Raw genomic sequence first — 72,089 nt, forward strand, 5'->3', positions numbered from 1 at the left:
TTGTCAAGCAAGTTGGCTGACAGAGTGGAAACTCTCTTTTTTGTGGATGGGCAGTTAATTCAAGGGTTTTTAAAAAAAATGTTTCTGACAGGAAGTTATGGTAGAGTCTCTCACAAAGCATTTTGGGCAGGGGTCCTTTGTAATAGTTTGCCTTCACTGTACCCAGCTGGTTCTGGAAGTTTAAATGAATGTAACATAGTTTTAACCTCCTATCGTCAGTGAGGAGATGTTTTTGAATTGTGTCCAGGTGTGTTTTTAATCTACCAACTCGAAATTCATTGGCATCAAACAGTACATGGCTGAGATGCTTGACGCCAAAACAAAGGTTCATTTAAAACTAAGCTGAATTACTCAGCAGTGTCACACACATGATGGGCTACATTTCGCTTTTGAGGCGGGCTTGTAGTTGAGCTGTTGGGAAGGCATTGTTCTAAACCACAGCTCTTAATAGCAGTTCCTAAGGATAACGATAACAGAGATCTTACAATTAGCCGGGCTTTTTGTCCACGCTTTACTTAAAGTATCTTGGCACCACCCGCTGGGGAAATATTCTTAACTTTATTATCACATTTTGAGTTTTGACAGATTTTTAAATGAGTTAGCTCTGAAGCGGAAGGGTGCGCAGAGCCACCAACCTCAAATTGAATTGTGATAATCGTATAATAATAATGTTGATAATACGAGTGCTTGACACACATCCGCTTTCCCTGCAATAAACACACCCTTGGCTGAAGGTTTTCTGGTTGCCAATTCGACCCACATGCAGGCCCCTGTAAAGCAAACGGAGAGAGGGATTTGAAATGTCAACTTTCTGGGGACTCGTTCACCGTCACCGCAGATGAGTCTGGCTTTGGGGATTTATGCAGGCTGCTCTTTGCCTTGAATGTTTACTTGGCTATGCAAGCAGCATTGAAGATATGGCTGGCAATAGTTGTGCCTTGCTACACATGCAGACATTGGCATTTTACCATTGAGAATGTCAGCATGGGGAGAGAGAGAGAGAGAATGAAAGAAGAGAAAGATGTAAAAATGCCATCCAAAGCAGCTGCTGGGAATGGCAAAGACCACCATAGTGAGCAAAAGGGGAAGGTACACAACCACAGGTTAATAAGAGACAATATGCACCATGGGAATGGCAAAGACAGCAATATAAAACTCAAGTGAGTGTGTGTATGTGGAGGGAGACTGCCTTCAGAGGCGCAACTGAGTGGAAAAGAGAAATAGGGCTCTTTTAGTGGTGGCACCTCACTTGTGGAATGTCCTTTCTTGGAGGCTTGTCTGGCTCCTACACTGATGTCATTTAGGCGCCAGGTCAAAACATTTCTGCTCATCTGGGCTTCTAATTAAGGGAATTATCTTTTAATACCATTTTAAAGGTCAGGTAAAGATAGTCCCCTGCACAAGTACCAGGTAATTGCGAACCCATGATGTGACATCACATCCCCATGTCTATGTGTGCTGCCCAAAAGGGTTTAAGTTATTTTAGATATAGCATTAACAAGGTAAGAATGGCTATCCCTTTAAGATGTAGCATGATGGGACATGTAGTTCTAGCTACTAAAACCACATGTCTTAGTATTTGCTCGATTGTTGGCACAAATATGCTGTCTTCTGATGTGGGCTGGTCCAGCCCATGAGAAAATTTATTATTTTTTGTTCAGCCTAGGAATGGATGGACGTGTCAGTCCATTCTTTTTTATTTTCACAAGACAAAAACTCTACACAGACTTCTACAGCTCAGGGAGTCCATGGAGAAGACAGAAGTCACCATTGTGTCAATGATGTGACATCATTTCTGGGGTGACTCCAGAAGTGATGTCATGGCAATCAGGGAAATTAAACTGTAGAGTGTCTGGTGAATCCCTGATTGGCCGAATATCGCTATTTGAAATAATGTCACACCATTGGCTGGAAACCCCTCTCCCCATTTTATCAGTTTGTGTTGGGCCAGAGATATCATGAGTCAGTTTTGACCCAAAGCAAAATCAGTGAAACTTCAGGACCAGCAGTGGCGTAGGAGGTTAAGAGCTCGTGTATCTAATCTGGAGGAACCGTGTTTGATTCCCCGCTCTGTTGCCTGAGCTGTGGAGGCTTATCTGGAGAATTCAGATTAGCCTGTGCACTCCCACACACACCAGCTGGGTGACCTTGGGCTAGTCACAGCTTCTCGGAGCTCTCTCAGCCCCACTTACCTCACAGGGTGTTTGTTGTGAGGGGGGAAGGGAAAGGAGATTGTAAGCCCCTTTGAGTCTCCTGCAGGAGAGAAAGGGGGGATATAAATCCAAACTCTTCTCTTCTTCTTCTTCTATTTGAAATGCTCCACAACAGAACTTGGAAAGAACCCTGTGCTGCATATTTGATGCTGTGGAAAGATGAGAAATAAATGGCTTCTGTGATTGGCTTGGAATGTCTGGTTAGAACTTGGACAAGGTATTTTCTATTGGACTAGGCACCAGGTTGAACGTGCTACTGCTTACAATTCAAATCCCTCTGGCTATTAAGTCAATGAGAAAACCATTTCTATTCCACAACACAGCCCAATGTTGTTACGGTCCAGATTTGGTTTTTTTAAAAAATTCTCAACGCTTAATTTTTTGTTTTCTGCAGAATGATAATAGGAATCCCCGTGAGCAAAAGAGAATACTCTGTAGATGGAATATCATAAAATGAGTCCTATGACACTCACTTCCCCACTTCCTAGTACAGGTTATTAAGCCTTCAATCATATTGCAACTCTTTTAAAATGCAAGATCATCAGAACAGGCCTCTCAATATCAACTCTCAATATATTTCCCCGACTCTGTTATAATCTTATTGTATGACATCTCAAAATCTTGATAATGTTCAACCTCCCCCCACCATCTCAGCACAAATTAATGGTGGCCATTTTTTTTTAAAAAATAACTGACACAACTGTAGGGCAGATCATAGCAACATACTGTGTGTGAAGCATTTTCAGCCTTTCAAATGCTACATTAATGCTATCAGTGGCTCATTCCACACATGCAGAATAATGCACTTTCAAACTGCTTTCAGTGCTCTTTGAAGCTGTGCGGAATGGCAAAATCCACTTGCAAACAGTTGTGAAAGTGGTTTGAAAACGCATTATTTTGTGTGTGCGGAAGGGGCCAGTGTTACCTTTTCTTTCTCTGTGGCTCATGTTCTTCTGTAAGTGAGTGTATTGTAGGATCTCTCTTTTATGGCAGTGCTTCTCTGGACCCGATCGTATTGTGAACTCTTGGCCACAAATGCACACACAGCCAATGAGAGTGCATCTGTTTTGTTGTACACCTACCATCCAGGGTGGGCGGTATAAAAGTTTTAATAATAATAATAATAATAATAATAATAATAATAATAATAATAATAATAATAATAATAATAATAAAAACTGTTTTGGTATCAATATAATAATAATAATAATGATAATAATAATGATAATAATAATAATAATAATACAGAAAAATGTGATTAAAATGAGGACTGAAAGCTGGCACAACAAAGCACTGCACGGCCAATTTCTCGAGAAAATCAAAGACAAGGTGGATAAGGAAAAGACCTGGCTGTGGTTAAAAACTGGAACTCTGAAAAAGGAAACTGAATCCCTGATTTTAGCCGCCCAAGAGCAAGCCATTAGAACAAATTCGATCAAGGCCAAAATCGAAAAATCCTCAGATGATGCAAAATGCAGATTGTGCAAAGAAGCTGATGAAACTGTAGATCATGTCCTCAGCTGCTGCAAAAAGATTGCCCAGATTGAATACAAACAGACACAACTCGGTGGCCAAGATGATCCACTGGAATTTATGCAAGAATTACAACATAAGAACAGCTAAGAACTGGTGGGAACATTGTCCAGAGAAAGTAATGGAAAATGAGAAGGTCAAGATCCTGTGGGACTTTTGAATCCAAATGGACAAATTGTTGAAACTCAATACACCAGATATCACCGTGATTGAGGACGAGAAAGTGACCATCATCGACATAGCAGTCCCCGGTGGCAGCAGGGTCATTGAAAAAGAACTCGAGAAGGTCACTAGATACCGCAATTTGAAAATCAAGCTTCTGCGTCTATGGCACAAACCAGCTGAGGTCGTCCTAGTGGTAATCGGCATGCTGGGCGCCATCCCAAAAACACTAGGGCCGCACTTGAAACATCTTTGAATTGACAAAATTAACATCTGTCAAATTCAGAAGGCAGCCCTGCTGGGATCTGCACGAATACTATGCCGATACAGTACAACTCCCTAGGCCTCTGGGTGAGGCTCGAATTGTAATGAAGGCCAACAACCAGCTAAAGATCTGGCAGCTGTGAAATCTACAATAATAATCTTGGGCATAGTGCTCTCCACTGGCAACACGATAAATGTTTTTTGGTATGAGACACCATATGTATTTCTTATAAATGGTGTTCAGGGGTCACTGATTCACAGGGTATTTTATATCCATACTGTACATGTGGGGGGTTATACTTTGTAATGAGCAACCCATTCATAACCCTTATTGAAGTCCTGAGAAATGCAATCAAATGGTTAATGAATCCTAATTCCACAGCATCTGACTGATACAGTATGGGGAGATTCATTATCGATTTGGTCATTCTTCCAAATCTCACCAATATCCATTCCATTGATATTCTCTAACATCAACTGCTGAAGTTCACTAATCTTACTTTGACCAATAATCTGTGGAAATGCTTATGCATCTAGTTTTTACTTACTTTGGTATGCTGCAAAATGGTGGCCTGAACAGGAATAACAGAAATTAGCTGTAGCTTCAAGCTATCGAGTTGGCTTCAACAAAACTTCTGTGAAAAACAGAATGAATGGACCTGACCCCAAGACCAGAGAGCTCCTGGAATTGAAACCTACGTCAAAGACATGCCCTTCCACTGTTGTTACTTAGTGGTAAGTGAGATCAACAACACGGTTTGCTAGGGGGATAGTTCAGAATTCCTTGACGGGATGTTTTCCCAGGACCTACCATTCCAAGCTGAATTGTCATGGGAAAGAACTGCAATTGTATTCTTTTTACCTTATTTTTTACTGGATTTTGTTCCGAGCATGCATACACATTTGGTTACATATTCTCATTCCAAAAAAAAATTCAATGGAATTGCAGACTGTAGCCATATCTAAGGCGTATAGAATAGGCATTTAAATGAGCATTGTATGCAAATCCATGCAAACAAAGTTCACCAACATTTACAGTGGCTGGGCAGAAAAATACAGAAGGGAAGAGCTGATACAGCAAAATTACAGAACCAGTATGGGACAGAAGAAACAACATTCAGTCTTAGCTTGGGAACTACTTCACACTTTGAGCTAAGAACCAGGCTTGCCTGGTTGCTGACTTTGGTGGGCAGTTTCCAAGTTTGGGCAACAGGAGCAACAAGGGAGTGAAACAGCAATTCACAATGCCATAATGTAACATCTGGGTACTCACTCAGGCATCACTACATTGCGTGATGCTTTGGGAATTTCCTGGGTCTCTGTGGGTTTTACCATAGAGATAGGAAAATTACGAAGAGTCACCGTGGTGCAGCTTCTGAATAGTTTTCCCGGAAGTGATGTCACTTGATGCCATTTTTGACAATCTCACCCTCAACCACCTGCTCGTTTTATCGTAGAGTTTCTGACATTTCCTAGAGCTACTCTATGTCACTTCTGGGTTTTTCTCCTGAAGTGGAGATGCAGCCAATGCATTTTCCCCCCTCCTGCTGCCTTTTGAAATGATGGTGGGCAAATTAAGCTGGTGGTGGCAGGTCCCCCACTGTAATAGGAAACCTGGGAGGCCTATTAGGGCAATTTCTGCAGACTAATTGAGGCTCTGCCTGCCAGTACATACTGAAAAGTAAAGTTACAGTAAAGGAAATTGAGCATGCTGGGGATGGCTGAAAAATATTTATTTCCAGTGTGGAATTCTGGTGATAGGGGTAATTGTTAGCTATTATCACCACTAATAGCAATCCTAGCAAACCACAGCTTATATAAACTGCAAGTGGTGGATTTGAGACAGTGGGGCTAGAATGCTCCGAGGTGTCTCGGTTCAATGGAAAGCCTGTGCTGAGACCATTCCTTCCTGTGCCGAATGCATCATCTGAAGGTCATGCCTCCCCATTCCACATCAGTCAGCCTAAATGAATAAATATCGGCTTGGAAGATGCTGGGGTCCCTGCCTCATCTACGGCTCTGAGCAGCACATTTTTATTGAAATTGATTCAGAGAGACTTCAGAATCGGGAAGCACGGTGGTCTGGCCAAAGAAGATTGCAATTTAAATTGAGATGTCAGAAAGCCAGAGAATGTTATCAGGTACAGTTTCTTTACGTGATAACTGGAGCCGGCTAATTCCTGAAAAGACAAACCTTCTAGGCCTTGGAACCAAAATAATAACCGACTTGTAAACAAGGCTCCGGGATGATTGGTCTTGACATTTTAATTTGCTACTTGTTAAAGGTCCATTTTCTGAGGCTGAATTTGGAGTGAATCTATTCTGAACACCTCAGTGCACAGTTGCCGAGAACAGTTTATGACATGGTATAGCAGTGCACCTCAAAGAGGAATGAATATGCAGTTGTTTCCAGATCTCGAATCTGGCACGCACACTTCTTTGTTGGATTATTTTACACCAGGAATCTCCCGTTTTGGTCTACCACAGTTTTATACCATTCGGAACCAAAGAAATCATCGTTTGCATGTTCTGGTCATGATCCACCGCTGCGTCTGCTCAGACCCCTTTGTTTTCTGTGGTGAAATGGATATGGAAGAACATTTCTTAGGCATCTTATAAAAGCTAATACTGATATTACAATTTTGTGGGTACTGAACTCCACGTTTGTTTGAAGTCATATCATGTCATTTAGTAGGAAAAAGATAAAAGAGGTACAGGTTCAAATCACTACTTGTCATGAAATTTATTGAATAACTTTGGGCCTGTTTTTAGTTCTCAACCTAACCTACATGACAGGGTTGTTATGAAAAGGGAAAAAGTTACGTGTGTTGCTCTGAGCTCCTTGAAGGATGGATAGATTAAAAACACACTGATAAATATCTACTTCATGTGGACTAGTGGCACAGAGAGCTAGTACGGTGTAGTGGTTAAGGTATCAGACTAGGACGTGGGAAACTCAGGTTCGAATCCCATCTCTGCTGTGGCAACTTGCTGGGTGACCTTGGGCAGTCACACACTCTCAGCCCTGACCCTGGCAAGCATTTGGATGGGAGGCCTCCAAAAAATACCAGGGCTGTGATGCAGAGGCAGCAATGGCAAACCACCTCTGAATGACTCTTGCCTTGAAAACCTGACAGGGCCAACTTAAGTCAGCTGTGGCTTGGGAAAGGTGGGGGAAGTTAAGGGGAGAAAAAAGCAAAGGGAAAAAAGTGGCATTATCAGTTAAGAAACGCTGATTGTTTTTACATACCGGTATGTTGGAAGTGACTACTTCATTTTTGGAAACCAAATCTGAATATTGCTCAGAAGATGACAAGATATGATATTCCACTTGTTCCCAAATCAGCACTTTGGGGCAATTGTAAACATATTATTGATTGATTGATTGATTGATTGATTGATTGATTGATTGATTGTTTAGGCTTTTATACCGCCCTATCCCCAAGGGGCTCTGGGCAGTGTACAACATAAAATATGATAAAATAAATTACTAAAATCTTTAAAACAGCGGTAACATAGCACTGATAATAAAAATAATGGTAAGGCGTCCGACCAACCCCGTTTTTCATTAAAATACTCCCAGGAGAAAAAAGGGGGGGATTCTGGAGGATTTTAGCTTGATTCCTTACATTGTGACAGCAGCAACATCATGTATCATGGTGGGAAAGCGCCACCATTTAATAAATGGGGTATAAAATATGGTCTGTGGCTTTGTTGACAAAACCTTTGTATTATAAAAGAGCAATAGGTGGGCTGTATTTAGGCAAATTATGTGGAAAGATGGGTTTGGTTTACACAACACCAGAGTGATGATCTTCATAATTTTCTATATCCAGTTTGTGTTCTACTTTGCAGATTACAAATTGTATGTTGGAAGCCCTTAACATTCATAAGAACAAGCTTAATTGAAAGGATTGTTTCTGACCTTTAAAACACTTAATAATTTCGATCCAAAGTACTGGAGGAACCATCTCCACCCGTAGTAGTATTAGTGCAATTAATTGTAAGCCATAGTCCATCACAGTCCCATAAAATGCCATAAAACCATGCAATCCCCTACATACACTGGCATGATATCTCTATCAACATATCAATATAAAACAGTAAAATTCAAACATCACAGGCTACATTTACAATTCAGATTTAAAATTTTGTCTTGCAACTAATTTCCTCCTTAAAGTGCTTGCTAAAACAATAAAAGTAGTGGCCTTAAAGGTAGCCTCAAGGAAATCATCAGCCAATAAAAATCGTAGCCTTTCTTCTTCAGAAACAGTCATTTCAGATAAAAATTAGTTGAGATGTTTACCTCGAATAACATTGTATAGGCCGGGCACAATAAGACATAGTAGGCCGAATCCTCTCGCTGGCTAAGGCCATAAGGGTAAAGATGCCCTCCAGGTCAGGACAATTTTATTCTTTACTGCTGTCTTTTAGAAGACTTGAGTTCCAATCCTAGGCATAATTTTCCAGGAATAAGCACTGTTGCATATTTCAGAACAGAGGAAATATGCATAGGATTATGATGTTGGTGCCCAAAGGGAGAGCTTATTTTGTTTGGGCTATTGTTGGATTTTCTAATGATTTTTAGTGTCCTGAATCCAAACACATTTTGAAGGCTTAAGTTTTCATAAGAGGGGCCAGCAATTTCTGCTGATTCCTCCTATTTCAGGCCACCACTGTACAGTCTCTGAGGATTCGCTGACTCCCAAGACTAATATGGGGAGGCAGCTCAGTGGGCTGTAGCAGGACCAATGGAATTATCACCCCCTTAAGAAAACGTGCTGGTATTTAAGATTGGATATAGACCATTGTAATTGGCAGGCACTGTATTTTGCAATTGCTGGCTTTGCTGCTTTCTTATTAAACCATGCACTGAGCAACTCTAAACCTAGAGGGCTGTCAAGGGATTTTCAGTAGACTGGTAAAACAGATTAAATTCTGACAAAAATATCAAAAACAGTAAGATGAACTTTGTATTCTGAAAAACAGCCTAAAATCAGCAATAATGTCTGATGACAGGCAAACAAACAGACACGGTCAAATAATAACAACAACTTGGGTAATGCATAGATGTTTCAACCAGGTGCTTGGAACTCATCAGATTTGTAACAGATTGAGTGGAGAAGTTGCAGGGAAAAAGCCATTACAAAGAAGGCAGTGACATTGCTTGTTATCCATCTCTGCTCTGCACATGAGGCATTATGAAGAACGGCCTTTTAAGAAGAACTTAACTACCAGGTATTGTATTGTATATTCTGCATCTACTGATTTTATTCACTGTCTTCTCCAGGGATCCTAGGAACAGTGGAAGGGTAGAATGGAAATATTTTAATAAATACAAGTATTGGATTACAGTTGGGTGCATTGAATGACTCTTTTCTGTCAAACTGCAGGCAATGATGCTCTGTGCCATTTTCCTTCAAGGATAAGAGAGACTCTTCTTTGGGCAGAAAGAGAATTTCTGTGAGAATGAAGGAAGTCTATCAGAGAAAATCTACTGAGTCATTGGATCCTGCTTGGAAGAAGGAAGTCACTGGGTTTAAGCAAGATTAATGTGATTTTCCAGCCTTCCCCCTCAAATGGCAGCCACATGATTTGGAGGTCATTTTGGGCTACTAAAGGAGGGGGGATTAGGGAAGAGGAAATCCGTGGGCTTGCAGAAATATTTGGCCTAGATTCAAGCCATGGATCTAAGCCATTATGTTTCGCATTGTCTGTTCCTTTGAAAATAGGTGCGGGTACTGTGCACCGAAGGTGTTTACCAAACTGTATCCCAGTATCTCAATGAACAACAGAGTTGTTAGATTATAAGCATCACATTTATAAAGCAGTGGAATATCAAATGAATGAGTTCAAGCTTTGGTGTCATCTGACTTGCCCCCAAAGAAATGGATGCAAGACAATGTATGTATATTCATTCCTCTGTAAGGCAAACACTTTTACCATGTCATAAACAGTTTTTGGCAATGCTGCGCAAGGGTGTTCAGATTCACTCTCATTCACGGCCGAGTCACAGAAAATGGACTTTTAACAAGTAGCAAATTAAAATGTCAAGACCAATCATCCTGGAGCCTTGTTTACAAGACTGTTATTAGTTTGAGTCCCAAAGCCTAGAAGGTCTGTCTTTTCAGGAATTAACGAGCTCCTGCTACCGTACAAAAGTACTTACAGCCGTTAAAGTCCACCTTCAATATTATGCCATTGAAAGGTATTCTGGCTCAGTAGTAAAGCATACAATTTGCAAAAGAATGTCCTAAGTTGAATTCCGAATCATCTTCAAGGTGTGGGTTTTGACCTTTAAGGCCTTATGCGGCCTGGGACCCTCGTACCTTCCGGACCGCATTACCCCATATGTCCCGGCTCGACCTCTGAGTTCAGCAGAGGCCAACTTACTGGAGATCCCTGGCCCCTCAATGATGCGGCTGGCCTCCACTTGGGCCAGGGCCTTGGCCCCTGCCTGGTAGAACACTCTCCCTCCAGCTGTCCGGGCCTTGCGGGACCTTAGCGATTTCCACAGGGCCTGTAAGATTGAGTTGTTCCACTGGGCCTTTGGAGAAACCAGCCGCTGAGTGTGCCCCCCTCCCCTCCAGTCCATGAGTCCCCAATATTATCGGGACCCATTATTGGGACCTATGGGTCCTCAATACCATCAGGACCCACTACCTCTCCCTCCTCCTTCTAGGACCGTGGTGGCGAACCTTTGGCACTCCAGATGTTATGGACTGCAATTCCCATCAGCCCCTGCCAGCATGGCCAATTGGCCATGCTGGCAGGGGCTGATGGGAATTGTAGTCCATAACATCTGGAGTGCCAAAGGTTCGCCACCACTGTTCTAGGAGAATTAGGTTTAAGTGGGATGCCTATCTTAGGATGCAACTGCTGTTTTATTATATTTATGGAAGTTGTATGATGATGATTTTATATATGGTTTTATGTTGTACATTGCCCAGAGCCCTTCGGGGATGGGGTGGTATATTTAAATAAATAAATAAATAAATAAATAAATAAATAAATAAATAAATAAATAAATAAATAAATAATAAGTCCAGTCTTTGGCATCTCCTCTTAGAGGATCTCATGAGGCAAAACATGGAGAAGACCTTGGCCTGACATTTTAGAGAATCGCTGCCAATCAATAAGAGGGACATCATGCTGTATGGATTGGTGGCATCCCTTGGTACAAGATGCATGGGACTAGCAACTTTAAGTAGAGGGACTAGCAACCTCAGTCATTCAGACCCAATGTATTTGGATATCTAGCAATATTTGCTAGAGAGAGTTGTGCTTAAATATTATGGTAGTTAAGAACCCAAGAAGAGCCCAACTGGACAAGATCAGTGGTCCCCCTTGTTCAGAAAACTGTTTCACCGATTAGCCAGCCAGTTGACCTTGAAATCCACCAAACAAGCCATGGAGAACAAGCACTAGTGTATTGAGGGAATTTACTCCTTTTAGATTTGGGGGTTCTCTTTCTTCATTATGGCCAGTAGCCAAGAATGGACCTACTGTTCCCAAAGGTGTATAATCCCTTTTAAAGTCATATTTAAGAAATTGCCAGGCTATTTATGTCTTCATAACCCTTTATAACACATGCATCGTTGTGTTCCACTCAACATATTATGGTCATTGATATCTCTCGCCCTTTCTCTCCTGTGTGTGTACCCATTATCCGAGCTATCTGTATTGGTTTGTCTCCTTGTTGTACTTACGTCTTGGTTAAAACTTAAAGAATTGGACTATTCTCCTTCCTGTTTAAATGTTTTCATTGGTGTTTTTGATTGGTTTTATAATCTGCGTTTGGAAGAGTTGTTTTAGTGTTGAGTGTTTGGCACCTTGGAGACCCTGAGTTGGGTGGAAGAGACTAAGAAAATAAAGAAAAATAAGATCAACATTGCAGGTTATGGAGAATACTTCAGAGGTCTGCAGTATATGATATGGTGAACTTCTGTAACATGGAGCTGTCCAGGCTTAATAGTGCTGAAGTACCATTGTCTTTAACATTTACTATAGTCATAACTCTCATTACCCTTTTAATTATACCCATGTAAGGGCTTTAGCAAGTAACAGGTTCCTTTTTTGAGGGGCTGTTCAGGAGATAAGACTAATTTGACAGTATTTGAAATGGGTATAAGGGAAGAAGATCTATTACGCTGCTAATGAAGCTGCTTCTTCCAAGGGAGAATAACTCCTTTGCTAGTCAGCTTTGACATGTTAAAGCATTTATGCAGAGCTTGTCTTCTCTGTTCTCAGCCCCCCAATCGCTTTGAGTTAGTCTGAGCCAGTGCAGCATGGTTTGTTGAACTGCATATTGTGGAACGCCAAAAGGAAAGGATCTATTTGTGTGATGGGTGAGGCCAGAGTGTGTCAGCCTGTATCCATCATACTTGCTGCATTTTCAAATCAATAGTTCTTTAAACACACTGCACAAAAGCATGATTTAAAGTCTGCTTCAGTGGGGTATTTTTAACAGCAGCTTTGAAAAGAAAATTTCCAGCCTGCTACAGTGATGGCAAACTGGTCTTATTGCCCAAGAGTTGGCTTGCATTGCGACTTTATCCTATTTTTTTTTAAAGCTGCTTCTTTGATTATTTTTGGATAGTTTGGCAAATCTGTATTTTCAGGCCGTTCAGCACATCTCTTCGTAAGACAACATAAATTCAACCATAAAAGCTAATGGGGTGGAATACATCAAGGCTTTTAAAGACTTATGACCAATGCCATATATTTTGTGCAATGAAAGAGACTATCAGCCTTGGATTTGTCATATGAAAACTCAAGCGGAAACTCAAAAAAAGAAATCCCTATGCAAGGTTTTTCTGGCAATTGCAATCTGTCTTGAGTAGAGACTAATCTAGCTCTTATTGAAATACAATACTCGCATGCAGCCCCTCCTCCCAGTAAGCAAGAGCTTGTGTTCCTAGAGCACAGAGGATACAAACACTTGCTGTGGGAAAGGCACAGAAGCTAACAAAGAGCAAAACAGGTTTTCATGGAAAGGAAAGGCCTCCATCTAAAGGTGGCAAATCCACAGAGCATGAATGGTATTGGGCGGTCTGTACGTCACGCACCTTGCAAATTCCCGCAGGAATCACCCAAAGGCATTGTGACCTATCGTAAAGCTCTAAAATGGCTTGACCTTGTCCATTATCTTTTGACAACATGCTGTCTTCAAGTGTGGATAACTAATTTTCTCCTTTGAAATGCCATCTTTCTCTCTCTCGCTTTTGCCATGCATGAAGCCACCTTATGCCGACCCCCATAGGGTTTTCAAGGCAAAAGATGTCCAGAGGAGGTTTGCCATTGCCTGACTATGTGTTGCAACCTTGGACTTCCTTGGTGGTCTCCCATCCAAATATTAACCAGGGCCAGCCCTGCTTAGCTTCTCCGATGTCCAATGATATTTTACCTCTTGACTCTCTATTCTAATGGTTGAACTTCATGATACAGGCAATTTCATATAGCATTTTCCCTGCAGCAGAAGTGGAGAGCTTGCAGTGGGGACTCAGCAGTTGGTTCAAGAGCCCCTTTTTTGGTGGCAGACTGGCCTGAACCCTTTGCCCTCTAATCCTTTCCACCAATCCTAACTAACTCCTAGGTAAAACTCCTGTGAAAAAGGCAAACTCTATGCTGGGGATAATTAGGAAAGGAATACGGTATATAATAAAACTGCAAAGTTTGTCATGCCCTTATATAAAGCAGTGGTGCAACTACACTTGGAGTACTGTGTGCAGTTCTGGTCGCCACATCTCAAAAAGGATATTGAAGAGATAGAAAAAGTGCAGAGAAGGGCAACGAGGATGATTGAGGGACTGGAGCACCTTCCTTATGAGGAAAGGCTGCAGCATTTGGGACTCTTTAGTTTGGAGAGGAGACGTCTGAGGGGGGATATGATTGAAGTCTATAAAATTATGCGTGGGATAGAAAATGTTGACGGAGAGAAATTTCTCTCTCTTTCTCACAATACTAGAACCAGGGGGCATACATTGAAAATGCTGGGGGGGGGGGGGAGAATTAGGACTAATAAAAGGAAACACTTCTTCACGCAACGTGTGATTGGTGTTTGGAATATGCTGCCACAGGAGGTAGTGATGGCCACTAACCTGGATAGCTTAAAAAGGGACTTGGACAGATTTATGGAGAAGTCGATCTCTGGCTACCAATCTTGATCCTTGTTGATCTCAGATTGCAAATGCCTTAGCAGACCAGGTGCTTGGGAGCAGCAGCAGCAGCAGAAGGCCATTGCTTTCACCTCCTGCATGTGAGCTCCCAAAGGCACCTGGTGGGCCACTGCAAGTAGCAGAATGCTGGACTAGATGGATTCTGGTCTGATCCAGCAGGCTAGTTCTTATGTTCTTCTTATGTTCTTAGGTAGATAGGGTTGGTAATCCACTGCCACCACTTGGGGGCACAATCTAGTATATCCCCTTTTCCTTAATTCCTTTGACTGTACCACCTTTATTACAAGAAGGATGAGGCCTAGGTGAGCAACTGACCCTGAGATATTAAACACCCATCAATGTTTTAAAAGCTTTATTAAATGATTGCATACAAATCTGAACAAAACTAAGAGATGCAAAAAGTTGTGAAAATCTCACATTAAAGAAAGTTTGAAAGCAGTGGAAGCTTGCATAGGAGACAAGAGTAATTCCTCTTTGCCTATTTCCCCCTGAAATCCAGTAATTGGAGCCAGCACATGTCTGCTGTGGGGAGAGGAAGGGAAGGAGTTTGTAAGCCACTTTGAGACTCCTTGCAGGAGAGAGAGGTATGAATCCAAACTCTTCTTCTTTTTCTCTTTTTGAAAGTTAAAGTCAGTTTCTAATCAATTCCATTTTGGTCAAAGGGAAATTACGAGGAGCAGCAAGGAAGGTTCTGCAAAATGTCAGAATTGCACTCTGCAGGTGCTCAGAGGCAGGCAATGTCTTCCAAACCTTCCTCGCTTCATGCTAGAGTGCTACCCTGTGGAGTGTAAGATAAGATGTCTGCTAGGGCTGAAGCGACCAAAGGGTATGAAGAAAAAGCAAAGAAAAATGAGAAAGAAATCCCTGTATAGATCCTCTGAAGATGCCAGCCAGAGATGCAGGCGAAACGTCAGGAGAGAATGCTGCTAGAACACGGCCATACAGCCCGGAAACCACACAGCACCCCAGTGATTCCGGCCGTGAAAGCCTTCAACAATCCCTGTATAGATAGAATGAAAAAAAGAATAAGAGGAATCAATGACTACTTTAAAAAAGTAAAAATTTAGACAAAGAATATCTCTTTCTGTTAACAGTGCTAGGTGCCCAGATCTCTCTTTCCATAGAATGAGCTGGCTACCTAGGTATACAACGATCCTATTAAACAAATTGCAATGCAAATATGGCCCTAGGCAAAGGTTTAATTGCTATCATCCAGTCCCATGTATCTAATGATGTCATGATGGTTGTAAGAAAACAATGCATGGGTAATGTGCGATGGAAACTTTCACACCAGGCGCAGAAGAATGTAGACACACTTTTTTTTGTCAATGCCTCCCTCAGCAACGATGCTGGCGATCTGTTCTGCTCAATTTGCAAACACCAGACACAAATCCAACAGCTCCCCCATCCAGTGGCAATGCAGAAGCGAGACATTTCATTCTTGTCATGCAGTTTCATTTGTTGTTTAGACTTTGAGTCAACATGTCAAGGAAAAAAGCTAGCTGCTTTCCTCATGCTGCGGCATGTTGTAGCCAAGTTAGTTTGGCGCTCTGACTGTAAATAAGAAAACAGAATCAAAAGGCAGGGATGCTGTGTCTCATCATTCCAGGCGCAAGTGAGTGTGAGAAGCCTCTCTGTGATATGGAAATAAGTTGCTTGGTTATGTGCTTTGAGACGCAGTTTTCTGAGCGACAGTGGGGACAGCAAGCAGCGGTTCCCATTGACTTAATGGCAGTGGGTTGCTCAAAGACGTCTTTGAGAGGTGGTGACCAGCCTATTATCAGTCTGAGCTGCGTAGTTGGGTGGGGAACTAACAGCATAAGAAGAGCCCGGCTGGATCGCATATCCATCTAGCATAGCATCCATTTTCCTATCATTTCCAGACTGAAGCTTCCAAGAACCCACAAAGAAAATGTGAATGAAACAGTTTTTGCAGACACCAGGGTTTAGTGCCAGTCTAGCTTGGGAGCCAGCGTGGCAAAGCAGCAAGAGTGTTTTGAGACATCCAGATTTGAATCTCCACTTTGTCCACTCCCAGAAGCCTTGGGCGAGTCATGGCCTTGGAGCCAACAATATGCAAGTAGACATATGAATAGACTTTGCACAGCTTAATCTGCTTAAGAACCTGTTTAACACCTTAGCACATTGGGTGATTTATAACTGGTTCAAACCGTTTTTAAAAGCATTATGGGAGAAAATTTCCCACAGAACTTGCCCCCCAAATACTTCTGACCTGTTATATTTGGCTGGACATGGACTAAATGAAAGTCACTTAATTAGCGACTTTTTCCCTTCAACCCAGGTTTGAGTCACTTCCTGCTTGCCTGTGCAAACTATGGAAAGCAGGAAGTGTTCTATTCCCACTCCCTTCTGCCTAGATCAGTGTCCCCGGTAAGTGGAAGTGACAGATAAGTCACATTTCTCACAGGAAGTTCCTCCTGATATCATGAATAACAGTCATAGAATCCGAAGAACATGAGAGTGTCACCAAGTAGTGGATCTTCTCCACATTTCCCACACCCCATTGCAGGGCAGGGATTCAGTGCTGGGTTCTTCCCTGTTCATGCGCTATTGCAGGGGGAATCCTGGTTAGTTTCTTTTCCTCCACCAACTGACATGCTTAAATTCAGCAGGTCACCTTGTCTGATGTGAGGTTGAGTGTACTTCAGATTTTGTGACTATTATTCACGATACCAGGAGAATCTTCCTATAAGCAATGTGATTTATCTGTCACTTCAAGTTAACTTTTTTGGGGTGTGTGTGTGTTAATTTGGATCCTCTGGATTTCCTTCAGATAGAATGTTTTACCATTGTATCTTGCTATTCATTTTCACATATGTTTTGTTGCGGTTTTCATGTTTTTAATGTCCTTGTGTCTGTCCATTGAGCTGGTGTGTTCTGATGCATATGCTACCGTTGTTTGCTTCACTTTATTACATTTATGCCTTTTGTTTCATTTGTCTTAGCCTCTCTGTAGTAGGTATTTTGGTTTAGTTCCATTTAGTTCTGATACACCTCCTTTCCCTTGGCCAATTTGCAATTTTTTTTGCATTAGTGCTGTTTGATTATATGTAGTTAAATGAGGACAGTAATGGATGAAAAATCACTGAACAATCCATTGTAGTTAAGAAACAGTTTGGATCCTGAATGAAGAAAACCATTTCATGAATCCATGGTGCAGAATGCAGTATTTTTTTTATGGTGGCAGCTAAGTAATTTTGAAAGGATATGTAAGTACTAAGTTGGAAGGTTTGGATAACATATGTTTCTAATGGGCAAGAACTAGGACCGGTGCATTGAATGTATGAAGTACAATGTTCTGGCTTTTGTCTTAATCACGTTCTCGTGATAAACCATCTGGGCTGTGCTACTTTAGGTAGGGGCTCCATATGACTGAATGTTGTTCCACATAAAAGAATTCTCTATGCAGGAATCTAGCATGTCAATGAGAAGGCTGGGATAGAACTGTTAGCCTGAATGGGCTAACCTTTGAAGTGTGTAGAGCAGAATTCTATCAAAGATGATCCCATCCTTTTGATGTACAGATTACTACCTCAGTGAAAATGGGGCCTAGACTTCTGAGACTGAGCACATGGAACTGTATAGATACTTAGGCCCACTGGCATCTGAAGGTAGACATTGTTCCTGATTGGAATGGCTCTCCAGGGTCCTCGCCAGAAGGTTTTCAAAGCCTTACTCCAGTCTAGGTCACTGATTTCAGCTGAATTTCCATGGGAACCTAACTAGAATTCCTCATTGAGAAAAAGTGATGGATATGTCCTCTACTAGGCTTGACTCAGAACTGGGCTTTATAAACTGAAGTGTTTTGGTTTTTCAAAAGGTGACTAGTTTCATTTTTTTCTCCCAAACTCAATTCCTAGCTTTGGAAAACTCTGTGGTGCTCTTGATGATGTCATTGAGAATACCAAGGAAAATGTCTTCCACTCCAGTGAAGTGGTGGCATAAAAGAAAGCAGAAGGAAGAAAAAAACACTTTCATTCACTGTCTGTTTTCTTCCCTAGGTGTTTTAGATACTATTTTGTCAGTTTCCCAGGTAACAAGGATAGGACTGAGTAATTAGGATAGGACTAATAAAACCACCAGCCCCAGCCCTAACTTCCTACCCCAAGGAATTCAAAAGTGAGAGAATATGACCTCCACATAATAAAATTCTAGGAATTTCCCCTAGTGTTTATGATAGATGTCATAGAGACTAGGAGAGGCAGGCTCAACATCATCCAGAAGTGACATCACATCCTCCCCATACATGGGCTCCCAGATCTCCAGGCATTTGCTGAGGTGGTGTTCATTATCTTATACCAAGTCTATCTTAGCATTATTGTCTTTTCCAGTGACTCTTGCCTTCTCATTATTGCTAACTGAATAGGAAAGCTCAATCTACGCACCAGACCCCAGCGGATATAATAATCGTGATGATTCTTCTCTGTATTGAATAAGTTCTTACTCGACTTTCATCTCCTTACTGCTTTTGCTGATATCAGGTCTGTAGATCTCTCCTCATCAAGTGGCAAGAAGCACATCTTTCAGAAATCAGGTTGAAATCCACAAATCAGTTACTTCAGAATGGATCCATTAAATTAAGATGGCATGCTCAGGAATAAATAGATTGCGTCTTTGCAGTCAGAAAGAATTTCCCGTAACTAGTATCACTGAATTAATGAAGGGCATTTAATTCCATTTTTACAACTTGAAGTGGAGGTATTGAATTTTTTTTTTGGTAACAGGTGTTGCCTGTGCTTCTAATTCCCTAATTTAATAACACAACATCTTGGAATGGCACGTTGCCACTTATACAATTTCAAAGGCAGGCATGATCAATAAATTAGTATTTATTTATGCAAGCAAATGTAGAACACTTTCTTTAACAAGGTAGGCCTAGATCAGTTTCCCTGCAGTGTTAAAGCCGTAGAAGAAATATTGTAAGCCATCTTGGATCATTTTCACGTGGTGTTGCATAGGAAGGGAATACGCAGAGGCTGGCTTTGTAGAGCTGTGGGCCTTGGGGCAAATTTGCACTTGAACAAAGAGACAATACTGGTTGAATCCAACAGTCTGGGGAGCAGGAAGAGACCGGCAAGTTGTAAGTTCAGTTACTGTAGATGTGTGGTGTGAGAGTTCTGCTTTTGTGAAGACTGAAACCTTCATTCTGGGGGCAGGAGACTTAGAGCCAAGAAAGTGTTTAGCCCTATAAAGCTGGGCACCATGGATTATGGTGGTTGGCACACTGTGGGAAACATTGCAGGGTAAGACGAGATTACCAGTGTTTGGGTGAATGGAGGCTGCTGATCATGCAATCTTTTTCTTTAGGGCTAATAATTAGTTATGTGCAACCTTACAATATGGCTGCTTCCCCGGGTGTTCTTGCAGTGGATAAACAAACAAGGAAGGCTTTGCTGTTGGCGATTATTTAAAACCGAAGCCTTCATTTTGTGCTCCCCATTAGTATCCATCATAAAGGAAAATAACGCTACATATGTTTATGACTCTCACCTGGTTCCCTTCTCCAGTACATGTGTTCTGCAGGATATTAAAAAAATCTATGATGCACAAGTGAGTCGTAACAGAAAAAGCAATTACATCTCTATCTGGCTTTTTTTTTAAATTCCGATCGCATAGAGTGTGGGGAGCTGCTCAGACCAAGATATGGCACTTTCAGGCGAGCCGTGTGTTGTTTTGTTCGATATACTGTGAATATCCTTTTGCAAGCCTTTTTGGCTCCGTTCAGCTAAGGTGTATAGATGAATGTTCAACACAGGTGAAGGTTTGGTTGTCCAAAGTAGTGTGCTACAGTGACAGAAAGTGCAACTGTTGGGACTTGATCTTCACCATTCCTGGATGTATCTGTCTTTCACTGACTTCTCAATTCTGAGTTGCTCACCCCCACAGAAAGAGAAGGTAGGGCTGAGTTCAGACAAGTGTCATCCAGCGTGCAATGATTTGTGTGTGTGTCTGAAATACCCTTGCATTTCAAACACCAAACTGAGTTCCCAGATGTCTTTAAATCCGACGCTTTTCAAAAAGTAGGCTTTGCGCACATTCAGCTGTGAATTCACTGATGGAACACTGAGGGATGAAGATACTTACAAATCCAAATGGCTTCCTGTGTAGAACACTTTTATAATAGAGTGAAAGGAATTGGCTTTTGACGGCGCGAAAAAACAGAAGTCATGGAATTTTGCCTGAAGCTTAAGGTTAAAGATGCTGGGAGATTTCAGTCAAATTTTAGTTGTATGCAAGGCTGATTCTGATTGGGCCACACAAGAAAGGGAGAGAGGATGAAATAATTCCTTCTTGGCATTCTCTCTCTCTCTCTCTCTCTCTCTCTCTCTCCACCCCCCCTCGGTCCTTCCATTTCTCTTGGAAAAAGAAAGAAAAGATGGGTACTGTCATTTCCCGATTTTAGGAGTCTAATTTTACAGTGTGGAGGTCTGTAAGGAAATCTTTGTAAGTGTGGACATATTGACCACTCTGCCTTAGAACTGGGAAAGTATAAATCTGAAACATGCTTGCAAAAGATTCTGAGAGAACCATAATCATCACATGCACTTTAGCTCTTTGACTGAAAACTTATGTGACTTCAGTGGCCATATTTGTTTATTCATGAGTTCAGTTTACATATAAAATGTGCATAGATGTACAGCAGTTAGAATGGACCTAAATGTCAACCAGTGAATTAGAATATCGGTCACATTTTAATCCCACCCTTATGTTACTTAGACTGGAAAACATAACTTGCCCAGGTTCATCCCATAAGTGTCATGGTTGATTGCGGATTTGCCCCTGGGACTCCCGAATTGTAGCTTACAACTCTAACTGTTATCCTACACTGAAGCTGAGATTTCCCACATTCCTTCTCCGTATGTCATTTCCAAAGACACTTTTCTTCCAGTGATTTTTTTTATTAGTGGAAATGGTTTAGGAGAAACAGATCTGGAGTGGTGTAGTGAAGGGAGGGGGTTGTCAGCTGAGGACTATCAACCCCTGGCACCTTCGATGCACTTATGTTACACTTCCAGCTGTGTAACAGGAAGTGCCATCATGACACTGATGGTATGTTCTGGCAATCCCCCAAACTCTATGGTTTTACTATTGAGTTGGGGGGGGGGGAGTTGCTAGAGTGTCTTGCGATGTGTGATTTCAGTTCCAGTTACTTGACCGGAAGTGATGCTGTGGTGTTGCTGCAGTGCCAGCTCCTCCCTACTTTGCTCCTGCTGCTGCACATAGCAAACATGTTGGAAGATTCAGGTATTCTAAGACACATTAAACCAAAAGAGTAATGTGTCTTAGAATACCTGAATCTTCCAACATGTTTCTTCCAACATACCTGAATGTTGGAATCTTCCTGAATCTTCCTGAATCTTCCTGAATCTTCCAACATTCAACCATGCATTTTTACATGTGAAAAGAGTAAACAGGTTGATAAAGACGTGGCTGCTTCCATCAGAGAAATCTTAGACTCTTTCTTTCCTCTATTAAAGGCAGTGGCAAAAGCCCTCTTGATATCTGTGTGATGGGCTTTCCGCAATGGACGCTCTACAAAGCCATGCAGTTATTCTGCCTTGTTAGGCCTCTATGATGCCTCTTTCAATGCACTGCAGCATTTTAACATTCGCATAATGGGCAATGAGGTCTCCTGCTATTTCTCAGATCGCCGGTGCAAGCCCTTTTTGGAGCACTATCTGTCCTAATATATTACTCAGAATGGAGCAGTAATAAAATTCCTTCGGAGATCTATACACGATAAAATATTCATGAATGACAGATGATGACTTTAGGTTCTGAAATCTCCCCGGTAGTGTGAAGTGGCTTTGCAACATGATTTGCTGTGTGGTTTTGTGCAGCCTTGATGTTTTATTTGTAGAGTGCGGTGCTCGTGCTGGGGGGGTGGGGGGTGGGGGGGTGGCGGGCTCTCAAGTAGTGGTACGATTTCTACCCCCTGTGCAGGAACAACTCTTGACATTGCATCAGTTGCAAATATTTTATCTGAGGGAGATGGCGAAAGAAAAAGAGGGGATAAAAATTCCTGATTCTCTTTGTTCAGCCTGCCCCTGCTGAATTCTCGATGTCCCAATGAAACATTAGTTAAACACTCTCTGGTTGGAAATGCTGAGGTTCGCAAGAGCCCTTTGCTGGCGTCTTGTCTTTCCTTTTATGCTAGCCAAATGCCCACTTGTTACTGTTGAGTGTGTATGAAGGAAATAACTTGATTGTTCCAAGAGTAACACATCTCCCTGCTGAGGCTTCTGCCAGGTTTTGTCCCCCTCACGGTAGTAACCAAAAATGCAGTGTTTTCTTTTGCCTTTTGCCTATTTTTGCTTTCCTTGTTTCTCCATATGGGTTTTGAAAAGTTGTTTCTTTTTTAAACTGAAATGAATAAAAACATAGTAATACAATAATACAAAAATAATATAAAGATAATATATTTTTTTTGTCTCTCCCTTTTAACATCTTGGGAGCTGTGACACCTAGATCTACCGTCCCCTCTCTGGGAGGGGTTTTATTGATAGTTTTAATACTGGACGCCAAGGGGAACACTGTAATTTTATGTTTTAATGATGCTATATATTTATATTAATTATTTGTTGTTACTACTGTTTATGTATCATTATTTTGTTGTTCACCGCCCAGAGCCCTCAGGGGATGGGGCGGTATATAAATATGATAATAAAAATAAATAAAATAAAAACATCCCAAAATTGCAAATTAACATAATGACCCTATTTGGCAAATTGACTCCAAATTATATCCACATTGTATTGTCAAAGGCTTTCACAGCCGGAATCACTGGGGTGCTGTGTGGTTTCCGGGCTGTATGGTCGTGTTCTAGCAGCATTCTCTCCTGACGTTTCGCCTGCATCTGTGGCTGGCATATCCTCTGAAGATGTCAGCCACAGATGCAGGGAAACGTCAGGAGAGAATGCTGCTAGAACACAGCCATACAGCCCGGAAACCACACAGCACCCCACTATATCCACATTGTTGTTGGACAGTTGATTTCCAGGTTGACTCAATCTGCTGTCAATTTTTCCTGTTCCTCAAGGCTATCAGCTTAATCAACTGATAGATCTTTTAATTTTTAACTAGCCATTCATGGATTGTTCCCAATGCTTACTTCCAATGTCTTGCAAAAATAACTCTAGCAGCCATGACTGTATGTAGAATAATGCTATCTATGCTTTCCACGGGCCTTCCTATTCATAACTCTTCCCTAAAGCAAATCCTGTGAGGTAGAGCTTAATTTCTTTCCATCGTCTGTTCATTCTAGAAGGTTTCTTCACATTCTGTATTCCAAATGATTTTATGTATGTGGGGAAGATATTGCCAGATTCTATCTCTCATATTGTTGGACTGCCATCTTCAACATCAAGTGTCAATTTCAATAAGTACTGCAAAGACAAGTAATGGCAAGCCACCTTTGAACATCTCTTGTCTTGAAAAACCTATGGTCTGTTCTACTGGTAGAAAAAGCAGCTTTGGAGGGTGGGCTTAATGACATTACATCCATTCTGTACTCTCTTCCCCTTCCCAAACTCTACCATTCCCAAGCACTGCCTCCATAGAATCATAAAGTTGGAAGAGACCCCAAGGGTCATCGAGTCCAACCCCCTGCAATGCAGGAACTCACAATCAAAATAGATCCTCCAGAGATCCGGGAATTTCCCATACTGGAATTGTCAGCCCTAATTACAGGGTTTTAAAAAATATTCTACAACAATATTACAATCCAATTGGCTATTGGATCCAGGAATTCCACGTACATTTCAGTGAAGCTCAGACATATGAAACAGTGCAGAATGTCAGCCAAATGCTTGATAGAGAGTTGAGTCTTTAAGACAGGTTAAAGACTCTGCCATTAATATTTGCAGCTGCAGTACTTATTGAAATTGACACTTGATGTTGAAGGAAAAAGAGAAGTACAAAAAGAAGTCAACCCCCCAATCTAGGCCCTGAATTCACAGTTGTCAGTTGATCACAGACACAGAGACATTAATGGCTGGGTTTAATCAGCTTTTTAGATATAAATAAAAGAGCTGCTTATGATTTTTTAAATAGCTATAATGAGAAGATTTAAAAAATGGCATGGGGAGCAGCGGAATGCTAAGAATACATTTTTGCAGAGAAGGGAAAAAAATCAATAAACTTGAAGAATATCCTTATGTGGGCATATATAGAGGAGAGGATTATAGACCAGGATAACAGATGACCTTATAGCTAATAAGTTCCCAGTAGTGAACAGTAATAGGTGTTCCAAAAGACATGCACAAGTCTGTCTGTCTCCTGTATGCCCCCTGCTTCCATTTTTGATGCATATTTTAAGGTTGCTTTTAATACCTCACAATAGCTATAAAGATATTACCAACTTCAGTCATACTTGTGACTCCCACTGAGCTGGCTCTGGACCAGGGGGAAGACCAGGAAACTAAGGGCAATTCCGCACATGAGTAAAATAGGTTCAACCCAGTTCCCTGAGAAGGGTACTGACCTAGGTCGAAGCCATTGTTGTTCCCCACTGCAACCAGCTTGATCCCAGCTCGGAGGGCGGGATCATCCTGTGCCTCTTCGCCGCTCCGTTCCCATTGGCTACTGTTCTATGGCCATGTTCCGTCTATCCCCACACACGTTATAAAAAAAACTGCCACAGGAATGGAGGGACGAAGGTGGCGTTTTTTGATTGGCCAGCTGTACGCATGCCCGAAACACTCAGCTGTGATTGGCTGAATGGGGGACTCCTAGCACCAGAGATTCTGCACTTTACTGGAATCAAGCTGAGTTTGAGTGTGGTTCCCTGAAAAAGTAGTAGCTCCCAACTGGAGTTGGAAATTTGACCATTACACGGGACGAAGCTGGTGCAAAACCACATTGATCCCAGTGGTTGTGCAGAGCACTTAGGTCGAATGCAACTTGAACTTAGGTTGATAACGCAAGTGCGGAATCAACCTAAGAGAGATGCCCACATGATAGATAACTCTGGATGATGCTGGCCCATCTATGCCAGAGACTGCCCTCAAGAAGGCTGCGGTTGAAGCTCCCTTCCAGTTTTCCCAGTCCTGGGACAACTAAGCTCCAGTCGAGAACCTGACCCATTAACCCACCAGAATCTACCTCTACCTGCGGGAGCAGTGGAGGCAGAGGTCTTATCCTGAATTAGCTGGAAGGAGGCCCAGTGTCAGCTTAGCAGCTGATAGACCAGCTGTGGAATTAGCAGCTGGTAGACCAGATGTGAAATCAGATGCCAGCCTCCAGATGGGACCTGAGAACCCCCCAGAATTACAGTTCATCTCCAAATTACAGAGATAAGTTCCTCTGGAGAAAATGGATGCTTTGGAGAATAGATTCTATGGCATTGTACCCCACAGAGGTCCCTGTCCTCCCCGGGCTCCTCCCCCAAATCTCTAGGAGCTTCCAAGCCTGGATCTGGCAACCCTGCCCCCCCACAGCCCCAATTCCTTGCTATTGACTAGGGGAGACTTATCAACCCTAAGCTGGAGCTGTTTCCCTTAGCATACTTGAGCTGAGAGCAAGGAAAAAAGTCATGCTAGATCCACCAGTTCACAAGGCCCCAATCTGGCTGCTCCAGATTGTGCCTGTTCCTGGGCTCCAGATGCTGCTAATGGATAATTTGCAGGATAAGGCCTGGCTCTCAAGGAGACCAGTAGACTAGGAAATGTGAGCCCAAAAAAGTACTGTTAATTGTTTTTGAAAAGCCAAAGATATTTATGATACCTGATACCTAGGGCAAAATGAGCTTGGTCAGCAGTTGCATTTATATGTTAATTTAAAACATTTATTCGCTGCCTTTCTGCCCTGTGGAACTCAAGGTGGCATATCAAATAAATAAAACAATTATAAACACAAATAAAACAATTATAGTGAGTTCTACTGGTACCCCAAGCTCTGTTCCCACTTTGTTGAATGCTGTCCCTGCAGGCTCTGGTAAGATGGTTTCCTTTTCCTAGGTCTTTGGCTTAAAGTCCTCAGCAAACACAGGGAAATTTTGGGTGTGGTTCCTGGGGAGGTTTGAATTTGAGGGGGGCGGAAAAGTGATGTCACTTCTAGGCTGTCTCTTCCAGTCTGTGTGAACTTCAGCATAGAGATTACAGGAAATTCCTAGAGTGTCACTACACGGAAGTCATTTCTCCCTCTGCTTCTCAGTTTCTCAGGAGCTGGGACATTAGAGCTGGAGGCTGGTGATTTCCAGCTATAGGCAGGTAAATGGGTGGCTTGCTTTTGCTGATAATGTTTTTTTGGCGGGGGGGGGGGGGGAAGCTGCGCAGAGGGAACTGATCATTTTCTTCATTTTTATTGCTCTCACCGGTATAATTTTTTTTTTTGTACCGAGTGTTAAATATTTTAATACTATGGCTTTTTAAAGGGATAATTGCAGGGATGCTTTTTATTGCGTTGTTACTGGCTTGCCTGCTTCATTGATAACTTGTTTTTTTGAATCAGATGCCAACTCAGGGGAGCCCATGTGCTGAGACCGGGGAAATATAAATATTTTAAATAATGGTTTATAACATAGCCTCCTGGTGTACAGAACCTGTGAGTTGGCCAGAACTCGAAGTTGCTTCTGCCGAATACTCAGATGTGGTTTGAAATTGGGGTGTGTGTGTTTAGCTGTCCCTCCCTAAAAGGTACTTGTGGGAAATAATTCTATCACTATTTCATTTTACATGGATGGATAAATTTGCTTTTTTTTGCAGTGTATGGAAAAGGGAAAAAATACCCCAAATGTTTCTTTAGTTTGTTTAGCTAAGATTTTTCTTTGAAGAGCACAAGTGCAGGAAGAAAGCCAGCTGTATGGGTCAGAAAGTGTGCAAAGGCAACACACTTCATGTGTAGGCGTAAGGTTTGTTCCGCAACACACCAGTCAATCATAATAGAAGGCAACATTTAACCCAACAGCAAAAAAATGGATTTGAAACTTGAGTCCTGAGGATTTTTAACCTTCTCCTTAATTTCAAGTGGGCTGTTTGTGAAGGTGATATGAACATTCTCACAGTGAATGTTTGCAGCTGAATTGTAGCACAAAACACAACAAAAGGGTATAATGTGAGACGGTAATTTAAAAGAAACACCAGAACATTGTACTTAGGCTACAACAATATACAAACATTTTTTCCAAGCAATTAGTGTGTATTTATTAAACAAACAGCATGCAAAGTGAAAACAGGCAGATCTGCAAAAGACACAGTGTCAAGATGCCTTCTGGTTTTCTTATAATAAATGCCTCCTCCTTTGTTCTAAAGTCTTCGGCGACTCTAAGGATATCCCAAGGATCCCGGAATATTATGGGCAAGCCTGAAATATTATGCTGAGGAAGTGGGCGGGCATCCATGAAATGAACGAACACCAGGGAGCTCATGAATTTGGATTCTTTGGGCACTGTTCACATGATCGGTACCTGAGACCTGCTCTCTTGTAGGCAATTATCTTAGAGGACATTGAGAGCTGCGCTGTGTCTTTTGAAGACCTGCCTGTTTCCACTTTGCACGCTGTTTGTTTAATAAATACATACTCATTGCTTGGAAGGATGTTCACCTTGTTTATTGTTGCAACATAGGTATAGTGCTCTGGGGATTGAATTGTAACCATTTTTACTTCTCTGCATGATACAGTGGAAAGGAGATGTTGGGGTGACCAGAAGCTTCAGTACTGTTCATAAAATGCCTTATACCAAACCAGTCCATTGGTCCATCTAACTCAGTACTATCTACTATGACAGGCAGCAGGCCTTTGGTCTAAGATTGCCAACCTCAGGGGGCGGGGCCTGGAGTTCTCCCAGATGACAGACATCAGCTCCCCTGGAGAAAATGGCAGCTTCTGTGGGTGGAGCCTATGACATCACATCCCCTGTTGAACTCCCTCCTCAAACTCTGCCATTCCCAGACACCACCCACAAATTGCTGGAATAGCCTGAGCTGGAGTTTGAAACGTTCAGGCTTTCAATGTTTGTGTGTGAAGATTTCCACAAGCATCGGTTTGGATCCAGCTTCTTTTTCACTCGCTCTTGCCCAGCTCCCCTCCTTACTACACCTTCTGATCCACCAGGCATTGTCAATGGAGATCCAGTGACCCTCAGTGTTGCTGTCGTCGTGATCAGAGGGGATCTGGCCTGGAGCTGACCCATTTGTTGACTTTGTGCTTTTCTCCTATGCTGACTTGAAGGTACTATTATCAGAAGATATTCAGTCCCTATCTATAGTTTTATTGCATGTGGGGTTTTCTAAACTACCTTTGCTTGACCTTGCTGACTGGGAAATCAGGGGTCTAGCAATTCCGTTGGCTCGGAAAGGGTTATATAAATATTTAGCATTATAAAAATGTCATGTAAATAACAGTTGCTTAAAATAGAGAACTTGGGCTCCAGCCAGCCAGAAAGCTTTTCTTGAATTTTAATCCCATGTACGTGAGATTGAGGCTTTGTTTCCCCCACACCCCCAAAGTTAATGGGATTACACAGTGTGCTACTAAGAGAACATTGTATTCAGAGCCTTCCTACTGGTGAAAGAGCCCAAAGGATACATTTCTGATCCCGGTTGTCGTAATTGCGAAATTGCAAAAGTTTTATTCTGGATCGGAAAAGTGAAAGTTAAGCCATTTTCAGAAGGCTTTCTGAAGAACCGATGTTAAATGAAATCCTTTGTTTCTCCTTCAAGTCCAATTTAACAGGTGATGGGCTATAATGAAGTGGAAAAAAAGAGTTAAGAATACCTCATAACTGTCAACCTTCAGGGAAATCTCTCCTTATGCAGCAATCGCTCCTAGCAAATCTCTTATATAAAAAAGCAATATATATATTAAAAAAGTGAAATTTGGGGACTGAGCAAGCTGTGCCTTTAAAAAAATGCTGCAGAGGCACAAAGGGCGATTGAAGCGGGTGGAATTTGCTCCTCCTTCCCCATCTCATTAAGCTGTTCATTAGAGCAGCGCAAAACGTAATAAACGTTCCATCATTGGGATTTTTGTCTCACTAGAGAATAACTGTGCGAGTTGCAAGCTAGGAATATATCTTGACTATAAGCAGTCAGTCATATAAAGAGAACAACTCACTGGTTTATCTTCTGCTACAATAATCCTGAAGCATTTTTGAAAGCTCCAAGTACCGGATGTGGTGTTGAATGCTTCCTATGACAAGTCTGTAGTGCAGGCCAATGTTGAGATAACCAAAGGATTCCATTTTTGTTCTTCTGTTTTTTCCCCCACTGGTTTTGAAAGGCAGCATGGTGTAGTGGTTAAGAGTAGTGGATTCTAATCTGGAGAACCGGGTTTGATCCCCCGCTCCGCCACATGAACGGTGGACTCTTATCTAGTGAACTGGATTTGTTTCTTTGCTCTTCTCCATGAAGACTTCTAGGGGACCTTGGGCCAGTCACAGCTCTCTCTGAACTCTCTCAGCCCCACATACCTCATGGAGTGCGGGTGTGGGGAGAGAAAGGGAAGGAGTTTGTAAGCTGCCTTGAGTCTCCTCACAAGAGGGAAAGATGGGATATAAATCCAAACTCCTCTTCGTTCTCTCTGCTTTTGTACTGTTTATAAATTTGTATCATACTTTGTAGCCTTGCTGTAAGTATTTTAATAGAATTATGTGTATGGTGGCCTTCACCCACTAGCATGAACACACACATGAAACTGCATTCTACTAAATCAGACCGTCAGTCCATCAAAGTCATTATTGTCTACTCAGACTGGCAATAGCTTTCCAGGTTCTGAGGCAGAGGTCTTCACATCCTCTATTACCTGATCATTGTAACTGGAGATGCCGGGGACTGAACCTGGGATCTTCTGCATGCAAGGCAGACGCTCTACCACCAAGCCACAGCCTCTCTACAAGAGGGAGATTCATGAAGACACGAGGAAGTACAAATTCCCCTTACTTCACTTCTTCCCCTTTTGTTCCAACTCTGTTTTCCCCATTCCTTGGTCTTCCCTCCCCCTCCCCAAGTGCCCACCTACCCCAAGGGTGTCTCCCAGAGGTAGAGCTAAACCTCTTTGCCATACTACTAGGCAAAGCTACCCTTTGCTCTGTCTGCTGTTTTTCCTGAGCCTGACCTGAACTCTCCCTGCTCCCTCTCTGAGGCAGAACTGTTTCTACCCATGTTCCCTCCAACCTCTCATCCCCTTTCTCAAAGGTGGTTGGATGCTGGAGCAGCCTTCCTGTAGGCTCATCTAGAGTGCTGATTTTCCCTTCAGGGCCCGGACAGACTCCTGTCCCTCACAAAATGTGGCATGCATATGGAAAGTTGCGAAGGAATGCAGATTATGCAGCAGTTCTTTGCATAACAGAGACGAACAGATGGTGGAGAATTTACAGCACGTTGGGTTTTATCACAAAATATGGTCCCGCATTGAAACCTTGACACCTGGTCTGTATCCCACAGTGAGAAAAACATCCAGGCATTACACTAATGGACTGAACAATAGTCAAAAGAGAACATCTTTTATTACACGGAGAAGTGGGTATCTCTCTTTCCCCAGCTTCCTGCTGTCATACTATTTATTGTAGTCTGTTAGCATCTAAATGGGGAATCAGTGGAGGTGATATATTAAGACTTGAAAGGAACAATATATTTTATAATAAGGTTAGCAAAGGTGTTTCCTCCCTGATGATAATTACAAATCAATTACATTATTTTTTTTAAAAAAATGATCATTCCTATGGTATTTCCATAAGTGAATTTTCCATGATGCAATAGATGCTCTCCAAGGCCAAAAATGAAAGTGCGAATAGTTAGCAACAAGAATTTCTAACGGCCCCTTGAGCAATCTTTTTTGTAACACCAGATTAAATTAAGGTCAGTCAGAACAAACAGTGGCTAAATACAATGAGTTTAAGAGAGTTTCACCTTTTTAAGGGGGAAAGCTAATAGTGCTGAATCATTTTTCAAAAATTTACTAACAGAATATGGAATACCATGAACTAGTAGAAAATTATTACCTTGAATTTGAAGGAAGGTACAGGAGCTGTAATTGAATTCAAATAGGCCACAGTTTGATTGGATTAAAACTAGGTTTGTGAAGAAGAGAAATTAGCCCAATCTGTGCCCAACAAAACCCTCTCAACTTGCATCTGCCACTGGGAGAAAATTCTGTATTTCCATCCAACTGCTGATGGTGCTGTCCTGGTTATTAAACCGAGTGTGATTTGCACTTGGACAACAGTGAGGGCTAGTATAGAATGATGACTAAGATATCATATACTTCCTACTGAAGTGGTCCCCAATTGTTCTGAGGCTAAGGAGAAGTGAGTGCCAACCCAAAAGGGCTGATTCAGGAGGTGGCGCCAAACCCAACATGCCTGGAGGTGGCGCCAAACCCAACATGCCTGGTAGAGGAGGTGGACATCTCTGGTTTCACTTTGCAAAAGATTCGCAGAACGTAAACTCTGATTGGCTGTTGTTTTTGAGTGGCAGCTTGAACGAACATCAGGTGGGGAGATCGGGGGGTGGGCGGAGGGGTGGGGAGATCAGGCGGGTGGGAAAAATAAATCGGTTCTTCTCCCATGGTGTTTGCACGGTAGCGGGCTCTCCCTGGGAGTTTTGAAAAGATTCACCGATTCGGTTATTTTTGAATATCCCAGGAAGGGGGAAATATCACAGGGCAAACCCACTTGAGGACCGGGAACCGTGTGAAATCCTTGTATGGAAGGGGTATTTCTCTTGCTTAACCCAGGATATTTAGACCATGCGGAAATGGCCAAAAACCAATTAATTCCTTTGGTGGAAATGTCTGCTGTGGAGTCTGAACTTGATGGCATCATAAGCCACCAGGATTCTCCTCCATAAACCCTGCCCTCCCTCCCTTCCACTTCTGAAATCTCCCAGAGTGTCTCAGCTTGGAGTTGCAGATGAGGAGTCAATATTTACTTGAAATAGCCAGCTGTTGAAAGCTATTTGCTCTTATGGTGTCTGCAAGATAAGGCAGTCTTATGTGTCAGACCTGAATTGGAGGTGAAGGTAGGTCTCTTCTGTTGCCCACTCTAGTCCCTTGGTTGCATCAGCAGGAAGAAAAGTGTCGGGGAAAGTGCTCCTGGCTTTGCTCGGAAGTGCTTAAAAAAGAAGAGCACTCCCATAAATCACCAAAAGGGGGAAAAAATATCAACCCACAACTTGACAGTTAAGGTGTCCCACTGCGGGCTCGCTGGCATTCCATTTGATGATGTGAGTTGCTGATATTGCAGCTTTGTGGCACTTCTCATCAACGGTGACAGGTTTTATAGTGCCTCTAAATTGGAGTGTGGAAGAACGTACGAGTTGTTAGGAAACGAGAGCCTGGCAGGCAGTTTCCATACAACGCGTTGTCAGTTTTTGTTTCAGTGAAGCCTAAATACTGTGTTATTGTCTGTCTTATTGACACTATTAGGCAAACTTACAGAAAGGGAGGGGTTGGAAGCCCACCTCTCCTTTTGCTGCCTGTGCGTGTGTTTGCACGTGTAGGTGGATTCATTCGGCAGCACTTCTTCGCAAACAAGGAGATGGACTATTTGCAGGCTGGCGGACTCATTGCCAATGAGATTCCCTGTTGGCTTTGTCCTGAGTTGAAGGGTGCCAAAATGCCTCTCCATGTTCCATGCTGGTTGCCCAAAAGGATTGCCTGATCCTTTTGGTCGCTCATCTTGTAGTCCTGTCATGCCCCCACAGAGCCTTTGGTTATTTCCCCTTTAAGATTTAGTTTCCCCACAGTCAGTATGGTTTTGCTTATTGTTAGTCGGTGCGCCTTTAAGACTTTTCCCAGTAGGCAATTTCCTCTCCTTACCCAGCATCCCGTTTTTAGTTAGTCAGTCAGTCTCAAAGAGGTGCTAAGAGAAGCTGGGGTCCCTTAATATTCATGACGTTCATGTGTCCATATGGTGGTCCAAAGAGGAGTCCATATGTCCATATGGTGGTCTAAAGAGAGCAAGCCAAGTTAATCAGCAGCTAGAGCGAAGACCAAGACAAACAGAGCCATGAGGAAGCAAGAGACAGTGATCCAGTCTGAAAGCAGCCGGAAAAGGACACAGTTTGCAGCTCCTATCATCCTGAAGACAAGCAAGTACTCCCATTAGTTAGAGCCAGGGAGGAGTTAGAGTCTCGTCTCTCTCTGTTAATAAAGCCATTATTAGAACTGTTAAGACTGGCTTGTGTCTCGACCTTTCTGTCCCAGCCGAGAACAGGGCACCTCCAACAGAGTTACTTGCGGGGGCAGAACAAGTCCAGCTTGGGTTTGGGCCATAGGGTGGATTCCTGTGCTCTTAATTCAGTGCTGTAATGAAAACATGCACGCATGATGCTGTCTTATATCATGTCCATTAATGTCAGCATTGTCTATTCTGACTGGCAGCAGCTCTACGGGGCCTCAGTCAGAGGCCTCTCACCTGACCTACCACATGATCCTTTCAACTGATGATACTGGGGATTGAACCTTCTGCCTGCCAGCCAGGGGCTTTACCACTGAGCCACAGCCCCTCCTCTCTTCTTGGATAACTGCCACTTTCTTTTTAAATCAAATTCCAGGGCAGATTGATTCCTTGTTAGCCAGCTGCCTGTGCCACTCATTGGTATTCTACTTGTGTTCCTCCTATTTCTGCTCTTCCCTTAATGGTCTCGAATGGGAGGTGCAAATTCACCCATACCATTGCTTCCTGCTCGCTCTTCCCTTCATCTGCTCTCCTTACCTGTCTTTCAAACAGCTCTTTTGACTGCTGAGCTGCTACAGGAGGAATGAGGCTAAGGGTCTCCTATGGTATCCCTGGGGGACGGCTTTCCATCAGACTCCGAGGATCAATCAGCGATGCGGCTTAACTGAAATCTTGATCTCTCTTACAGAGAAATGCCACCTTTCTTCTTCTTTTTTGCAGTATGATTGGTGCTACGCATAGGAAAACGTAGGGTAGAAAATCTATAGGGCAAACGTGTGCACGCTGGAGGGGGAAGGGCTGCCATGACTGATGCTTGGCCTGTTAGGGTGGGTGAACTGCCTTCAACCATTCCGCTCGTTACACTGAAAGGCATTTAAGAGGAATGCCAATGGCCTAAGTTGAACATGGTAGGAAACCTCTTGGGGTTTGCGGCTCTCCTGTTGCTTGGCATTTCAATTTGGGGGCTGCGTTTAGGTCCTCGTGCTCGAAAAAGACTTGGCATCCTGGTGAGGCTTAAAGATCCAGTTTGCGTTATTGGAAAGGATGAGCGGAGAATGGAAATGGGTTTCATCTTTAATGGTTAATACGTAATATGCTAATTTAACCTAATTGATTAACTGAATGGTCAGGGCTTGTGGGGAGGGGAAGCAGTCTGGGAGACAACGTGAGTCAATCTGGAAATATGTCTTGGCTCGGTTCAGACGTTACACTTAGTTATGAAACCACAGTGCAGCTCACGGCCAATGCCTTGAATCTTGATTTGCTTTGAAAAAAGTGGTTTTGTTGCCTTTTCTCTGTACCCTCAGAGGGTGTATCTGGGAAACCAGCCAGGATTGAACCTGTAGAGCTGCACTGTACATCACACAAAAACTGTAGTTAAGACTAACTGTGGTGAATAAACCAGTTTCTGGTCTTGGTTTGAATCCAAATGACCTAAAATCACTTGAGTGGCTCACATTCACACTACCAACCAAACCGTCGCTAGTTGAGAGCCAGTGTGGTGTAGTTGTTAAGAGCAGGTGCACTCTGGGGAACCGGGTTTGATTCCCTGCTTTGCCACTTGAGCTGTGGAGGCTTGTCTGGTCAACTAGATTAGCTTGTGCACTCCACCAGCTGGGTGACTTTGGACTAGTCACAGTTCTTCCAAGCTCTCTCAGCTCCACCCACCTCATGGGGTGTCTGTTGTGGGGAGATGAAGGGAAAGGAGATTGTAAGCCCCTTTGAGTCTCCCCAGGAGAGACAGGGGGATATAAATCCAAACTCTTCCTCCTCTTCCTCCTCCTCCTCCTTCTCCTCCTCCTCTTCTTCTTGTTTATTTAAATCCTGGTTTCATGTGATGTCTGGACTGAACAACAACTTAATTGAGTTTTGCAATCCTTTCTGACTTCATATTCACACTTCAGCAGCACAAGATATGAATACTGTTAGTGGATCTTAATCTTTAACAAATGTACAAAAAATACTGGACATGTAGACTTTCACTGTTCTTTAGGACAGTATTGCTGCTCATGTCTGGCTGCAAAATCCTTGCTTCATTCCTATCCCCTCCCTCCCAATTGTATTATAGAAATCAAAGAAGTTGCCTTTCGGTTGGAACAGGGTTCCAAAATTCCTCCAGTGAAATGCAGGAAAGTCAGGACTGCCTTTTTGCTTTGGGAAAGAGATACTTTGTTGAAGAATTAAACGTGCTCCAGGAAACCCATTGGTAAGCGTCATGGCTTCAATTGACAACCTTTATGGAATCACCAGACCCACCCTTCTGCAAGTAGTTAAAAATACATGGTTCTCTCTCTCTCTCTCTCTCTCTCTCTCTCTCTCTCTCTCTCTCTCCCCCCCCCATCCCAAAACAATCCTGTGCGGCACGTTTGGTTGACAGTGTTTGAGTGGCCAAAAGTCTCTCAGAGACGTTCACGGCAGAGGATGAATTTGAACTCACATCTCCCTAGTCCAATATTCTATCCAATACACCAACATTGTTTCTGCTTTTGAATCCTAATTTAAGCCATGCGGTGGGTTCTGAGGTCAGCGCTTTGGGGCCCCAGGGCAATGGGATGAGACCAGAAGAGAGGTGAAGTCTCCATTATATATTCACAAAACATCAGGAAGTTCTTCTGCTTGAGCCTCATTAACAGCAAGAAAAGTTGCCCAAGAGCGCCACTGTTTCAAAGCGCATTGAAAATGCACCGTGTTTTTGCGACCAAATAGAGCATGGCACCATTTCATAAGCCGTGGGTTTTGCTCTCTGGAGTTGCTGTAAGCTTCCCTCTTGGTGGCTCCAGTTCATTAATGGATTCTGCATCATTCATTTATGGCAAATTGGGCCCGGAGTTTACTCTGAGAGAGCATCAAAAATAAGTCAGTTTGGACAGTTGTCATGCATCTTCTCCCCATGTGCTTTCATCTGAACAGAAATGATGACCTGCCCACCAAATAAAATGTCAGCTTTTATTTATGTTAGTCTAAGAAGTAAGCAGTCATCTTTTAAAAAAATCAGTCGTGGCTGCCTTGCATGATTTCAGGGCAGTGTGCACGTGAGTTTCTTCAAATGGTGTGATCAAAGAGGGATAACTGGGTGCCGTCGATACCTTCCTCTTAAGCCCTGTTCACAGGTGACAGGGAATGCAATACTATCCTTGTACAGCATGCATTTGATTTTGTACGTGTGCTGAATAATTCTTATGTTACATGCAGCAGCATATCTATGGAAAACAGCCTCTAGGACAAGCACTGGAAACTCCACCCTAACTGGGTCCATGTGGACTTCAGAGGCAAAACCTGCACTTCAACACTGGACCAGCCAGGCTGACCCCAATGTTCAACTGTGGACTTCACCTCGAAAGTCCATGTTGATTGGGGAGGCAGAGCTCGTAGTTCTGGGGCAGTTCTGGGGCAGAGCGGAGTTCTTCAGGGAGACAACCCAGGTATCACTTTCCAGTGTCACAAATCAGCATTTGGCCGATTGCCTCCTGCTCCCCCCCCCCCAGAAGCAAGCAGGGCCTGGAGGGTTGGGGCAGGAGCAAGGCCATGCAGGAAAGCTTTGCCTGGGTCTGCGGAACCGCCGCTTTTTCACTGCCTTCACCCACTGCCTTCATCCACCTTCACCCACCTCTGCCTTCACCCAAGCTGGGGGTTGGTGGGGCAAAGGAACGGCCAGAGCCCCACTGCCACGGCCAGAGAAGCCCGGCATGGAAGATTGCTCCCTGCATCTCCTGACTGAGCCCTTTTAGGCTGGGATAGGAGAGGTGGGGGAGGAGAGTGGGTGTGATCTTGCATGCTGGGCTTCTCAGCCCTGCATGCTAGATGCCCCCCCCCCTCACCTTTCCTGTATGGACCCTTTTGGACTCAGCTTCAGAATCCATGTACCCTATGTGTGCGTGTGGTTGTTCCTGGGTCTCTCCCGCAGCTGTGTGTGTGAGTGGGGGGGGGGGATGGGACACAGCACATAAGGTGAGCCCCAGTCACTGTTTTAGCTAGATATGCCCTTGTGTATGAATGATATCCATCATATTTATAATAGCATATACAACTATACATAACATGTGAATCAATGCAAATAAGTGTACAAAACTATCAGTCACAAAAACCAAAGACTGGCTAAAAATATATGTTGAATATGAAAAAAGAACAGAGGAAGTCCTAGTCTGAGCTTCAATAGTTATTTATATATGTGAATCAGTATTTCGTTGTCATAGATATTACGTGATCGACATGCTTGTTTTGAACCAGCCCTGGGACACCATCAAGGATCTGGCAGAAAAGAAGAGGGGGGGTAAATTGCAAGACTCTGTTTTGACTTACCTGTCCTTGAATCCTTCAGCAGCTGCGTATCATATCAGCGGCAACCTGTTGGATGGTTGATATCAACAAGATATAAACTCTTGATATAAAAGTGCCTTCATTCTTAAATACAATGAAAAGCTCCTAGAAGGATGTCATCTGTGTTGATTTAGGAGGCTGTGTATTCAAGAGAGATTGTTAGGAGACAGAAAGAGTACCTTTCTTCTCTTAATCTGCTTCTATTGTGTGGAGATAATTGATAGGAAAACAGATCTTTTCAAGTGTGTCCATCGTCAATCAAAAAACATCCTCCTGATTAAAATTCTGTGTCCTGTTCTGTTACCCGTTGCATAACATTTCAGAATCTGGCTGCAAGGACAAGCCAAAACATTTAGAGATTCATGAGGTATTTTTAAATGCTTGTTTTTCAATGACAATATATCTTTGGAACTGTTCTTAAATTCAGTTTTAACCATGTGTTTGATTAATTGCCTGAAATGTTGTTCAATAATAAATTTTTGTGACTCCAGTTAATTGTGGAAACATTTTCCCCTCACTGAAGTCTGTGTTGCTTTTCAAATAACATCTCTTTTCAGGTAGTTTTCCATCCTTCTGTAGAGTATGTAAAGGAGAGAGATCACTGTTGTCTCCATCCCAGCTTCCATACATAGATTGGATTTCTGAGCAGCTCTTTGACTGAATGTGACTTGTATACAAATTCTTCCCTCAAATCAGCAGGGACTCTATTTTTGCAGGATTTCAATCATGGGGAAATAACCTGTGTGTGTGCATGGGGAATTGTCGAACACATTGTGATGGAGAACATGGGAATTGGTGTCATCACCCTTGACCCTCTATGCATTCAGCTCACTGTCATTAGAAGACTGAGGTAAAAGCTGCTATAGCTATACCTTGTCTCACTGAAAGATAGAAGCTCAATATTGACCAATTTCCCCTCTTCTTCTTGTGGAATGCTTCATTTGAAGGACTTCTCCTGAAGAGCCATGCCCATAGTGGAGCATTCTACAGGAAGAAGAGGGGTATTTGGTCTCACTTGAGCTTCTATCTTTTGGGGAGTCAAGGTATAGTAATCAATCAAAATCTACTTCATGGTAATGTCAATCACTTAAACCTTTTGTAGTGTCCTCTGAGGCATGATGGAGAGGGATAAGCTTTTCTATCACCTCACCCTTCATTTTGCTCAATGTTCAGCGCTTTGGAACCTCTGGTAGCTTCCACAGAGGTCTCTTATTGCTTCCAACGGGGAGAGAATACTTACAGAATACCAAGACATACACTGGAAGGCTGCAACACAAACACAGGATAAGATATATGTGAGGGCCCTGCCACATAGGCTTTGATGGGACCTATATGAAGGTGCATTTAAAGGTATACACACATATATACATCACACCCTTGGTCCTTACTCACAGTTGAAAGCAAGCTCCCAAAACATCTTTTCTCCCTGTTGCTCTTGCTTTTGTCATCCTCCATTGTCTCCCCTAGAGGTAAAAATTAGATGTCTGTATTAATTTATTGCTATGCTCAAAGCAGCATACACACGAAAATTGCAGAACCAGTTTACTATATAGATACTTGTATGATTCCTAATGGGGCAAATACCTGGAGATTTTGGAGGTGGAGCCTAGGGAGGGCAGAGTTTGGGGAGGGGGGAGGGGTCAATCTCAGCAGGATACAATGCCACTGAGTCCAATCTCCAAAGCAACTATTTTCTCCAGGGGCACTAATCTCTGTTGTCTGGAGATCAGTTGGCATCTCGGGAGATCTCCAGCCCCACCTGGAAGTTGGCAATCCTAGTCAGGAAATAACAGCTCCCTTGGATTGTTTCTGGTTGAAAAGGCAGAGGGAAAGCTTAAAATCTTGTCCCCCCAGGCTATGGACCTGATCAGAATCAGCCCCCATGCTTGATAACCACATTTAAAAACAAATGTCGGTGCTCCAGTCACAAAACTCCCAGAGTCTCATCTGATTTGACCTTTGGAAGAAGCCATCGACCTGATGGTCACAGGAGAAGTCCTCAACTCAAGACTCAGAGCCAAAGCCTGTGGAGGGGCAACCACAAAATCACATTACTTTGCCACAAATCCATTTTTTATGAGTTGAATTAAAATTGATAATTATATTTGGCTAGCTCTTACAAGTCTCTTCTGCTAAGTGCTCATTCACAGGAAAAGAGTTTCTTCAATGGAGAATGACATTTTTCCCCAATAGGTTTTCTCCGAGGGAGGAAAGTCTGTCACTGTTAGAAGAAGACATGGTAGAAGGGTTGCCAGAACTCCTGCTATGGTGGGAAACTTTCTGTTGATCTTCTCTGAGGCTTGCAGCCTATCTGAGCAGAGGTGGGTGAAAAATAAAGGGGGAAAAAAACACTGCCAGTCTCTGCATCAGTTGCACCTGGAAGTGACGATGGTAACTCTAGGAATTTATCAAAACTCTGTGGTGATAATTGGCAACATTACATGTTCCTATGTCTCCTCCCCAAACCCTCCTGTTAGTTGCCCGGCTTGTCTCAGCAACTCTAAGGGAATAATAGGATCCAGCATGTCATAAGGAATCACAGAATCCTGCCAGTTGGATTTTATGCAGTTTTTATGTTGTGAGCCGCCTTGAGAAGGTCTCTGGGGAGGCGGCATATACATTCTTCGTGCAAATGTGCTAATCTGGCAGGAACTCCATTTTTAATGAACACTACAGTTCATTTATAATTCCCTCTGGACAGTTCACTGCGATTGCCTTTACGCATCACTGTCAGACTGTCACCCGCTAAGTTCCAGTTTTTACCGTCCTGTTCTCAGCAAATAACACTGCCCCCTCCCCACAGTCAGTCAAGAAATGCGCACAGTAATTGAGTTAAGACAGCATTGCAGAAATGTGTTTACAGCTTACTGTCCATCCATCCAGAAACAAAAAGCTGGAACTGAACGGCAAAATGACTGTCAAAGCCTAAATGGCTCCTTGCAGACACTAATGATATAACGGGAGGGATAGTAACATGCTGGCCGCCATTAAACCTGTCAGCAATTACCACACATCGTTCCCTTAAACAACAACTGATGGCATGCTTAGAGGAATGAACTTTCGATTGGCAAATGCCGAATTTGCCTTAATATGGGCATGCCGAACAATTGTCTTCTGAATTTTTCTCCAGGTCCATTAAAAAAAACCCTGTGTACCTTGCTTATCTCTGCCATTGGGGCTCAAAGTGGCTTTTGTCATTCTATCCTGCCCGCTTCCGCAGAAATTCCCTAAAATGTTTTCAATCCCCCCATTTTGTTCACACTCACCCACTCGAAATGATTCTTGGCCGCTATTACGTGATTTCCCCCCTTTTTTGGAGTTCTGTGTTGAATCAGTGCTTCAGTGCTTCACAGCCTCGTGCTGCATTCTGTACTCCTTGTATACTTGATGCTTCAAACGTTGCCCCCCCCCAAGAATAAACAGAGAAATTCTTCAAATAAGTAGGCAAGGGGGAATTGAGTGAGCACAGAAAATGGTGCTGAGGGGGAAGTTCAGGGAAGCAGAGAAGCATGGGAAAGATAGACAGCAGATTTCACAGCAACTGAAGATGTTTTCAAAATGTTTCAGCCAAAAAATCGGGGAGCCATTTAAAACGTTTTCAGGCTGGAAATGAAACATTTTGGGGTAAAAGAAATGCAAAACTCCATGGAGAAAATGTTTATTTACTGCCTCAAAATGTTTTAAAAGGGTTTTGTGGAAAGGGCCAAAGTCCATTTTATCCTGACCACAGCAACCAGGTGAGGTAGTTTTGGCTGACTGAGAGGCAGTGAGTGGTCCAAAGTCATCCAGCAAGCTTGCAAGAGTAGCAATTTGAACCTACATCTTTAGATCCAGCAGTTGAGCCACTACACCACTACACTGTGTACTACACTGGTGCGTTCCCATGGAATTGTTGTTTCCAACTGGTTCAACAGTGGCTTCAGAGACCTGCCCATTCACCTAATGGGGAATGCAGCCTATCTGACACAGAAGGAAAACAATGTGTGTGTGTGTGTGGGGAGGAAGTAAAATGTCATGACTCAGACATGCCACCCTACCACTGTCAGGGGTAGTGGTTACCCCTGTCCCAGCAGTGCTTGCTGAAATATTTTCCTTCATGTGACTGGTTTCTGCCTTACCTATATACCTTTGAAGACCTGGAATGGGCTAGTTGGAGAACCTGTCTGACTCCATTTTGAAAAGCATGGTTCCAAAAGGAACGTCTCTCATTTCTTGCGAGTTCCCAATCCCAGTAGTTCATAATGGACATAACTTCTCTCAGTATTTTTTTAATTCAACAAATTCATAATGGATGTTCTTTACGGCACAGCTCCCACCACCTGTGTATCATGCCTGCAATTTTTATGTAGAATCCATGTATGCAGGTGTCTAAAATCTAGAGTTGCCAAATCTGGATTGGTAAATATTCCTGGAGTGTTTGTGGCAGGGTTTGGGGAGGGACCTCAGCAGGGTGTAATGCCAGAGCCTCCCCTTCAAATCTGCCAGTTTCCCCAAGGAAAATGATTTCTGTCATCTGGATATCAGCGGTAATGCTAAGAAATCTCCAGCTGCCCCTGGGTGGCTAGAAAAACAACCATTTTGCAGCCATTGTCTAGCCCAGGGGTCGGGAACCCGCGGCTCGCGAGCCGCATGCGGCTCTTCCGCCGCTGTTCTGCGGCTCCAGGAGCCGAGCCGCGGGCCCCCTCTTCAACAAGCCCTGCGCGGAGCAGGGCGGGCGGATCAATCGCCCGGCGGCCGGCAAGGCCGGTCGGTTACCGGCGGGCCCCTCTTCCAACAAGCCCTGCGGCGGGCAGGCGCAGAGCGGATCAATGTCGCCCGGCGGCTGGCAAGCCCGAGCCGCCGGGCCTTCCTCAACCTCGCCCCTCTTGGCCGGAGCAGGGCGGGCGGATCAATTCCGCTCGGCGGCCGGCAAGCCCGGAAGCCGCGGGCCTCTCTTCAACCCACGCCCTGCGCAGCGCGAAAGCAGAGCCAAAAAACCCGCCCGGGGCCCATCCCCTATGCATGCCTGCCCTGCGAGGCGTGGGAGGTGTCTCAACAATGGCCGGGGGGGGGCCTTGGCGAAGTGCAGAAAGTGGGGGGTGGGGGGGAGCAGGGGAGGGGGAGCCAAATGGCTCTTTGAGGGGAAAAGGTTCCCGACCCCTGGTCTAGCCATATCTGAGTCTTGAATAAGACAGAACCAATTTATTCTCAACACTCTACGAGTCTTCCAAAAACAGTTTAATCAATACGACATAAAACTCAATATCGTAGATTCTCCCTGCATCTTATAATTTTTCCTAGATGCTTATAAGCATCTTCACAGACTATTATGCAACCTCATACACAAAATAATGTTAAGTCCAATAATCCTTCAGGCAAAAACGGTTTCGGAAGACACCTAGAGTGTTGAAGATAAATTGGTTTTATGTTATTCAGTACCAGGGTACTGCTAGCCATTAGAAGAAGAAGAAGAGTTTGGTTGAGTCTCCTGTAGGAGACTCAAAGGGGCTTACAATCTCCTTGCCCTTCCTCTCTCACAACAAACACCCTGTGAGGTGGGTGGGGCTGAAAGAGTTCCGAAAAGCTGTGAGCAGCCCAAGGTCACCCAGCTGGCATGTGTGAGAGTGCACAGGCTAATCTGAATTCCCCAGATAAGCCTCCACAGCTCAGGCGGCAGAGTTGGGAATCAAACCCAGTTCCTCCAGATTAGAATGCACCTGCTCTTAATCACTACGCCACTGCTGCTCCTCGTGGTAGTTTTTCTGGTCTTCTGTTGCACTTTCCCTATTTATTTATATTATGGTGGACCCTTTGGGAGACGGTTTGGGAGGTGGGCAACCTTACACAAATCCTAATGTAGAGCAAGTGAATCCTATTTTTTTCTTTTAAAAACATTGAACAAGGTCATCGTTTATTTTTTTTTAAATGCTGATTTCAGATGCTTTGGAAGCATTAGTGAGAAAGCCATCATTGGCATGCAAGCCATGTTGACAAAGACGCTGAGCATCCTCACAGTGTTTTATAGCTTCCGGAGGGGGTAGAGCCTGGTCAGGTTTATGACTGCTGAGACTTGCTGCAAGGAAAGTGGGGACTCCCACTGCTTTCCCGCTTTAAAGAATTAATTTACCATCGAGGACTATTTAGTCTAGGAGAGCAGAACCATTTCTAAATGGTTTGTTTTATATCACTCAAAAAGAGATGTGTCTTGCTTTAATGTCTCAGTCAGTCTCACAGCAGTGGGGGGAAAAAGCCATGGCTGTCGATGTACAAAGCAGGCTAAAACGCTTAAGGAATCTTGGGAGACTAAACCTTATGCTCGGAGATGCTTTGCCCTGACCGGGGCGGAGGAAAATCCATTTTAGCTTGTCAAAAGTCAGGATGCTAATGAAATGCCCCACAGGACGAAACACACTGAAAAATGGAGACTGCTGAAATGGCTCATGAGATTTTTTTTTTAGAATTCCTTAAAGGCTGCCAGGAGGTATTTTGAAATGCCCGCTTGGAGATATTTAAATATTTGTATCTCGCTTTTCTCCCCAAAGTAATGTACAGCAGGAAAGAAGTCAAAACAAATGAACCAGCCAACTGACATAAGAAGTAACTAAGGCGTATGGATTATGAGCCAAGGGCCAAGAGCCCATTGGATTACGCCCTTTGGCCAGACCCAAGCTTCATCCCTGTAACAGGAATGGAAAAGCAAACACTCAGCAAGGTTTTATAGCTGGCAAAGACCCTTCCTGCTCTTTGGCAGCTTTTACTGTCTGTGGTACACCACTTCTCACTCCAAGCCAATACTGGAAGCACTGTGACAGACAGGAGGCTGTCCTGCCCCCGAAGGGAAAACCAGCCACTTACCAGTAGCTTTTTCATCCCGGAGCCTATGGAAGCACTGCTGTAGCATCCAGTTGCCTTTCAGAAGGAAGCACAGGAGGAGTTAGTTCAGCTCTGACTCCGGTAGAATGCAGTCAGAATTGAGATCTATTTCAGTAAAACAGCAGACAGTTTGAATCGTAGGCCCCTTCTGCACATGCAAAATAATGCGTTTTCAAACCACTTTCACAACTGTTTGCAAGTGGGTTTTGCTATTCCGCACAGCTTCAAAGAGCACTGAAAGCAGTTTGAAAGTGCATTATTCTGCATGTGCGGAATGAGCCGTAGTTCTGACTGGTAGCATGGCACAGTGGTTTAGCCCTACTGGCCCGGGAGAGGATAGAATGCTCAACTGTTAGTCCTATCTCTGGGGATGTACAGATCTCACTAAGTAATTCCAGAGGCTGCTAGATAACTTAGGTATTTGCAATTCTTATTTGACCAGGCAGCTGGTATTCTCAGCTTCCCCCACCCCCATAGTTGAGGTTGCTACCAAAAGGATTATAGGTTCATGTGACTCTTTATACTGTGGGTTGGGACCTGCTCAGCAGTCCACTGGTTGTGTCTGTTGACAGTTGAGTGAGGTCTGCCTTCTTGTGCACATCTAATATATGTAAACTTATCCAACAACATAACATGCCAGATTTTCCTAATCCAGTTCTCTCTTGATGGTATTACTTCATTTCTCCACTCTCTTCCCCCCCCCTCCAATTTAATTTGAATAGCACGTTTTCTGTTCATTCCTGGGCAACCCTAAAGAAGAAAGTGAAAATGCCAGGAAACAGAGGTCCTGTAAATATATTAGTGCACCATCTGGAGCTAAGTGACCTTGTACACTTTCTGGTCCTCTGGATCTGGTGGCAGGAATTAAATCAGCCATTCACGTTCTCCGCAACCTTCTCTTCAGTCAAGGCAGAGAGCTCTCTCCCTTTATCTGACCTATCCTGAATTATTTTAGGAACAGCTGTCACTCATGTGTTGCTAATGTGTGTGTGGGCTAGTAATTAGTTGTAGCTGTGCACAAATCTAAGAAATGTGGCATTTTTAAGTGCCCAACAAAGAGTAGAAAATCTTTTTTATGTCAGTGGCACTGGAGCACATCTAATTTTTGAGGTACCTGCCCCAAAATATGCTGTTTATAATGTGTGTTTTTAATCCCCTGCCCTACCATGGAATTGTCCTAGGTAATAATGTTATGGGGGAAGAATGTTTAGAACTAAATCACTTACAATGTACTGTAGCAAAATGGAAGACTGTGTGACATATTACAGTTGTCCTTGATGCCAGTAAGACAGCTTCTTGGAATCTTTTCTGTGGATACCTTCTGTAAGAACTTGTACAATCTTTGCAAATAATATATTTGAAAGTTGAATTTACGCTACTCCCAGTGCCTGTTTTGTTCTTGTGGTGTTCATTATTGCGTAGGCAAATGGCTGGTACCCACTGTTGGTACGTTCTCCGAATGCAATTAATTGTTTGGGGTTGATAGAATGCTAGCATTTCTTTTTAAACAGCTCTCTTATTTCAGTTTAGAAAAAAATGGGGACGAGATAGTTTTTGCCGATATTTGCTTAAGCAATGCATCATTCTAAGTATTAAATTTTAAATGTTAACTCTGTTTTAATTTACTGACTGTGTTTTAACTCTGTTGTAAGCTGCCCTGAGCCCAGCCTCAGGTAGAAATGGGTAAGGTATAAATCCAATAAAATAAAAATAAATAAAATAATAAAATAAAAGCCCCAAGAGTTATTTATGTAAGAAAGGCCCCTTCCGCACACGCAAAATAATGCGTTTTCAAACCACTTTCACAACTGTTTGCAAGTGGATTTTGTCATTCCGCACAGCTTCAAAGAGCACTGAAAGCAGTTTGAAAGTGCATTATTCTGCATGTGCGGAATGAGCCAAAGACTGGAGAGAAGTCATGTACAGGGAGTACTCCAACACTGACCAGTTGAGCCATAATCTATTGGCCAGTTATAATCAGGTTGCCAGTTTTTCAATGCACTGTTTGTCGGCTTGTTGACATGTTCATGGCTGTTCCAGCAGGTTGCATCAGCATATTCCTTCCTTAACAGTACACTACCATCAGCTTATGGTATGTGTGCATTCTTTCACTGCCTGCTTGAGAAACACTTCCCCGTTAGTGCTGTTATGTCAGTGGTTTCGATTCTCTACCTTTTCGTGCTGGTTTTTGTATTCCTGTTTGTATAGTATATGCATGCGTGTTTATATGCATAACGTACATAATTGTGTTCTACATGTATCATATGCTTCAGTGTGGTATAGTAGTTGAAATGTTGGTCTATTATCAGACACCTGAGCTAAAATCTCCCCTCTGCCACAGAGCTCACTGGGTGATCTTGGTCAAGTCTCTCATTCTAGTGTAACTCATATGAAAAAAGGCAGGATAAAAAATAGTCAAAATATCATGTTTAATGATCGAGTGATAGACAAAGGACATTTAAAGTATAACAAAAGCTTGGCAAAAGTGGGGGAAAAACAACAGAAACCAAGACCTCACATATTTGATTGGCACCTGGAAGTAGTATAGCTGAAATGGGCTGGGTTTTTTGAGGAGGGGGGTTCTAACAGGGATGAGAAACTGGAATCCCCCCCCTCCATCTCCAGGCAGAGGATTTGTGTCAAAAGCACTTTTGCCACACTTCAAATCTTCCCCTGCTACCTGCCACTAGTGGTGGAAGTGGACTCACATTCTTTGCTCTGAAAACAAGCACCTTAGAATACTGAGGTGTATGTTTAGACCAGCCACACTTGAGAACATCTGTCTTTACCTTTGATCACTGGAGCATTCTCTCTCTTACAGCAAACAATCTGTTCTTTACCTTGTTTATTCTAAAGCCTGACTGTTGTTCTTAGATGATTTGGTTCTAGACAGTGTTACTAGTCCCTCAATAATATACAAATGACCCCCAAAGACTTTCCTCTTTGGCAACAGCAGCAAGAACAGACGCTTAAAAAAATTAGGAACTGTCTGAATTTCAGTTGTATGGCTAGAAAGGATCATTGGAAAAAAGAATCTATTGTACCCTTAGGGGGATTATTAAAACAACTCAGAGCCTCATGCTGTTCCTTTATGTTAGAAGATTTGATCCACTTGGGGGTTGTGTATGAGAAATCTTCTGTTATCGGCAAAGAAGAGCAATTTCAGAACTAAAACTAATATTCATTCTTAGGTCTGGGGGAATGAAGGGAAAGACTGATCGTGACATATTTTTGGCCTCTCTTAAAGGCTTTGGGTACATCTGTGTTTGAGGCTCTGAATTAAAGTGCTGGACAGAGGGGCTGTGACTCGGTAGAAGTGGATCTGCTTGGCATGCAGAAAATGCTGGGTTCAATCCCTGGCTTCTCCAGATGCAAAAGACCTCTACCACGGACCCTGGAAAGCCATTGCCAGTCTGAGTAGACGTTATGGACTGTGATGACCCAATGGTCCAATGCTGTGTAAAGCAGCTTCATGTGTCCAACCTACCTGATTTTTGGATTTTTTTTTAAAAAAAGAAAAAATTGGAGCCAACTAATCCCTTATGAATATTGTTGCATTCTTGTGAACACAGACGAAAATTGGTGTATTGTCGAGCAGCAAATAAGGCTGTGATTCTTTCCTCCCCTCGCCCCCACATAAGGGTCGAGCCTCAGTGTAGCTAACTGTGGTTTGGCTTGTCAGTCTGGAAGACTGTAGCATTCTTTCAAACAAAGGACCACTGTATTGAAACATTTTTTTAGAAAGAACTCTCTCCAATACCCTAAATCACCTCCCCCAAAGTATTATGGGGCCTTTCCTCTCCCATGGTAGATATTAGGAATTATTGTAACCTGCACAGCAAGACGAGAGCTCTAAACTTTTTAAAAAGAGGGAGAGGGGAGAGAGAGAGAGAGATTACTTGTGGGTACTTTGGCAGAACATGCAGGTATTTCCATCTGCAGCGTCTCAGAGCAAATCCTTGCGGGTATTTTCTGGCTCTGACAGCCATTATGATTGCAATCCCACCCTGCTTTCCAGCTAAAACAAAAATCAAATGTTTTATGCACTTGAAAACTCTCGTTAATGAGATGCAGGAAAGCATCTGGGTAATGCGGTCATTCTTGGCAGCCCTACCCTCCGTGAAACTTTAAACTCCAGTAAGTGGCACGGGCTTCATGCTGAGTATTGGGAAAGCGGATCCTTTGTTGATAAATAGTGCAGAAAGGAACGGTTCCAATTAAAGCCAGGCTGTTTGAACTTTGCAAAGTAGGGTTTCTGTCTTTTGGATCTTTCTGCTCATTGTAAAAGTTCCACTCTGCAAACAGAGCAATAGGATTCAAAACACTTTGGGGGACTGGGTATGCTAACGCTTGCCAAAATTCCTTTAGATGACTCTGGCAAAAATATAACAAAGATCTGCAGAGGAGCACAAAATGGAACAGATAAAAATATACCTGTAAATTCGGTTTTGAACAGTAAATCAAAAATGGATGCCTTTTTTTTAAAGCCACCCATTTCACCTTTTCTAATTGTTGTAATATGCCAGCTTCCAGATGATTTCTGATCTGGGTTTTACTTGAGGCTAGGGCCCCTTCTGCACAGCATAGATAGAACAGGTTGCATTCAGGATAAAGTAACCCACACTCCTGTTGTCATGTTCACATGCATCCGTGCACCGAAGTCTGCAGAACAATGTGGGTTGCCATTGTGCCTTTGCATGGAGGGGCATCTTTAAAAAAAAAATTACCTCCCTCCGCTGTGTAGCTACGCGGGCAGGCACAAATGGACCCCCATAGCAATGCCAGCATCTCGCGACGCCATGAGATATCCCTGCGTGGCTACACAGCTGCAAGGCGGGAACTAAAAAAAGAGGAGGAAAGTGCAGCCAATTAAAGCGCCTCCTGTCTAGCCATTCGCAAGCGAGTGACTGCAACCTGGGTTTTTAAAAAAGGAATTGTGGATAGTGCAATTCAGGAAAAAACCCAGTTTGGGGGACTTAACACAAGGCAGATTTGCTTTAGGAGCGGGATCCGTGTGAAGTCCCCCTCCCACCCAAAATGGATTTTTTACCATCCGTAGCCACGGTTTATTGACCTATGTGGAAGGGGCCTAGGATAGCCAACATCCAGGTGGAGGTCTGGAGATCTCCATGAATCACAATCACTTTTTAGAATACAGTGATCCATTTTCCTAGAGGGAGGACTGTATGGCATTGTATCCCACTCAGGGAGAGGCATGTGCACTTTTCAAATGTGTTGTGATTCCTGTGGCTAGAGTGGGATTGCTAGTTTAGCTCTGGCACCCAGTGAGAAGTTATGGGTGGTGGGGACCTATATTATTGGTGTCAGGTCAATGGCTTTACCAGAGAGTTTTGGGTAAATCCTATAGTGTTACCCCTACACGATGACATCACTTCTAGTGCAAACTTCTGATGCTGCAGTGTTGGTGCAATACTGAATCACCTCCTCTGTCCCATGCTGCTGTCTTGTTGAGCAGTGGTGCGGAATGTCGGGGTCCAGGGCAAAACAGTGTTGGTTGTATTAAGAGAAAGGGTTGCCTACCTTGAGACGGAATTACATCTGATCTCCAGTCTACAGAGATCAGTTCCCCTAGAAAAAATGGCCTCTCAGTGGGTGAAGTCTACCACACAGAGCCATAACTAGTTCATTTTGTGCCCAAGGCAAGAATATAAAATTGGGTCCCAATACATTCATAGACATTATTTTGGTAAACATGAATAGCAAGATACATGAATAACAATATTTATTTTCGTTATTTTGGTTAAAAGGTTAATATAAACAATGAACAACAACTTTTATTAGGCATTTAAAAATAGGCTCTAGAGCATTACCAGACATTTATGAAGTACAGATCAAGAGTACATTCAAAACGCAGACAGAAGGTTAACACATAAACTACAAGATACATGAATATCAACATTTATTTTAGTCATGATATACTCTTTCTGCGCTCCTTAACTTTGTGTGTCCATTAAGTCAAGTGCCTTATTTGCCTTGTCCTTGTTACAACTCTGCAATAGCATCATATCTTCTGAGCTCCTTCCATTCCCCAAACTCTACCGTTTTCAATTCTCTAGGAATTTTCCAACCTGGAGTTCACAGCCCTAGCAGGAGTCCTGGCTGTTCTATACTAGTGGTTTCCCTACACAAGAGACAGTAAAAAAAAATTAAACCGCTTTAATACTATGGTTGCCACTCCCCTAAGAGCGTTCAGGCCTACTATGTCTTGTAACATTTCCCCACCTACGCAATGTGAGCCATTCATACAGTTGTAAGGTTTTTGTTTCCTGCCTGAAAGCTATGAGGGAGAGAGAAAAGATATTCAGCATGACACAGGAGCAATTGTGCAGGTACCTGGATAAAGTGACAATGTTCTTGTCAGGAAGAAAGCCTTATGCTTTCAAAGAAAAGTGCTATTCTTCTTGAGTTATACCTCAGTTGCCTAAAGAGCTTTTATCTTGCAATTCATTTTTCTTAAATAGGATCATATTCTGTATGTCACATTTGCTAATACATAAGGTATAATTGTAAGACTCACAAGGTGGTGGGGCAATTTAGGGGGGGAGAAAGGCATTCCTAAAGTGTAAATTCATTTTGTAAGTTCCTCCGATCCACAGGAAACTTCTTGAAACATGCACCTGAAAAGAGAATAGTTCATTGGAAAGATTCATTTGTGTGGCCTACAGATTTTTTTTTAAAAAAAAATTCTGAAAGAGATTTGTAAGGCAAGAAGTTTGGCTGATTCTTCAGCATGAAGACATCACTATCCATTTTGCAATCTATAGTAGGAAAAAAAGACAAAGGCCGTTTCCGCACGGCCCTTTTATGGCGCCCTGGGGACGGCAAAAACGCCGTTCCCAGGGAGCCATTCGCACAGGCGGCGTCAGGCTGCCCTAAAAGCAACCCTTTAAAGGGTTGTTTTTGCCCCAACAGCGTGTTCCCGGCGGCGCAGTGCGAACGGCACCACCGGGAACACGCTGTTTCCCTTCCCTTTCCCACTCACCTTGTCCCCGTCGTCGGCCTGCTGGCCTCCGAAGCCCCTCCCTCACTGTCCTCCGACCCCTGGAGGTTGGAGGGCACTGGCGATGAAGCGTGGCTTGAGCCAACAGGCTGCTGGGCAATAAATGAAAATGAAAGAGAGGTAAGCGGCTCCGCAGCTCCGCGTCTCCTGAGGCCGCCCGCACGTAACTTGCGTGCGAGCAGCCCTCTGCCCCAACTATGCCGGCAGAATTCTTGCAGTGGGGGCACCTGAGGAACACGTCTCGCGGAAACGGCCAAAGACTCCATTGAGAACCCTACTGAATTAAAAATTCTCATCCTTCGTGGTTCTTAATAGCATCACCTTACCAAAACAATTCACTGCTTTGCTTCATCAACAGGTGTACATACATGGGTGTAATGGAGGATAGAAGGGTAGATAAAAAATATAGCTATACGTATAAAATAATGATCAAAGCAGCACATGCAACAATAGCTGTAGGCTGGAAAGAAAAGAAAAAAATGGACAATCCAGAAATGGTTGGAATATATCTGGGAACAAGTGACACTGGACATTTTCGATATAATAACAAAAAATAAACTGTGGCGAGATAAACAGAGTGAAATTCTGAAGATATGGACAATATATGTGGACTGGATGAAAGAAGCTGGAGTCAATGAGGAGATATGGGAGAAGAGATTACAAAGAATGAACTTACTGCTGTTTGTTTGATAAAACTATGAAGAAAATACTGGGGGGAGGGGAAAAAGGGGAAAATGTATTGTTTGAAAACGAATGAAGAAAAGTATTAATATAAAATGGAATATTCAAATGATACAATAAAAATTAAAAAAACAGGTCATTACAATTAAGATGTGCAACATGTTTAGCTTCGTGTTTTTGAGTCCCCTTCTGCCCGGACCAATCAACATGGGTGTAGGATGCTAAATAACCAATTTTTTTGGGGGGGGGGGATGACTTCACACAGATCCCGCCCCCCCCAACAAGTCTGACCCATGTTATTTTCCTCAACACGTTTTTTTAAAATCACTAAACAAGTGATCCTTTTTAAAAATGCTGGGTTGCAGCCGCTCCTGAGTGAACGGCCAGGCAGGAGGTGCTTTATTTGCCTCCCTTTTCCTTTAAAACTTTTTTTTGGAGCTTGCATCTGCGTAGCTATGCAGGTGCAGCTGGTCGTATTGTGGGACATCGGTATGGCTGTGGGGGTTCATTTGTCCATGCCTGAGTAGCTATGCATGTGTGGGAAGTAATAAAAAAAATAGACGAGTCTCTATGGAAAGGTGTGACAGCAACCCGGATTGTTTCCGTGGGCTCCCTTCACTGCCTGCATGGATGCATATGAATGTGAAAACAGGAAAACAGGTTCCTTTATCACGACTGCAACCTGATAGACATTTGCTGTGTGGAAGGGGCCTCACTGACTAGAACAGGATGGCAATAGCTAGTTCTTACTGTTAGGCCTCAAAATGTGGTATTCAGGGGTCGAGTGCTCTGTGCCCCGGTGTTCCTTTTTGTTATCACAGTCAACAGCCATCAATAATGTTAGTTGTCAATTCAGGATCAAAGTAGGCTTGCTACATGCCTGCTTGGGGGAGGGGGAGGGGAGTGAGCTCTTCTGCTGCAAAGCCACATCACAAAGTGTGTTATTTTCTGACAGAAACATGCATTTCGCTATTTGCAGAATGGGATTCAGATTGTAGATTGGCCAGTCTTTTAAAACCGTGTAAGCTTGATATTGTCAAGGAGGCTTATTGCCATACGAATGGGATACAAAAACTGATCAAGCATTCAAAGTGCATACATTCTATGTGCTTCGAAATGAGTGAGGTTATACCTGAGGCTTAGCAGGTTACCTGCTGCTGTGGGCAACCTCCTGTCCGCACAGGCTCTTGCCCATTCTGGGAGAAAATGGGAAATGATGTTTGAATGTGATAATGTCTCTGCTGGTTGTTGTGTCTGTACTGGTCTAGGAATTTCCCCAACCTCTGTAGTGTTTACCATAGAGCTTGGAAAAATTCTCTTCCAAAAGTGAGGTCAGCATGCAGTGATGCTCACTCCCAAAAGCTCACAGCGGTTGCCAGTGCAGGGCTGATGACTTCTATGTGGGCAAACCCCATCTCTGTAGAATTGTGAGCCCGCCACACAGATAAGTGTGTGTATGATCAGGAATGCTGCCAAAAAAGAACAAGGATTCCAATTGCACAAAAGCTTGTCACAGTTCTCTGTGGATGTTTATCTGTTCTCATGAGTGACTGAAAGGTTGGACAATCCTGCTCCCCTCCATACAGGTAGAGTGGCTGCTCTGTTAACAACTGAGCAGGGCTGACATTAACAAAAAAGTGTCCTTCCATAGCCTACTGTGAATTGTTAAGGATTTTAAAGTAGCAATATTGTTCCCAGATGCAGGATATAGAACGGTTTGCTGTTCCCAGCCAATTCATGGCCAGTGAGAATAGGGAAAGTCAAGCAGTACTTGTGAAGCCTCTGAACATAAACACTTATTCATGTTTTCTTTTTCCAGACACTATTCCTTTGTAACAACACTGGGAAAATTTACTTTTGATTCTGTGTTCTGCTGATGAGAATTCTTGTCTCACCGTTGCACCCACACATGGTAGATAAACATCTTGGATTATTTCTCTCTGTCTGGCAGGCATGGGCAGGCTTTTTCGCTTCATGGCCTTTTGGGAGAGATGGTTGGGAAGGGGCCCTAGATCAGTAGTAAAATTCCTGATGTATTTTCAGAGGGTCCCATGTTCAATCCATGGCTTCCAAGTTGGAGGTGACATGAAATCCTAGAGACCCTCTGCGTGAGACCCTAGAGTACAGTGGCCACTTAGAGTAGTCAGCACTGACTTTGATCGACCAACAATCAGACTTGATATAAGGCAATTTCATGTGCGAAGGCCTGGAAAGATGCTCATTTATTCTGAGATAGGGGATACTCACAAGGGTCTATCTTCAATAGGAGTGGTTTTAAGGTTTAAGTGCTCCATGGGAGACAGGCTGTGGCTCAGTGGAAGAGTTCCTGCTTTGTATGCAGAAGGTCCTGGGTTCAGTCTCTGGCATCTCCAGCTAAAAGGACCATGTAGGAGGTGATGTGGAAGACCTCTGCCTGAGACCCTGGAGAGCTGCTGCCACTCTGAGCAGACAATACTGACTTTAATGGACTCATAGTTTGACTCGATATAAGGCAGCTTCATGTATGTATTTATTTGTGATTATGTTAAGCAAAACACACAAGCGCTGCCCGCATTTTTGTGATCTAAAATCAGAAGCCAGAACAGAAAGGGAATGGGCATGAAAAGAACAGGGGAAGAGGAAGCTGAGGTTGGAGGTCAAGCACTCTGGTGGAAAGGCATGTTTTCAAGAGTCAAAGAAAGTTGCAAGTAGGGAGAGGTGTGGATGCCAGGAAGTGGTGACTGCTGGAGAGCAGGAGCAGCAAGAGAGAAATAAATAAATGTAAATAAAACTGTCTGGCACTGAAATTAAGGCTCTACCTGTGCCCCCCATGTGGAAACTTTATGGCTGTTCAACCATGACATGTATGTCTGCCTTGAAAGATGCTAATTTATTCTGAGACAGGGGGTACACACAGGTGGTCTGTCCTCAATATGAATGTGCTCCGCTCATTGCCTCACTGTCTCTGAATGCCTCCTTTTCATCCTTTTATGTAACTTTTTTTGGTTCTCCCACTCTTTGTGCAGTACTTCTATGGATGATGCTTGTCAAAAGACATTGCTGCGGAAGACAAAAGTTGCCAAGACATCTTAGTTTTAAAAGGAAAAAAAATCTCTCATTGTTGATGGCTCCTTTTGAGAATTTCCCTGCTTCGAGTATTGCTGTTGTACTGTGTGGATTCTGGAGACGACTCTGCTTTATCTGACTGAGTTTTGGGGACATTAGTTCCTACAGAGTTCCTTGAGAAGTTGGTTGAACGACTTCCCCTACCTCTTCCTGCAGAAATTGTCATCAGTGAGATTGGAAGTTCCTAAGTGATTTTTGAGATTCAAGATAATTGGCTGTTGTGGGTTTTCTGGGATGTGTGGCCATGTTCTGATAGTTTTTGCTCCTAATGCTACACCTGCATCTGTGGCTGGCATCTTCAGAGGCATCTCATGGTAAGATGTTTCTCTCCATGAAACAGCCCGTTGATTCCAGCCATGAAAACCTTCGACAATACATTCAAGATTATTGTTGCCACAAATGCATGAATCAAAGGATGGCTAGTGTTTTTGGTGCAGCAGCTACAGGACCAGTTTCTAGAGGGACCAACTCACAATTGGGAAATTCCTGGAGAATTGGGGCTAGTACCTGGGGAGAGTGGAATGTGGGTGGGAACTAACCAGAGATATGATGCCAAGGAGTCCATCCTCCAAAGTTGTCATTTTCTCCAGGGGAACTGAACTCTAAACTGGAGGGCACACACTTGGGGGCAGAGAGAGAAGTGTGAGCAGGCAGTCTGATGATAGGCAGAGGGTAGGGTTGCCAACCTCCATGTGGTGTCTGGGGCTCTCCCACTGTTATAATTGATACCAAGCCAACAGAGATCAGTTCACCTGGAGAAAATGGCCACTTTGGAAGGTGAACTCTATGGTATGATACCCACTGAGGCCTCCCCATCCCTAAACCCCACTCTTTTCAGACTCCACTCCCAAATATCCAGGTGTTTCCCAACCAGGAGGAGGCAAACATAGCAGAGAGTCTGGGCATTCTATATTTGCCCATCCCCAAATCTGTAAGCAGCCATGAAATTATCCAAACAAGAGGATTGGGGTCCATCATATGCATCTTCCCCACAGAACTGGTATATCATCTCAGCACAGTGCCCATTTTCTGAAAGAGGGCCAAATAATTGGACCCCTGTTGATACGGTTGGGTCATTCAAACATTCTCCCAGCCAGTTGGTTATCCTTGTGCTGGCCCTCATTTTCTGCTAGAAGCCAGGAAAACTGGCGTGACGAATTGTGTGGTGTTCAGAGTATTGTGTGTTTTCCAACTAAAAAATGTGGATGGTTGTACAATGGTATGCCAAAGTAGTTTTCCCCCTTATTGGATTGCCTGTAGGCATTGTTCTTTTTCCAGACTTCTCTCTTGCTGGTTTCCTTTCCAAGCCAAAATATGAACCTAATATTTCAACAGGCTGCACTAACTTAAATCGTTTAATTTCCTTTTGGCTTGTACATTTTCCATGTTTTCACAACCGCTGCTGTAGAATCAAGGATGCATGTCTTATAAATTTCCATTTCTGTGTCCTTCTGGAGGCAGTTCATGATTGGGTCTTGACAACTAGGACCGACTCTAGTCTAAATTAGGGATTTCTGTAGAGGGAAATATCTTTGATGACCTTTTCTATCTATTCAATTTGAATGCCTTTTTAAAAACTTTAATTGCAGCTCAGTTCACAGCTCTGAATAGGGATGCTCACCCTCATTTGGAGCCTGAAGATCTTCTGGGGTTAAAACTGATCTCCAGACCACAGAGATCCGTTCCCCTGGAGAAAATGTCTGCTTTGGAGGGTGGACTGTGAGGAATGATAACCTGTTGGTGTCTCTCCCCTCTCCAATCTCTCCTTTCTCTCAGATCCAGGCCTAAATCTCCTAGAATTCCCCAACCCAGAGTTAGCGATCCTAGATCTGAAGCACATCTGTGTGCTTGATTTATCTTTGTTATAGCAAACAACCAGTTTACACAGTATTATCTGCCGATTTTTATTTTTTCATGTTACAAAGAAGCAAATTACAAATCTGTTTTCTTTTATTATTGTAGAAGGGTTTTGAAAGTCAGGAATAATTTAAACATTGTGCTCTGATACTGAATGGACCATTCTTAAGCTGTGTTTCGGTAGATGTCTGCCTGGTTCACACGAACAGGAGAACAAGGGGATCTTTAGGAGGCAGATGGCATTACTTCAGGTTCCAAGTGATGGATTTGAGCTTTGAACATAACTTTAGGTACACATAACCCTTTCCATGCAAAGAAAGAGCAGGTAACTGATTTGCAAGCATGACAGAGACAGTAATATGACATCACAATCACGTGACAGGAAGGGGAGCCCTACTTATGTTAACTTAGTGGCAAAGAGGATCTCTTGTTAACCTGATGATATTGCTTGCAAAGAGGAGCAGGGAGTATGACTTATTTGTTCTCTACGGATTTGCATTCCCAGCAGGGCCATCCATAAGGGTCTTTTCTTCATGAGTCGTTTATTACGTATCTTGCTGCCGAATGCTACTTTTTCCTTTCAATTCCACATATTTCCCTTCTCTGATAGATTCTGGAAACATGTCCCTTTCATTTTTCCACTCTTATTCTTCTGAGCACTTTTGTTGGAAAAATCTGTGGTAAAAGTGTGGGCAAAAAAGGCCAAGAAAGCGAAAAAAACCAACAAAACAAAAACCAACAACAACAAAAGAACACTTCTAAGTGCTTGTGACTTGCCAGATCGGCTTTGTAGTCTACTTGACTATCATGAGCCATGGACCAATGAGCACCGACTTCTATTCTGTGAGCCTGTGGGCCTCCATAGGAACATGAAGGCTTCTGTTTATGCATGGTTTCCTCAAAAAGATGGTGCATCTAGTAGCCTTGGATTTTAATAAGAATGGGAGAACTTTGGTCTTCCAACTTTTGCTTTCCCCTCCCTGCAATTTATTCTCCTACTCAACTGTGCTTTCGGAAGAGGGCAGTGGTTTCTGAAAGCTGCCATCTCACACATAGGACAAGAAAGAGTTAGCTTTCTGCATCTCCTTTTAAAGCAGCACTTTAGCCTAAGCTTGCAAGGCAGAATTAATAAGAACGACAAGCATACGTCCAGTAGAGCTAATCGTATAGTGAAGAAGGTAAATGGATGGTTTCCATAACAACAGCTTAGTATACTAAGTGGATATGCTTACTTGTAGGAATGTGAAAGTTACCTAACAAAGGCACGAAGGAGAGGAGGAAAGAAAACAATTAGTGGAAAGGAAGCCAAGAGGGGGAAGGCAATGGAAATCAATTCTGTACAACAATGTTGCACTGAAATCTATTTTTCCTACTATGAAAGGTCAGGAGCATCTCTTGAGTTGACTAAGAGCTCATTTGTGAAGCTGCTTTGTTAACACTTGTGGCACGTGCCTTCGTTGATTCTTTTCGCTGCCTGTAGCATGTCAAGACTGAAACGGTGTACAGTGCTATGGAGACAGGTTGAGCCTTGATGGGGGAAATCTAGATTCCAGCCATGTATCCTTTCATCTGTGGCAGATCTAGACGTGGTGGTGGTGGACCCATGTTTTCAAATGTGGCCCATTGCCAAGTACTTCTAAAGAAGGGATGGGATGAATTCCCCTCCCATGTGATTTTTTCTCCCTCTAACAGGACTGATTTCCATTTTCAGAACTGGGCTGTCTATAGCCAATGGTAAAATGATAATTCTTGGCATTTATGTCATACTTCCAGTGTTTAATGTGCATTATATACACTATCTCAGGAATTCACACTACAGCCTTCTAAATCAGGGCCTGTGTAGGCACTTAATCTAAAAGGGTTTAGGAGATGGGAGAGAATTAGAAAGATTCATGAAGGAGAGGCAATCAACCTCTGCATACCAGTAGTCGAAGGCAATGTCAGGAAGAGGCCTTGACATTTATGCGTTATTTGTTAGCCCATCAAGGTTACTGGTTTTCCATTATGTGAAACAGGATGCTGCACTATATGAATCCCTGGGCTGATCCAGGAGAGCTATTTATAAGTTCTTCCCTGAGGCCACCTTGTGGGTTCGTAGCTGAGGTAAGGTTTGAACTGCTGACCCCCGGATCAAAGCTGATTCTCTTAGCAGGCATCTCTCTTTCCTAATCTCATGGCAGTATGAGTGATGATGAGTAGGGATAAGCACTAACCCAATGCCACTCCAAGTGTGCCCATCTGAAGATATGATAAATACTCCCAATCAATCATAAGCAATTTGATGTTGTAAGACCTCGCTGTCTGGTTTTGGTTTCCTAGGTATCATTAGATGAGAGAAGGAGTAGAAGGAGTGAGTACTTCAACAGATATGTGGCAAAGAGCAACACTATTCAAAAAGTGTAACAGTCAAACACAATTGTTCTGATTGGTGTTCTTGTTGGCTTTCTACTCTTTTATAATGAGCCTTCCAGTCTTGAAGACTCTGCCTGCATATTGTAAATGCCTACTGGTTCCAAAAGACAGAATACTGTTCTCTAAAGCAAGACTAAATGCCTTGCCTCTAAGGAAACTAACAGGTAAACTTCAAGGGATCGCCTTTTCCAAGCGGCTTTTTGTGACTGCAAATCAGGGGACCTAGACACCATCTGGCATTCCTTTAACGACTGTACGAAATACAATGCAGCCTGAGAAAAATGGATTATTAAATATATCCAAAGTAGAGCTCTGCCATAAAATAGGAGCTTGTAGCCAAGTTATTATCAGATACTGATCCAAATGTGACTTTGGCAGTCACAATTTTTTTTTGTTTATGGCATTTAATGGCACTATTTCTTAACTTTTGCTTGTACAGGCCATTTATAATTTTATGTAAGTTTTATAAAACTGCCAAAGTAATTTTTTATTGAATGTTGTATACACGAACTTTATATATGATGTTTATTAATGTATCCTTTTTCTTTTGCTCAGGACTTGTTGGTCTGCGAGAATTAAATGAATATGGCCATTTCTGCACGGCACAATTATACCGGGTTACAATCGGTATCTTACCATCTGGATCTATTTTATCCTGGCTTCTCCCTTCGCATGGCTGCCCATTTCTGTGAAGGAATCGAGTGAAGACTTGGAGGAAATGCTCCAGTTTGTTTCACACAAATTCGGGTTTTTTGTATTTACACTGCAAACATATCCGTGCATTCACAAACACCCCTGGAGTCCTGCGTTCCCATTGGCTTTTGTTTTTGGGCAGCAGCAGGGCAAAACAAAGCCCTCTTTTTTCCATTTCTGGATAGGGCCCAATGCAAGTCTCAACACAGCAAGCAGGAGCAGCAAAAAAAAAATGAGGCACAGAATCACATCACATTCCCACTCACGTTCTCATTTTTTTGTGGAAAATGAGAGACACACCCCCCCCCCGGTGATATGCCCACGTTTTGGGACTCCACTCCTAATTAACCCAGGCAAAATGGCACTCAGTTGATACCATGAGCAGAAAACATGCTTGGATGAATGTTTCAGGAAGGGCAGGCTGCAACTATCGGCAACTCAGCAGAGTTGAAAACTGACATGACATCAGGTGGGGAGATCGGGGCACAGGGGATGGGGCGGGGAGATCAGGTGGCCGGGCAGGAAAAGTAAACTTGTTCTGCTCCCATGGTGTTTGCATGATAGCGGGTTCACAGCGGGATTTTTGAAAAGAATTGCCAAATTGGTGATTTTTGAAAATCCCAGGATGAGGGCTTTAGGGCCGGGAACTGTGTGAACTTCTTGGCCAAACCGGAATATTTCCCTTGCTCAACCTGGGATATTTGGACCATGCAGAAATGACCTGTGCCTATGGATACTTTCTTATAATCATTGCACCACCTTTGAGGCTTTGGGAGAGCTTTTTGTGTATGTTTGTGACAGCTATTCTGTATTCTAAGGGCTGCATCTACTAGGCACAAGCAGATGTATTTCTTGCACTTGCTGGCAGGCAAGCAGAGGACAGTAGAGGCTATAGACTTTCACATTGACAAGTTGAGAGATAGAATAAAGGAAGTGGCCATGTTTCCTATTCCAGGCCAAGCAATTATGATGTTGGGCGGCATCAGAGGGGCAGGGAACATGCAAATTTCCAGCCCACAGCAGCTCCTTCCTAATTCAGCAAGTATTGGGAACTCCCTTCTTCTGTGTCAGCCTCAGTCAGTTGGAATAGCAATACTGACCAATGATTGAAGGGTGTCAAGGCAGTTTCATATGTCATATATGCGCCACTCTAGTCTGAAATGCAAAATCCCATGTTACAATTAGTTCAAATGATCTCCGATTAGAAAAGGAAAGAAATGGAGAAAATCAGCAATGTTGGTCCCATGTTTTGGAGTCTCAATCTTGTTTTTAGTTTGCAGTCCATCTTGGTTTCTGAAATCGGAGAAGTCTTGTTTTGCATTAGCAGAGATCAATCTTAGGTTGAGAAATCCATTCTCAGAATTGACCTTTTGAAGTGGCAGCCGGCGAGTCTACAGGGAAAGCTGTCCAGGTCCCAGTGCTAAGAATTCAGCTTGATCTTTCAATTAGATGATGGAGGGTATGGAAAAGAGCACACAAAAAAAATCCAACTAGCGTTTCAGTGCACCAGAGACTATTAAGGTTAGCAAGCACGGCTAAAGGTTCACTTGAGCTGTTAGAACGGAGGCACTGGTAAATAATTTTCATACTTTAATTAATAATCACAACAGTCTGTTCAGAAAATGGAATAATGAGAAGGTCAGGGAAGGTGATTAATCCAAAACGTCCCTTAATGTACCAAACTCCTGTGGCAAGTTGTAGGACAAATTCAAAATGGTGATATGGTCATTTGAGCTTACATGTGCAATAACATCATAAGATAGATGGTTCCTATCTTGATCTGAATTAATGTTGTGTATTTATATAAAAGTCATGGTAGGAAAAAAGAACTGGCCCTCTAGATCAGACCAGTGTTGCTTCTGTTCCCTAAATTTCAAGTCCCTGAGGGGTATTTCCTTTTTTGAATTAGAGGAACGTTTAACTTTTGCATCCTAAAATATCTTTTATGATATGCCAAGATAAGAATAACTAGGGTTCAGTGTCAGTCCACCCTCGGTGTATGTTTGAATCACTGTTTCCATAATAGTGACTCATGCAGAGATGCAACAGATACTGCTCTTTACAGGTAAGTGTGTTGTCACTCTGGATTGGGAGTGATTCCAGTCAAACTCAGTACAGATTTGGGACAGAACTGCACTCTTTCACAGAAGGTTGATTGAAAGGCCAGGATCTTACAGAGACTCATCAGATGCCCTCTGCATAAGAAACATAGCTTGAACTCGCAAGAGCCTTTAAGTATTTCATTTATTTCCTGCGACACACTCAGTTTGAGAATCATGGACCTGCCAGCTCTATACATTTCCTGTTTCTTTTCCTTAGATAACTGTAAGTGTAATTTATCTGTATTATGATTGCATATAACTTCAGCAGCATTGGTAGTGACAACATGTAAAAGCATTATTCATGTTTAAAAACTGTTATGAGCCCTCTTTCTAAGTGTTAATGTAAGAAAATTATTGTGAGTTTATGATCATTCTTGATGCCTCAGAGGCTTCAAATAAGTTACAGAAACACTCTATATAAACTACTGGCATTATGGAGCTACAAGAGTCAATTTGATATGGGTATGCTGGAATTGTCCTTGGATAAAACCTTTGGAGGGGGAGGGTTAAATGTTAAGAAAAAATAATTATTTCAGAAATGGATCCTCTAGTTCTTGTGATGGGATTTTTGAAGCAACTTGACTCAAAACAGGGGAATGAAATAGTGTATTTTTTTGTAGCTGCTGGATTTTAACTGCTCAGTTTTTGTGGGTACAGGGGATACCATCTCTTAAAATAAATGCTAAGTCAATTTTTAGTTTTGAAAATGAATGTACACCTTAAGTTTTAGAAAGGGGGGGAGTTCCTAATTGGGATATTTTGAATGTTCATTTTTGGGGGGTTAGTGTTCGATTATGTTATAACTGTTTTTATGACCTTCACTAACTGCCCACATTCTAGAACCATATTCAAGAGCTGGATTAACTTCAGTCTTTTGTGCCGTCGATGTGAGATATTTATGGTGGGGATTCTCGGAGACCCACTGGTTTGGTTCACATTCTAATTGTTTTGCTTAAAACATCAGCTGTTTGCCAACAGTTCGGACATGTCTGCTTGGGTTACTTTTTACATATTCAGATGGTACAGTACAGTGAAATTAGCCTTATTCCACGCATGCATGTTCTATGACACCGTGCTTGGGCATTGTGACTGCCAGATTCTTTAACTGGAGATGCTAGGAATTGAACCTGGGACCATCTGCATGTGAAGCAGTTGCCTTGCCCCTGAACTATGGCCCTTTCCCTGTCTGAGTCATGACCACTCCTTCATTTGATGGAGAAAGACTTCCTCTATTGGAGGAGGACTTTGTGGAAGGGACCTCATTGGATCCATCTTGGTGGTAGAAAGCCACTGGATTCAAGCCACTGGATTTCATTAACACTATCAGATTGCTCTTCCACCTATGATTCCCCTTCCCACATTTGAGGCTCACATCAATCCTGTGATGCAGATTAGATGGAGAGGATGACCAACCGAAGGTCACCTAATTTTTATGTTTATGGTGTCCTGCTCAAGGTGGTTTACAAATAAAACCATCATAAATTGTCAGCATAACCACAAAGCAAGCCATTACAACAGTCCAGGGATATAAAAACAGCAGAAATGTGTAAAATAGACTAGAAGCAGACCATAAAACAGCCATAGAGATACTACCCCAAATTACAACACCTCATTAAAAGCTTGGGGAAAGGCAGGGTTGGATTTCTGTAAGTCAATACACAGCCTGAACAAGATGTGCATAAAGTAAGCAACCAACATTATAGAAAAGTAAAATCAAGTGTTCCAAAATAATTTATGTACTTTTTGTCATTTCAATAGTTCTTTGTGGGGTTGTTGGATGGGACTAGGAAGGCAAGTCTCCTATTTTTCCCACAGCTCTCTATCTACTGTTTAAAGCAATACTGAAGAAATCTATTAAAGGCATTGGAGCATTCGAAGTATCATTTTAGTATATGTTGGGATTTTTACATTGATCTGTGTGACTTTGATGCCTTTATGACTTTTTTGTTTGAAAAATAACAGATTTTGTGTGCGTGTATACTTACCTACATACACACTTTTGAAATTTAATAAGCTATGAAAACCGGTCAACAATTTATTGACATTTCTTTATGCACTTCACATCTCTAAAGAGGTTGTCTGGAGAGGGGAGGCAGAAAGAAGCAACCCTCATAATAAAATATATTGAAGGATGTTAACATTAGAAAACAAAATTGGAGCATTTTTTAAAACAAAGTTTTCTGTCTAAAGAGAGGGGATGTGTGCATAGAGCGGTATAATCAATCAAAACAAGGTCTCTATAGCTCTTCCTCTGATTAATCTCATTATTTCTGAGAGACCCAATAAATTTACCATTGTTAGAAACAACAGTTTGATTGAGGAATCAAACGGTAAATCAATGGTTGAAGAACGTGGATCAAAACATTATAAGCTGAGCAACTTAGAATCAATATCTTCATGAGGAGAATCAACAACTGGGACCACTCCGTCCAAACCAGATGAACAAACACAACTTTGCGGCCATGGAGGCCCCAGAATCAGGTTCATACTAAATGACTATTACAGCTTTTTCGAAGAATCTCTTAAAAATATTTAACCTTTTGACATGCAAAGGTGGTTAGGGGAAAAACCTCAAAAATGCTTTTTAAAAGAAATGTTGGTAACATGTGCTTGTTTGGATGCTATTTGAGCAACAAGAATGATTAAGGAAGAGGCTGGTTAATATGTAGCATTAATTGGAAATATATGTATGCAAGCGAGCTGCTGCAGTGCCCCAGACAGAACTTCCAGTTTCAATTCATGTCAGTTGAGTGCGTGATTTTGCTGTCAAGTCACAGCTGACTTGTGGTGACTGCATAGGGTTTTCAAGGCAAAAGATATTCAGAGGTGGTTTGCCATTGCTGGCCTCTGTGTGGGCTGAAATAATCCTGAAAGAACAGTGCCTTTCATGTGAAGGAGTAGGTAATCAAACCCGTTCTCCAGATTAGAGTCCACCGCCCTTAAGCACTACACCATACTGGCTCATGTCAGCTGTAGCATCGCCCTTTCCAACACAGCTGTAGCATCGCCCTTTCCAAATATGGCTGCCAGCTCTGGGTTGGGAAATACCTGGAGATTTTGGGGGTGGAGCCTGTGGAAAGTGGCGTTTGGGGTTTGTTAATTGCTATCCTATCTTCTTGTAAACGTAGTACCTTTGCTAGCACTGTCCTCATATTTAGAAGGGAGACTCTTGTTTGTCTTCTTTTGTCAATTAGGAACAGCCCCTCCTTGTTTCCTTCAGTTCCTCTTTATCCTGTATGGACTTAAATTTTGTCGATTGGAGAGGTGCATTTATAAACACATAGTTTAATGAACCCAACTGATAGGTCATTTAACACATACAAATATGATACGCGCTGATGGGAGTTATTCAAAGTGGCTCGGCATATAATTTAGTTGACTTGTATTATCAGCTAAAAAGCATGTGATCTTAATTTAACTTATCCTACTGCTTTCTTGACTTAGTCTTTTGTTGTGCCACCTTGAAAACTTTTTAGAAAAGCACATTTCTATTGTTCATAGCAACAGAGAAAAAAACTCTACACTTACCTTTATTCATTGTTGAATGTATTCACAGGATTTTCTCACCGCTTTCCTGTTTTTTTTTTAAAAAACCCACTCAAAGTGGTTTGCAACATAATTTTAAAAAGAAATCACAAATCAAGACCTATAAGCAATCTGTAGAGGAAGAAGACAGTATGAAAACATCCAAATCCCCTAAAATCAGGAATCTTAAGGGCTAGGATTGCCAGCTCCAAGTTGGGAAATATCTGGAGATTTCGGGGATAAAACTTGACAAGGACCATATTCGGGACAGGAGGAACTTCAATGGGGTATAAGGTCATAGAGTCCACCTTCCAGAGCAGCAGTTTTCTCTAGGTGAACTTTTTCTGTCTCCTGAAGATCAGCTGTAAAAGTGGGAGATCTTCAGCAGACACCTCAAGGTTTGCAAATGTATTAAGGGTCTACTCATAAAGCTAGAGGACTTTTTCAGTCTTAATTGATTAATTGTGATATCTTTCTTCAGATTATCCAGCCCATTTTCCACTTTGGGATGTTGCTTCACTGGTGATTGACGTGGCTTTTTTTAACCCTGAACCTCCTGTTCTTCCAAACAGGGTCCTGAAGAACAGCCTTTACTTTTATGAACCTGCCCATCATTTAAGATCATTATCTTTGCCTAGAGACACATGCCACTATTGAATGAGGTGAGATTGCTGAGGGTCTAGGACAGGGGGCTTTAGAATTCATGCCCCAGGAAGATCATCATGTACAAGAACTTCATAGAATTGATTTTTTGTTTATGTAACATTTATACTCTGCTTTTCTTCCCACAGGGGATCCAAAGCAGTTTATACCATTCTTATCCTTACTGGATAAGTATTATCAGTGCACTTGTAACTGGGGTTTGAACAATACTAAAAATATTCAGTAAAATTCGGATTCGAGCTTATTCGGGCATAAAATTATCTGTATGCCCGAATAAGATGAATATCATATTCGGTATGCCTGAATATATTCGGATATCTCCAGGTGACAGAAATCAGTTTACCTGTAGAAAATGCCCACTTTAGAAGGCGGAGTCTATGGTATTATACTGCACTGAAGTCCCTCCCCTCTCCAAACTCCCCTCTCATCAGGATCCACCCTGAAAATCTGCTGGTATTTTTTAATGTGTAGTGGGCAACCTTGTCTTTACCCCAAAGGTTGGGACTGTCCTGGGGATCACACAGCTCTAACTGCTGAGCAGTGAGCTTTTATTCTACTGCCATTTTTGCTGCTTTTTCTTTGGAAGGACCTGGATGCGAGATCGGAGCTCCTAGTGCATTCACTTCCTCTCTTGCACCTCCCTTTCCTGTCACAGGACTCTGATATTATGTTGCTTCCTGCACTGCTGGCAAATGTTGGAGTTCCCTGAGGTTGTGCCATGAACTGGCCAAGATCCTGCAGTGAGCTTTTATGCTTCTGCCATTTTTGCTGCTTTTTCTTTGGAAGGACCTGGATACATGGGCATTCACTTCCTTTCCCTGTCACCTCCCTTTTCTGTCACATGACTCTGATGTCATGTTGCTTCCTGCACTGCTGGCAAATGCTGGAGCTTTGTTCTTAGGTTCTATGGCTTCTTTTCATTATTGCTGTGTTTTTATCATGGCTGTTATTTTAACGATTACAACAGTACCATAATAGAAAGAATTACTGGGGTTTTTTGGGGGAAAGGGTGGGGCAAAAATAAAACTTTAGCTGTGCCGATTAATGAGGAGTCTTTTTTATTCATATGGATTGATGATGATATTGCTTTAACTCTCTTGCTCTTCTTCCTTTCCTCGTCCATGAATGCTGTTAACAGAACTGCAAGGAGACTCGTTGTGCTGTGAATTGGCAGCTGTGCTTCAGGCTCAAGAGAAGAAAAGGGAGATCAGTTACAGCAATTTCCTTTTGATTTCTAAAGGGATTGCCAAAGAACTCATCCTTTGAAGGGAAAAAATGGATTCAACCTCACTGCCCCTTTGTATGAGTAGTTTTTCAAGCCCAAAGGAAAATGTCTTTTGTAATAAAAGCAAGAGCATTAACTCTGGAGGCATTGTAGGTGGTCATACTCAAGTCTACATTCCTGCAAAAAAGCTTGTTTTTTTCCAAATGCTTCCTTAGAGTAAAAATGATCTCGCATCTTCGAGGAGGAAGTCAAAATGTGTTCAGTGGAGCTATAATTTAGTCCTATTTGTTTGGAGCTTAGGAAAAACAAAATATTGGTGAATTTGTGGTTCTAAAAAACTACGTGGAAGGAAAAGATCAGCTAGTTGTTATTCCACAAATGCTCATGGAAGTGCCGTTAGAGAAACGTGCTTTAGTAGAAGTTTATGTGCTTTGGCCTGTGCAAAGGCTTGAGCCAATAGACACTTAGAATTTGGTTTTATTTATCCCTCACATTATTTTAACCAAAATGCAGAATGACCCCTTCTGTCAGTGAACATTATCTGCTTGTGGAATGGTTCCTTTTGGATCCAGTCTATTGTCCATGGGTCTTCCAGGAATGATAACCATCAAAGCTTGAAGCATTCCAACAAACACTGGATATTTTAAAATGATTCTATCTCCATGCTGATATTGAGAAATACACTAGGGTTGGAGGAATGCCACTCTCTTCTGTTTTTCCTGGTCTTTGCCACATCCTTCTGATAGACCCATAAGGTATTTCTGTGACCCTCATTGGAATGGGTTGGCACATGATGCAAATGTTTATACATATTCGATACCCGTTTCAATCCATATTTCCATAATAAAAACATCAAACAAAATGTATATCTGGGATGCTGTGTGGTTTCTGGGCTGTATGGCCGTGTTCTAGCAGCATTCTCTCCTGACGTTTCGCCTGCATCTGTGGCTGGCATCTTCAGAGGATCTGATAGTAGGAAAGGAAAGCAAGTGGAGTATATATACCTGTAACAATGAAGATAGCAAGTATATCCCCTTTGCCCTCCCAAATAAACGAAGAATTGGTAATGAGTATGCCCATGCAGTTCTCTTCTCCAAGACCAACACCTTGGATTAGAACAGTGCATTCCTATTGGAGAGGAATTCAGAAGGATCCCTAAAATATACTTACTTCATTTTCTTTGCATCTATCCTGTTAATCCAGCAGGAGACCCAGAGTAGACTATTTTGCAAACAGAGCCTCTTGGAATCCTGACAAGGAAGCAGCTACAGTAACTTAAGACCTTCATCCCCTTCCTGGCTGCTGTAACTGAGGGAAATTAGGAAATCTCTGTCCCAGCTTGATTATCTTGTTCCCGCTAGCAAGGAAATAGTTGAAGTGTTGTGCTATCATGAGACTGAGGGGGTGGCAGGAGCTCTTTTGTTGCCTGAAATGTGAAGTGAGGGCCAAAATAAAATCTTGCTGCCGTGGGTGGTTGGCAGCTACTTCTGGCAGTGGAAGCGCGGTACAGTGGCAGACATGAGAAAAGAGGCTCAGTGTCATCAGAAAGGACACTCACTGTCAGAGGAGTGATAAAAATTACTGTTTATCTAAAAAAAAATTATTGCAGCACCAGGTTCTTGATCTGACCAAGGTATCCAAGAACTTGTGGGGGGCGGGGGGCAGGGGGAGGGGAGAGAGACCTGATTAAGATTAATAAAAAAGAAAGGTGTTTGCTAAAATATTTGATGCTATCTTTTCTTCCCTTTTAACAAAAGTCACGGCCACTACAGATGCCAGATTTTGAGATTTGGCACAGGATACACACATACACACATCCCCAGTGAATAAATTTGTGGACATGCAGCATTTGGTTCTAATGAGCAATTTGCTTGTAGAACAACAACACATTCAAGCCAATTGCTGTGGGAAAAAATAATGTAAAGTTGCAATTACTTTTTAATTATCGATGCCAATTTTGCAGCATATGTTATAGGTATCGAACTGCAGTGTGTTAAATATTTTGGCACTAATTATACCAAAAGCCCAAGGCTATGCTATTCTGTTTGATTGTAATCTAAATGCTTAGCTGGACTTTCTTAACTGTTTGTGTGAGAGTAGAATGTTTCGGGAGGACACTTGGGAAGGCAATTTTCCCCACTCTATGGCTCATTCCGCACAGACAGAATAATGCACTTTCAAACTGCTTTCAGTGCTCTTTGAAGCTGTGCGGAATAGCAAAATCCACTTGCAAACAGTTGTGAAAGTGGTTTGAAAATGTATTATTTTGCGTGTGCGGAAGGGGCCTAATACTTTGTTGTTCTTGGCTAACCTTCTCCCCTGATAATCTAGTTTTCTGCATGCAAGCATTCAAATGTATGGCTCTCCCAACTGAAAACTGAACTAATCCAGCAAAGCGTTCACTTCATAGTTTAGCAGGTCATGTAATATGGCTGTGAGCCTCTGTTTAAAACCCCCCAAAGAAGGAGACACCACCACACTGCAAGTCCATGCAGAAAATACCTACATTTGAGGAATTCTGAGGTTCCTTAGAAGGTTAATATTTTTCATTTATATATCAGATTTAATATAGCGCCCCATCCCCAAAGGGCTCTGGGCGGTGTACAACCAATAAAACAATCACATTAAATCATGACCAATAAAACAACATTTTTAAATACCAGCCAAACGAAATTAACAACCAGCTCCAACCTCCATCTTAAAATCAGATGATGACATAAACAATTGACTCATCGGTCAGTCGACATAATATGGACAAGCCCCCAAGATGGAATACGGGGCGCAGGGGACGGCTCCTTCAATGACCGACCTCCTCAAAGGCCTGGTGGAAAAACTGCATCTTGCAGGCCCTGTGGAAATGTTCTAGGTCCCACAGGGCCTGGATGGCTGGGGAGTGTTCCCCCAGGTTGGGGCCAGGGCACTAAAGGTTGTGGCCCCGGTACAGGCCAGCTGTATCATGGAGGGGCCCGGGACCACCAGCAAATTGGCCTCTGCCAAACGCAGAGGTCGAACAGGGACATATGGGGACACCCTAAAAAAAACCTTTCCTGGGGGTCATGTTGAAGATGGAGCAAGCATATTTTCTGCAGCTCCAGAGACTAGGTCACGGACTAATGGATTCAAAGTGAAAGAACAGGGATTCTACCTAAACATCAGGAAGAACTTCCAAATGGTATGGACCATGCATAATCACCTGGAGTTCTTCCTCCCGGCCTGAATGCATTGATGAACAGTCATGTGAAGGGAGAAACCAAGATAGAAACAGCCCAGTATGTGTGATCCTGGTTTTCCCCTGGGATAGTGTGTCTGTCCAGAAAACGCCGTAGAGAGTAAATGACACAGAACAGGGCATTTTTGGTACTGGGAATGAAAGGGTATTTGTCTGGCTGATTTGTTAGTGGGTTTTAGGGGGCAAGTTAATTTTTTTTCCTTTGGGGATGAATGATAGCTCCAAATCATGCTTTTAAATTTGTTTTGTTCTTCGTTTTGTAAGGTAATTATGTTATACTGGTTTGGTTCTGTGGTGCTGGAAGTCGTCTTGAATATTTGATGGCAGGATATAAATATTCAAATAAATAGACTAGTTATTCCCCAGAACACAGTCTGAAAACCACTGAGGTGTGCATCTAAAATTTGACAGTGTAGACATGAATTAGCAGCTCTGAGCTCGATTCAGAATGGGACTCGGTAAACTAAATTAGTTTTGCTGAAAATTCTACAAAAACATTCTCGAGAAGGACTTCCTTGGTTGTAAAACTGTGGAACTCCCTCGCCACGGATATTCATCTGTCTCCCTCCATCAGTCTTTTCCATCAGCATGTGAAGACTTTTTTTTTTTTACATAACCCCAATAACAGTTATTGGAATCCTCTGTGGTTCTGGTACTGTACATTTATGTTTTTTACTGAGCTATAACTTAAACATTGGTTTTTAAATGGTTAAAGCTTTTCATGTTTTTATGTGTCTCGCATTGGGGACTGTGATCAAGTGGAAATTCTTTTAAACAAATACAAGAAGAAGAAGAAGAAGAAGAGGAGGAGGAGGAGGAGGAGGAGGAGGAGGAGTAGGAGTTTGGATTTATATCCCCCCTTTCTCTCCTGCAGGAGACTCAAAGGGGCTTACAATCTCCTTGCCCTTCCCCCCTCACA

Source organism: Sphaerodactylus townsendi, linkage group LG14, assembly GCF_021028975.2.
Source record: "Sphaerodactylus townsendi isolate TG3544 linkage group LG14, MPM_Stown_v2.3, whole genome shotgun sequence".
Taxonomy (NCBI): Eukaryota; Metazoa; Chordata; class Lepidosauria; order Squamata; family Sphaerodactylidae; genus Sphaerodactylus; species Sphaerodactylus townsendi.